The sequence below is a fragment of the Juglans microcarpa x Juglans regia genome, chromosome 5D, assembly GCF_004785595.1.
Source record: "Juglans microcarpa x Juglans regia isolate MS1-56 chromosome 5D, Jm3101_v1.0, whole genome shotgun sequence".
NCBI classification, from domain to species: domain Eukaryota; kingdom Viridiplantae; phylum Streptophyta; class Magnoliopsida; order Fagales; family Juglandaceae; genus Juglans; species Juglans microcarpa x Juglans regia.
In genome coordinates this window covers 25888487-25960575 of record NC_054602.1, presented here as the reverse complement: position 1 = coordinate 25960575, position 72089 = coordinate 25888487, and the positions used below count along the sequence as shown (strand labels likewise).

Below are 72089 nucleotides of genomic sequence, written 5' to 3'. Positions count from 1 at the left end.
TACTATAAAAAGGAGGGAGTACATGCCTATGGGCTTTTCCCTTGCCATTTTTCAGAATTTGCATGAACTCTCACTCTCTCCACACAATTTTCACATGTTCACTTGAAGATTCTCTCACTTTCTCATATTTTCTTTCCAACCAAACAAGGAGGATCCTTTCAAGAGAGAGGATTTCGGCACCATCAACGATAGGCAAGGTAAGGATTGGTTTTCTCTTAGTTTTTCACACACATGTCACTTTCTCAACCCGAAAATGAGATTCAAATCTCATAGGACATCGAGAATGATAGAACACACGCACTTTCTACCCAATTTCTTGGAAAACGACTTGGGGTTTTAAGAAACCGTTGAAGCCGAATAGTGGGGGGGAGTTCATCCTCCATGTTTTCGACCACTACATGTATTTTTGTTTTACTTTAGGTTTTGTTTTACTACATGAATGGAATAAAGGGGTTTTTGACCAAAGAACTCTAAAAGCCGAGTGGTTTAAAATCAAGTGATGCCTTAGAAAACTCACACACTCAAGAACACGAAATAGGGTTTTTAGATACTCTTTCTAATGTACTATATTCGGATTTATAGTTTGCTAGTATTTCTTTAAGCGGATTTTTGTAAGTATACTCTCAACTTACTCTTGGTTAATATTTGTATATGATTGTGTAAATCTTTTCATTGTTATATTTGTTTTGTTTGCTATTTCTTGTTTGTTGGTTGAATATGCTTATATGATCTTGGAATATGACTATTACATGAATGGTATGATTCGGTTTTAAGATGAAAATGGCAAGAATGTTCAATGCATGTTTTGATTTTGAGGAAAACATTGTGATTGATTTGTGTTACTTGATGATTCGGCTATACCATTTCTTAGAAGTTTTGGATTTTGGCCAAACACCATGATTTTATGTTTCTTTTCATTGTGCTTTGATTTCTAAGCAAATATCTTTGAAGAAGAAGCATGTTTAAGTGATGAACCTTCATGTTTTGCATCTATATGTTTCGGCCAAGGCCCTTTTTATGGGTTCATGTAAATGTTTTGATATCTCATGTAGTTTATGTTATCATGCTATGAAATGATTATGTTATACTTGGTTATTTCATGCACGGCATTTCATATGTCATATTTCAAGTGTAAGTACACATGTTATAAGTTTCATTTCACATGCATTTGGAGAAAAGTGTTTTCAAAGAAAGCATTTTCATAGAAATGGGTTTAAAAGTTTTATCACGATCCTAAATGCTAGGGCAGGGGATTGTCCTAGTGGAACTCCTTTGTTCACTCTGGAGTGCTTAAGAATAAAGTGGTAACCCCTAAGTTGATAAAGTATCGTCGACAAGTCTCGAATGGATTCTTTTCAAAGAATGCCTGAGCAAGGAAGCGCCTAATGCTAGTGGGTGCATAAAGCATGTAGCCTAACGAAATAAGGTTGAGTTAATATGAATCTCTGTTTATGACATATTCATCACGGTGCACGGACCTTGGATGGCGTGGTAACTAGCAGGAACACGCGGTGCTATGGGGAACTATGTTGTGTCCACCCTCTGAATAAGAATAAGAGATTATGTGATAAGGATCACTCGATACAAATCTTTTGATATGTTCTGATAAGGCAAGTTCTAATTAAGATCACATGAATAAGAAAAGTTAAGAAGTTTTTCTGAAAAGTTAAGTTTTCTTACAAGTCAAGTTCTAGTCAAATGCATAAGTCAAGTACATGTCCATGCACGCATTTCATGATATACCTTGTATGCTTGTGTTAACTGTGGTATGTTGTGTGACTACTTGTTGAGATTTCTTGAAATCTCATTGTAGTAGTTCCCACTACCATTCCTCAACTGAAATGATAGAAGTTGTTATAGGTACCCTGAATACCCAAGAAACATGAACCTAGATAGTTCCTTGATAGAGAACGAGTTTACTATTCAGGCTTGTCATGACTATATTGCAGACGCATTAAAACACACGGCTAAACTTCTCAGGGAGATCCTAACTAGTATTAGTGAGACCGAGATCGATGCTACGATCTATCAACCATCCAAGAATCTAACGTTTTGGTGGAATATAGACCAACTGTCTACTTATTTGGAGCAAGCCTCAATGGCCTTAGCTGGTGCAAAGGCAACGACAAAGGACTTAGGTTTGATACTGCCCGAGCCTCAGCAATCCCATGGGATCTTCTGGTGTCTATCTCCTGATGGGATAGTAGTTATGAAGAGGAGAGGAACCTAAGTTATTTTGTGAAGGAAAAAGAAAAAAAAAAAAAAAGAGAGAAAGAAAGAAACAGGACTTATGGTTTTAGACCTCAACTTTTATGGACGATGTTTTGAGGAGGTCCCGTATTTTGGGAGATTTAAACTATACTCTATGATTTGGGACGTTATATCATTATGATACATGTTTATGGTTTGGGCAATGTTGGGATATGATATTAGTACGGTGCCATGTGCTTTATAATTGCTTATCATGTTTCTTAGAATATCCAACTTTACTATTTTTTCGTTGTTATGTTATTGCATACTGCTAGTGCACTTAGGTGCATAGCGTATTATCTGTCATGTATGAGGGGTGTGTAGCCTTGTGTTACATGGCTCAGCATCTCAGTCACCGTCCAATCCCAAGAGGGGGCTGGAGGCGCCACACAGAATATAAAAAGATTCTATGTTTAAAATTAAAACTTACTTTGTAAATTAAAAGAGAGTTTACAATGGAAATCATTAAATTAATTACAAAGTCCTTTTACAAAAGTTTTATTTCATACATTACATAAAACATGCCTAGGTTTCTGTCCCTCTTCCCTTGGGCCGTGTCTATCGTGGTGCTTCTTCCTCATTTTGTTTTTCGAAGGGAGAGAGATATACATAAAAATAAAAAGAGACGAATACTTAGTGAGCATTATTTCATACTGTAAAAATATACTAACATAGATTTTCATTCATGTATTTGACATTCATCTACATACTTTACATAAAGCATTCAATTCCTTTAAAAATATTACAAGGTAGATTTTTTCTTTAAAAAGGTTCTCACTTCTCATAAAACATTTCTCACACCTTGTATGTCCTTCATAAAGAGCTAAATAATCACACAACATTCAATTAAGTTGTTATCACTTTTCATTTGGCTGGTACACACTATTACGCCCCTTGTGTTGGGGTTAGTAGTCTTTTGGACCCAGATTCCACCCGTAGCCATAGATTGGGAATCCCTTTCAGTTAGGGGGCAGCACTGGGTGCACTACCAGTACTACTTACCCGGTAATGCAATCTGCCCTGTCCATTGGTATCATCATTCATTCAGTCATGGTCATTACATAGCTTCATACATTAAAATATTCATTTATTTTCTTTCCTTTCCTTTCATTCATTTCATTCATCAATCCATTTCATTTCATAAAAATCATTTCAAAGCATAGGAATAAATATCATAAGTAAACATCATTTCATAGCATCCCTTAAACATCCTTTCATAGCATCATTTAAATTTCATTTCATAGCCTCATTTAAATACCCCTTCATCACATCATTTAAAAATCATTTCTTATCATCAAACATAAACCTCAACATTTTATTTCATAGAACATAAATACAATAAGTACTACATATAACTTCCCTTCACATGCATGCAACTATTCTTTGAGGTGCATCAATAAAGGTTCCCAAAATTACATACATATATCTTAAAGAATAATTCTTCTCAGGCCAGTATTCACTATCTCACACCCTACACCCTATGAAAAAAAGAAAACATTGTCAGGTGTGGAGTGTGGAGGTGAACAGTGGCTAATGTATAGCAAAACCCTATCTTAAAACATTAGTACTTAGCATACTTTCATAAACATCATTTCATTTTCGTTCATTGCATAAAAAGAACATTTTTCATAAAAGCTTTTCATTTTCATTTTCAAAACATTTAGAAAACTCTGGAAGAGTATGAACATAATACTTACCTGGACTCCATGTTTTTTTCATTTCATGTAGTCCATTCATATGTATGTCGAATGGCAACGTACATGCATACATAATCTTAACATCATTCCATTTTCTCAAGTGCATAAGCAACTAAAATTTAGAAAATGCATAAACTACCCTCAACTTAGACTTCCTTCATTTAGACCCATTCAAGTCACTTTCAACACTTGACATTCAACTTAATGTCCTTATACCTTAAAGTGATTCTCCATGGTTCACTTTAAAGGTTAAGGCACAATCCCATCATCTCCATCACTTCTTTCCTCCATTCATGTATAATCTAACCGACACTTGATCATAACCCAAACCAAGCATAATATGCAACTTTAAGCCAACCTTAAGACTTAAACATTTTGTACTCATACTTCAGACAGACAATCCATTGCATATGGTAAATCTATCCGATACATTCAACCAATTCACACATGTACCCAACCTTTTTTATTACCTAAGATCAACATATAGTCTACCCAAAATACCCACTTGTTTTTACAAGCTTCCTAGAAGCCAACACAATCCCAACCAACACATCATTGTTCACAGCACATCCAAACTACATAGCCTATGCTGACACTTCACATGACATACAACCACATTACAACTACACCACATCCATCACTTCACACAGTTCACAACCACTTTCCAAACTGCACAGTAATCACATCACTTCACATGGCATCCAGCCACTCCACAAACTGCACAGTGATCCATAACAAAGCCCATCACTTCACAAAGCACAACCACATCACAAACTTCACATTCACAGTTCACACATAGAGCAAATTCACAATTCCCAATACAAGGAACATTTCACAACATTCTGTCACTTCATAGAATACCACCATATCACAACTACTCAATCTCAACTTCACAAATATACTAATTATCAAGATATGGAGATAGAAATAATACCATGATTAGGGGTTGAATTGCTGCTTGGCACTTGCTATCCAATGGTCTCATGGTGGTGGCTACAGATGTGAAAGGAGGGGTTGGGTTGTGGCTTGGAAGAGACTGTCTTGATTGTGGGTGTTGCTACTGACTCAGGTGGTCAAGCATGGAGGTTTGGTGTTCTATTTTCAGTGCAAGGGTAGTGATGGTGTCTCTCATTTTGGCTTAAAGTGGTGGATGGCACTGCTAGTGGGGTGGCTTATGGTGGCTCTGTTGTTTGTTCAAGATTGGGCTTGCTGTGAGTTTGAGTGGAGGAATTGGAGGAGGGTTCTAGCTTGGGGCATGGAGGAGGCAACTCGTGGCTAGGAGACTCACGGTGGTAGTGGTTTAGGGTTTGTGATGGCCCGAGTTTTTGTCTAGGCTTGGCCCTTAGAATTTGTTCTAGGTTGTCATGGCATTTTAGGCGCCTTAGTTACTTTGGAAGGCCTTAGAAACCTTTGATGTAATAACTTAAGCCAAGAGGAAAATGACCCTAGTTTACTTTGGAATTTCAGCCTTATTGGGAACTTAGGTCTAATGGTTTAGTCCAATGGTTTAGACCCATTATCCAATTCTAAGTTGCTAGTGTTATGTGTCCTGAACCTAGCCTTGAAAGTGAGTTAAGGGGGAGAGAGAGGTGTAGAAAAGCACTAAGATGGGCTTACATGCCTAGCCCATTGTTCTTTTGCCCAGAATTCAAGTTCCAAAATAGGTTTCTTGGAAAGGGGAGCCTAGGGAAGTGATATAGGGTTTTTCTAGAAGTCTTGCATAGGAAACTGAAGGGAGGCCTTTGGGATTTCGAATTTTGCTAGCTTTTGCCATGTGTAAAGCATGCACCAAGTTTTTAGAAGATTTTTGCGATAAAACTTTTGTATCAAGGACAAGTTTGCCCTTAGGGTTTCCACTAACATATTCCCAAGCATTCCATTCACTTGCCACTTATCACTTAGTGCTTTTTGAACTAATGGTATGTGAAAGGTCACCTAGGGAATGAATATTTGGAAGATGAAGCAACACTTTGGGAATGGAAAAGTGGAGAGGACGGCTAGGGCTATGGCACATGCCTAATGCCACTTGTCTTCCATGCCAAGAGTTTCTTGTTGGGAATAGGAAGAGACATGCTCGATTTTACCCAATTACCCCTTGAAAAGATATTAACTTGTTGAGGAAAGGAAGGGCATAAGAGGGAAAGAGGGATTTTTGGCCAATGAAGGAAGTCCAACACGCCACCTCCCAAGAATGCCCCTTCCCAATGCAATCTAAGTGGAGAACTCCAAGAGGCTTTTCAGTTTTTGAGAAAGGGAGAAGAGGAAACCTTGCCACTTGTCTTTCATGTGAGGGTTTTGATACAAACAAGGAAGGAAGTGAAGGGTCTCATATATAAAGAGAAGGGTTCATGCCTAGGAGGCTTTGCCCTTGCCATTTTTCAGATTTTGCATGAGTTTCCACTCTCTCCACACAACTCTATCATGTCTATCATGTTCCTTTGAAAGCTCTCTCATTTTCTTGTGTTTCTCTCCAACGAAACAAGGCGGATCCTTGCAAGAGAAGGATTTCGGCACTACCTAAGGATTAACAAGGTAAGATTCTAGTTCTCCTAAGTCTTGCACATACACAAGTCTTTTCTCAATCTGAAAATAAGATTCAAATCTCATTTAGACTTTGAGAAAGTATAGCACACTTTCTACTATTTTCTTGGAAATAACCTATGGCTTCTAAGAGAAACCCTTGAGGCCAATTAGTGATGGGGAGTTCATCCTCCATGTTTCGACCATCACATGTATTCTTGCCTACCTTAGGTTTTGTTTTACCTTATGAGTGAAATGAAGGGGGGAGGTTTTAACCCAAAAACCCTAGAAGCCGAATGGTTTAAGACCAAGTGATGCCCTAGAAACACACACACTCAAGAACATAAGATAGGAGTTTAGATGCTCTTTCTAATATAGTATGTTCGGATTTACAGCTTGCTAGTATTCCTTTATGAGGATTTTGTAAGTATACACTCAACCCACTCTTAGTTAATATTCGTATATGATTGTGTAAATCCTTCTATGACTTTGATTGCTTTGCTTGTTATCTATTGGTTGTTTGTTGGAATATGATCATATGATCTTAAGTAACTTTAAGGAAGAAATTATATGTCTTGGATTTATGATGAAAATGCCATGAAACATGCCCATGAGTTTTGGTTTTCACTTGTTTGAGGTTGATGGTTTATGCAACATGAAGTTTCAGTTTGAATATGCCTTGGAAGTTTCAGACTTAGTCACAAACCTATGATTTCATGTTTTGTTTCACTATGTCTTGACTTCTATATTATATGCTTGAAGTTTGGAACATGTCTATATGATGAATCCTCATGTTTTTTGCCTATAAGTTTCAGCCTAAGCAATTTTTTATGGTTCCATGTATGTGTTTTGATATTTCATATGGTTTATGTTATCATGTTATAAATTGAACATGTTATGCTTGGTTATTTCTTGCACAGCATTTCATATGTCATATGTCAAGTATAAGGAAACATGTTTAAGTCTCGTGTCACATGCATTTGGGGGAAGAAGTGCTTTCAAACAAGTGTTTTCAAAAAGTGTTTTAAAAGAAAAAGTCTTATCACGACCCAAGTGCTAAGGTGGTGGAATGTCCTAGTGGAACTCCTCTGTTCACTCTGGAGTGCTTAAGAATGGAGTGATAACCTCTGGGTCGATGAAGAATAGACAATGAGCCTTGAATGGATTCCTTTTAAAGGATGCCAAAGCAAGGAAGCACCTAACGCTAGTGGGTGCTTAAGGCATGTAACCCGACGAAGTAAGGTCAAGTTAATATGATTCTCTGTTTACGACATATTCATCACAGTGTACTATCCGTTGATAGTGCGATAACTAGCAAGAACACACGGTGCAAGGTGAGTAGCTGTGTTGTGTCCACCCTCTGAACAAGAATAAGAGCTTATAAGATAAGGATCACTTGATGAAAATCTTGTGATATGATAAGGATCACTCGATGTAAATCCTCTGATATGTTCTGATAAGGCAAGTTCTGAATAAAATCACGTAAATAAGAAAAGTTAAGAAGTTTCATGAAAAGTTTAAATCTTTGTTACAAGTCTTTTGAAAAGGGTTAAGTGCATAAGTTAAGTTCTAGTTAAGGCATAAATCAAGTACATGGCTATGCACGCATATCATAATATACCTTTTGTATGCTTGTGTTAACTATGATATGTTGTGTGATTACTTGCTGAGATTTCTCAAAATCTCATTGTGGTGGTTTCCACTACCATTCCCCAACCGGAATGGTAGAAGTTGTGACAAGTTTAGTAAAAGGCGACTATGACCAAGAGGAAGAGAACAGCACCTTCTCCTCCGGAGAGGATTGTGCCTAAGATGGCCACGAATGGGCCCGAGCCCTCCATCTGGAAGCGACTCAAGACCATTGATCGGGAGATCACGGGTATACTTGAATTCATTGTAAAATTCAAGCGGCATAACAATGGGGACAAGGATAAGGCTTTGGAAAAGCGAGTGAAGCCCTAATCTTTTTGAAGAGTACAGGACTTTAAGAATTTTGTGAAAAATAAAAAAAAATAAAAATAAAATAAAAAAGGAGAAGAAGGAAGGCAACAACATTTATGGCTAACTTTTGTGGATTTATGTTGCTTTTGTGGGAATCCCGTGTTTTGGAAATGTTAAAATTATGCTTTATGCTTTTTGGGATATTATGCCTTTATGGCTTATGTTTACGTTTTGGACAATGTTTTTGGTTATGATATTAGTTTATGGTGCCATGTGTTTTGCAATTGCATATTGCGTTGCTTAGTTTATCAGACTTTTATTAATTTTCTGTTGCTACGTTATTGCATACTGCTAGTGTACTTAGGTGTATAGCATATTACCTGTCATGTACCCGAGGGGGTGTGTAGCCTTGTTCTACATGCCCCGGCGTCTCAGTCACCATCCAATTCTAAGCGGAGGCTGGGGGCTCCACAGGGTTGTTATGGTGGAGGGAGGGTGCTTCGTAGGTGGTGGCAGGGGCTATTTTGAGGGGGCTTCGGTTGTGACAGATCTGCTCGAAGGTTGCTCAACCCTAGAGGATGGGTTACAATGGTGGATCGTGGTTTCAATGGTTGGCCATGGGGCCTAGGTGTAACGCCCCAATCCCGAAGGTCCGAAGAGTTAACTCTTAATATTAATATCAACTTCAATAACACAACTATAAAATCTAGAAAACTCCATAAAAATGTTAATCTATTTACTCAAACCAAATATATATGTTCCTTCATAAGGACAATACATAAATTCTTAGTAAAATAAATTGAAACTCTCCAAAAGACTCGATAATATTCTCAACTCATCAAATCAAAATAACTGAAAATAACCAAATTACTGACTAAGACTCTTAAATAAATACTTGTACCCTCGGGTACTTATTCCTCTGCAAACATCAAACCTCTCTAATACTGCATACTCTTGCTCTCCAATAGAACCATCAAAATTATCTGAAAAATGTTTAGAGATAAGGGGTGAGTTATCAATAACTCACTAAGCAGAGAATATATACCAGTGTGTAAATATGAGCATTTACAGAAATCAGAATGCAGAACAAAATATTTTCATTTTCAGAGTGCGGAAGCAAAACATGTTATCAAAATATCAAAGCAAAGATTTAGAAATAATTTCATTCAAAAATATTCTTTGGCATAGCATAAATAATCATCATCATCATCAGAACAGAAGCCATGTATAATCCCAGTGATAGGGTTGTGCATCTGCGGATAGCCAAGCAAAACATAAATCACTCTATCACCAAGATGTGCACTCAAAACAGAGACCACTACTATAACTCGTGGCAGGGCTGTATCTACTACTATAACCGTGGTTGGGCCGTATTCACTATTATAACCCGTGGTAAGGCAGTAACTGAACAGAGCGGAAACAAAATCAAATTCAGAATCAAAGAGTCATGCCAAAGGTTTTCAAAAATCACATCTTATCCAAACAGAGTACTGAACAAAATCATATCATCTTCGCAATCAAAGCAGATCCAAAGCATATTTACATAATTATGCACAAATTTTCAAATTCGCTATTTTTTTGCATAAATCAGAAATAGAATGTCAAAAATAAGCTCATGTCTACACCAGTCATGATGGAAAATACTTTCTTCTTAAACAGAATCTCATGAATAGTGCAGAACAAATAACTGAGGTAGTTTAGATTTTTTTTCATAACCAAATATGTATATTTCTCAAAAAGTCAACCTCAGCTCATTTTATTTTAATGCAAAGTCTAGCATAGGAACCCCGCTTACCTGGATTTCTTAGCTTTTCAGGAATTTCCTCAAAATGCCGAACAATTATTAATTGTCACCTATAAAAGTCACGTAATTCCCGTAAATTTCCAATCAACCACGTATTTCGATATTTAAACTTAAAATGCTAAAAGAACCTATTTTTAAAACCTCAAAACCTAAAATTCTCATTATTCCTAAAATACCAACATCTCTTTCTAAACTCATCAATATCCAACATAATAACTCCGACTAAAACATTAAATTCTAACTTATTTACGATTGAGATCTTACTATAATTTATAAAAACTAAAATAACATAACTATATCGAAGTCATTACAAATAGATAATCATACTTTTGTTTAAATCAAAAATATTCTTTTAAAAGGATTCAAAATAAGATTTTGCACTTACCGATCACTTCAAAAAATTCATCAGTATTTACAAGATAAATATTCTATTAAAATATCAGTCTCTTACAAAAACCAACTTATCAAGATCATTTCTATAAACATGGAAAATTTCAAAGTTTACAAATACTTATTAAAGGTTTAAAACACAATAATGAAACTTGTAATTCAAAGGTAATAATGTAAATTTATTTATTTATTAGATCAACTATGCAATAACTTTCGAAATTCTATTAGGTTACAGACTTACCCATATAAATATATATATATATATGTATGTGTGTGTATATATATATATATATACAACTCTTAAGTCAACAACATGAAAAAAACAAAAGAAAAGAGGTGCAGCGGCATGGAACTTACGACTAAACCGAGAATATGCGTGGAGGGGCAAGGTGTGACGGGTTGGCTGGAGGAACTGCGGTGGTGCAACTAGAGTGCAGAGGAAAGCGGCGGAGGTGCCGTCGAGCTAGGCTAAGCAAGAGAGAAAAAGAGAGGGAGAGGGCGGAGAGAAAGGAGGGAGTAACCGAGGGATATACTCACCGTGAGGGGGTGCTACGGGCTGAGGTGGCTTAAGGGTGTTCAGCGCCCTTTTCCGTGAGGGTGGTGACAGCTTGGAGTGGCTGGTGCAATGCAGTGCAGTGCAGTGGTTCAGTGGGTGAACCTCTATTTCGGGTGGCTAAAAACAAGGGAATAAATGGCTGGGTTTTCCGTGAGAGGGGTGGCTCGCAGTAGTGTTAACCGTGGTGGTTTTCGTGAGGTGGGGTCACAACGTGGTGGGGCTCTCGGTGGAGGGTATGGCAACGGTTTATGGTGGCTGAACGCTGCTTTGTTTTTGGATACTAAAACAGAGGAAACCAAAGCTTGCAGTAGAGGCTACGGGACGTTAGGCAGCTACTTCGTATGGCTGGGCAGTGGGCACGATGGTGAGGTCTGGGCTGAGGTTCACAGTGGAGAGTGGATGAATTGTGCGGCAGCAACGAGTGGGTACAGTAGGTGATGGAGGTTGAGGCGTGAAAAAGAAAAAGCGGCAACTCTTGGTTTTCGTTGAGGATGAAGAACGTGCAAATATATAGATGAATGGATGACCAAAAATAAAACCCTAGAGATGAAAGAGTAACGTGCATGCGGATGGAGAAGAGTCGTGCGTATGTGTGCATGTCGTGGATGAGAGGAAGACCTAGGGGAAAAAAATAGATAGAAAGAATAAAACGAATAAAACATGCGGGAAAAAAATTAACGTGTGAAGAAAATAAAATAATATATAAATAAATAAAAAAGTGAGCTTAATTGGGTCCGGGTGTTACAGGTGCGGTCATGGCTAAGGAGATTGGAGAGGGAGATGGAGAGGGATCGAGAGGGGAAGAAGACGAGAGGTTTATAGTGGTTTACAGCGAAAAACATCAAACATAAAACAAAAAGACCTTTCATACATTTAAAACTCTTATGCCTAGACTTTTGTGCTCTTCCCATGGGCCATGTCTGTCCTGACGCATTCTGCTCATTTAGTTCCTGTGAGGGGAGGGGTATACATAAAAACTAAAATGAGTCGAATACTCAGTAAGCATTACTTCATACAGTAAAAATATACTGACATAGATTTTTATTCATGCATTCATCACTCCATACATACCTTCTGTACATAAGACATACATTCATTTTGAAAATATAACTAGGCAGGGTTTTTCTTAAAAAGGGATTTTTTTTTCATAAAACATTTCTCCCGTCAATGCCTTCATTTCTTAAAGAATTCAAGCATGCATACATACATTTTCTTATCACTTTTTTTTGGCCGGTACACACTGTTACATTCAGTGTGTTAGGATTAGCAGTCTTCCTTTGGACCTGGATTCTAGGTTGGGAATCCCTTTAAGTCAGGGGAAGCACTGGGTGCAATACCAGTACTACTTATCTGGCATTGCAATCTATCCAGTCCTTTGGTACCATCATTCATTCAGTTGTGGTCATTGCGTATTTTCATACATTAAAACATTCATTTCCTTTCCTTCAGTCATTTCCTTTTCAGTCCTTTTCATTTACCAGTCCATTCAAAGAAAATTGTCATTTAAAAGTATGAGCTTAAACAACATATTTCAAGGCATCATTTAAAACATCAGTTCATGACATCCTTTTTAAAATAGCCTTTAAAAGCATAAGGCATAAACCTCAACATTTCCTTTCATAGAAAATAAAGACAATAGATATTACGTATAATCATCAATTCACATGCATACACTTAATACTTGGGTTGCATAAAAAGGGGTTGCCAAAGAAGGCCATTACATACATATACATTGGAACACTTATACCAAGCATACTTTTCATAAAACCTCCTTTCATTTCATTTCGTAAAGCATGATAAAGAGAAGCATTCCTTTTTCATTTCATATCATTTTAGAAAACTCTATAAGAGTATGAACATAATACTTACCTAAACTCCATGCTATTCTCATATCATGCAGTCCATTCATATGCGTGTCAGATGGCAACCTACATACATACACATAACCTTAGCGTCATTCTCTATCTAGTGCATAAGCAACTTAACTTAGAAAACATAAACTACACTTCACTTGGATTTTCCTCACTAAGACACACTCTCCTTCTATCCCTATCCTCTATGTTTTTTTTTTTATCACATTTCCTCTTTCTAGGACCTTCTTGATGTCACCTTTTCCAAGCTCAGCATTCTACTTCGAGTGCTTACCCACTAGAGTGAATCCCATGATTCACCTTAGGGTTAAGACACTAAAACCTTCATCATGTTCTTCTTATTAACCTCATCCTAATGCATGACTAAGGCTGACTAAGTCATGCATCCCAATCCTAAACATTACATACATCACTTCCTACAGTTGAGCCTACGCTTCCTCATCGTCATCATTATCCTCATCCATGCATATCACATGAATTTAAGCCAACTCTGAGACTCAAACATCATGTACCTATGCTTAGGACAGATTACCCATTATATATGGTAAATCCGTCCAACACGTGTCTAACCAGACTACACATGTACCCTACTCCTTTTTATCACCTAAGATCAATGTATAACACGTTGAAAACATGCTTGTGTAAACAAGCTCCGTACTCCGATACCAACATTCTCTTAACCTGCTAGCATGACTTTTCATGCTACCCATCCCTCTTGACAATTCATCCCAACACTTAACATGACAAGACTCCATTCACAACTACACCTTACGTCACGACATGTAGTTCGAGACTATTCTCAAGCTACACTGTGACCTTGTCACGTCACCTGACATCCAGAAACATCACTTCTACGCCAACTCCTCACTTTTCACAAGTACGATTCCTCACGTACTCTTGCCATATCGTGACATCCCATCACGTTCCCACTGTGTCACTCTTACACCATTTCGTCACTTCACATGTACAACAACCATAACACTGATACACAGTGACACCCGCCACTGAGACTACTAGTCACATCATAGCTACTCCAAGATATTGTTCCATAGTTTCCAGCACTACTTCACACTCTATGCTCCATAACTACGCAACCATCCATATCTTCATGACATGCCAAACGGCGCATCACTACCCCACATGGAGTACACTCCATGTGTACTCCCTTCGCATCACACTACACCACATCACCACTATGGCACACACACCACGAGGTGGCTCGCTTCACCACATGGAGTACACTCCACTTGCACTCCCTTCACAGCACACTACGCTGTGAGTACACTCCACGTGTACTCTTTCCATTCCACACCATGCCACGAGAGTACACTCAACGTGTACTCTTTCCAATCCACACCACGCCACATCACCACTACAACACATACCTCTAACCACATTTCACAGCACAATCCACAACACGACTACACAACACATTTCCTAACTACGCCCAACACTTCACGTACACAGCCACACTTCACATCACTGCACTACCCAGCGAGCACCAAGACACAGCGCACTCCACAAATACCAATAACACAGTCTACAATCCAACCAACCAACTAATATAATAACGACGGTGAAGGGAAAGAGAGTTATACCATCGTCAGGATAACCCATGCATTGCCCGTTGTCCAACACGGCCAGTGGTGTCGGAAGCCACTAGCTTGGGCGGTAGCGGGACCTTGGAACGGGACTATTTCGGGTGGAACCACTAGATCTAGGTTCTGCGAGGGTGGCCGACATGGAAGGGAGTTTGTGGGTGGCTGAGGAAGGGTTATACGTGGCGGCTAAAGCCATGTAAGGTGGCCGTTAGCCATGCACAGTGGTTGTCCATGGTGTTTGGGGCTGTTTAGGTGTAGGGATAGGCTAGGGGTGATCTTGGAAGGCTCATGGTGGCTCATGGTGGCGGCTAGAGGCGGAGCACAGCAGCATCTAGTTGTGTATAGTGCATCCGAGATGGTGAGAGTGCGTGTGAAGGCTAGGAATGGCTAGGGACTATGGCCAAGCATGAAGGGGCTGAGGGAGGTGCGATGGAGCCAGTGGTGGTGATGGGGTAGACATACGGTGGCCCTATGGTGGATCTAGGTCGTGGGTCATGGAGGACCCGTGAGAGAGCGTGGGAGAGTTAGGTGCTTTGGCTGGGCATGAGGGTGGCTAGGGGAGGTCACCGGTGAGGGAGGAGGCTGATGGTGGTGGTACAAGGGCCTGGGAGGTAGCGTACAGCAGTGCTGGGGGAGAAACCCATGGGTTTCGTGAGCGGGTCTAAGGAGGAGCTACAGGCTTCGAGTCAAAGGGAGGAGGAAGGAGGTGGCCATGGCGAGGTTGTGGTGGTGCTCGGTGGGGCTAGAGGCTGGTGACGGCATCTGTGGCAGGAGCAGAAGGGAGAAACCTTATGGGTAAACCCATTTCGAGTTACTTGCGTGCAGCTAAGAGAGGAGCTGCCAAGGGGCTTCGACGGTGGAGGGTGCTCGCCGGCGTGAAGGGAAGTCAATGAGGTGGTCGGTGATGCCATATGGTAGTGCACAGCAGCACTAGGCTGCTTGAGGGAGAGATTAGGTGAAGGGAGAGGGAGACGTGTGGCGTGAGAGGGAGGGAGGAGGGAAAAAGGGAGGGAGCTAGGGTTTTAATCTCAACCCTTCATCTTGAAATCTCATATCTGATTTAACGGAGGGCTTTAAACACTGATTTAACTAACTAAAATGAGAGAAATTAAGATAGAAATACTATATTATAAATTTAAACTCAAATTTAGTTTATAAAATAATATTCTTTCATCATTAAATAAATGATGAAGTTTTGCTTAATATCTTTAAGAAAATAAAACCATCTTAGTAATTAGAGTTTTCAATATAATTTAAGTCTCATAATATTTTAAATAACTAAAATTATGTTGATAAAAAGATTTTTCTACAATTATAATATTTTTAAAGCTCTTCAAAAATATTATAATTGTCTTACTTAAAATCAGGCTTGGCTCAATAACACTGGAAATATCCTATATAAATATTTTCAGGACATTTAAAATATTTGAGGGCTTTAAAATACTGGGAGGTGGGTTGTTCCATATCAAGACATCTCATGGCTAAAATTTCATCCCAAAATAATTTATACATGCAAGACTCCAAATCTGAACTAAAATGTACATTTCCAAGTTCAACCTCATATAACTCAATCAAAATTCATTCTCGTGTCATAATCCAAAGTCTAACATGTTATTCTATCACTCAACAAAAAGATAAGGTATGGTTACTCACCAAGCCAAAGCCTTTGAGTCACTCAAGGATCAATTCCCTCCAATGTACTTCACTCAACCCCACGGTTTCACTCTTTTATCACACAAAGAGTGTTTTGTTCTCAAGAACACTAAGCAGAAGCTTGAGGAAGGTGTGTGAGGAAATGAGTGATGATGGGAGGAATTTATATAACTCAATGGTGGGAGCAAGGGGTGAAGGAGTGCACAGCTTGGCTAAAATGTTGAAGGTGATTGGTGTGTGTGGGCAATGGAGTGTTTGATTGCATTTCAGGTTGAATAGTTGAACAACCCACTTGAGTATCTCTTGGAAAATGGCTAGATGAAGACCATTGGTGCAGGGTTTGAATGACTTCAAGAGTTAGAACAAAAATCAAAAGATTTCCCCATGAGAAACCAAGTTATAGGCCAACGGTTTTGGCTCACCAAGGCCGTCCAGTTTTTTGTCCTCTTTTGTCTCATCTTTGTGATCTGATTTGACCAAATAGTAACCACTATTCGAGTAGCTTTTCCAGGTGTGCATTGAGGTATGAATGGCTACCATTTGGTTAAGCTTGAGCAAAAAATGAAAATGAGGTTTGAATGTGCATAGGTTTAGTCGAGTGACCACGTGTTCACCACCAATTTCATCAATCGGTTTTGCTGTCCATAGGAGGTGAATGACCAAGCATGTAATTGAGTATTTTGGAGAACTTCTCCAGAGCTAACTAGCAAAGGTAGTGGCGTGTGGAGCTATCTAGTTTTGGTGCAAAAAAGTTTGGAAAAACCATATGCAGCTCGGCTTGGTCAAGTCCTATTTTCAAGATGAATAGTTGGATTTTTTGAGTGATCAAGGGAACTATTCTTGGCCTTATTTCAGGTCTGGATTATCTAGGTTTTGGTGACATGATATGGGTTGAATAAGTTGTAGCAAATCACCTGAAGAATTGCTGAAAAGCCATGGTTGCAATAGAGTGCATCAGTATGCACGAGGTGTGCCGATTGGTGGGTTTTAATGGCATTGGCATACCTTTTCTTCAAGTGACATGTGGGTTTAATATACTATTCTAGGGTTGTCTAAGAGTGATGCAAAACAAGAAATAAAGACGAAAATAGCAAATCAAAAATTATAAAGAAGAAAACTAGGTAGATTATGATGATTAAGTTACTATTCATGGAAATGATGAGGGGTTTTGGAAATAGAAACCTAAACTCAAGTTAGGGATTTGACCATGGTTGGAAAACATCCTTAAGGGCGAAAGGATGGTTTAAGAGAGAGAAATCCAATGTTTTGAGGTCTTACATACCCCTTTGCATGAGAATCCTAAGTAGGTGGGGTCTTGAATAAATTTAGGACAAAATTTACATGAAAAATGTAAATTTTGGTGAGTTTTGAAGTTAGGATGCAAAATCCTTAATTTAGGAGTAAAATTGTCATTTTTCCACAAGTAGATGGGTAAAATGGTAATTTTAGCCATAAGTCAATAATTTTAAGTTTCTAAGTATGTTAATGAGGAGTTTCTAACTCTTATAAATATCTCCTTTGAGTACACGTTATTTCGTTCTAATTTAAGTCACACTACAATCACTATAAGGTGGCCTCTAACTTACTATCAAAATACTTGTGTATGTATGGTAATAGAAACCATCATTCATGTTTGTTATACTTATGTACATGTTATGTTATGCCATACTATGTTTTCAATTCAAGTACATACTTATCTATTACATGCTATGTCACGTCATGCCATATTTAGTTGTTACACGTTATGTTATGTCATGCCATATTTATCTGTTATATGTTACGTCATGCCATGCTATGTTTATCTGTTAGACGCCATGTTAAGTCATGCCATGATTTATTTCCAAGTACATGTTTATCTGTTATACGCCATGTTATCTCAGGCCATGACTTATTTCCAAGTACATGTTTATATGTTACACACCATGTTATGCCATGCGATTTGTCACACAAACATGTCACTTCTGTTATGCCATGTCATGAGTCATACGAGTTCATCAAGAAATATTTTTCAAGTCTAGTCATGTTCGTTGACGTACAGTCAAGTTATTGTTCAAGTTATTATTAAATCATGGTAATCTCATGAGACAAAACTACACTATCATGGTAACCTCATGAGACAAGAGTATCATGGGAACTCCATGAGATAAGAACATTGTGGTAACCCTATGAGACAAGAATGCGTTTCAAGTTCAGTTCATGTTTAGTTTCAAGTTCAATTCATATTCAGTTTCAAGTCAGTTCAGTTCATGTCAGTTTCCAGGTTATGTCAACACATGTCATGCTATTTGCCAAGTCATGTCACACTCATTCATGTTCACATCAGTATTCATGTCTTTTATTGTCATGCGTGCATATGTATACTGTTAGTTTAAGTTGATTGTTAACTTGATAAAATTTATAACAAAACTCACTTGGTAGTCCCAACTACTATTCACCCCGAATGTTAGACCATGTGTTAAGATCAGGAGGACCCGTAGAGGATCATATGCACGAGGTCAATTACACCGCAACCCAAGCACGAGGAGCTCATCACATCGATGCTCCAATTTTTTTTTATGAAATTATGGCTATCCTGACCGAGTTGCGCAAGCTACTCCTTAAGCTAGTCTAGCAGTTATTATGTTAGTTTTGTTATGTACATGAGGAGTTCTGTCTCTAGTACTAGTGATGTTACAGACATTTTGGATAAGTACTGTAACTTTTGGACGTCTGTTATCTTATGTTATGAAATACGCTTACGTTAATTTGGGATATGTCTTATCTGGTGCATAGTATTGCTAAAAAAAAATATCTGCTATGAATATTGCATATTGTTTAGATGCATGTTAGGTGTATTGCATCTTTATTTATCATGAATAGGAGCAGGTAACCTTGTGTTGCTTATCCCATTGCTTCAGAGTCCGTCCAATCCCAAGCGAAAATCTGAGGAATCACATAATGATTCAAGATTCCTCACCATACTTATGATATATGTGTTTTTAATCAAAAGTGATTTTTCACCTTACTTATGATATACAATTTACATGAAACTTGTGCATTCATATTCATCGCTATTATTTTTCATTGTTAGTGTTGCTATAATTTTAACTTATTGAGTTTTCGTTGAAATCTCACTGTAGTAGTCCCATTACGGTTTAAATAGAGCTAATCTATGAGTCAATTAGAATATTCTCAAGCAACTTATTTATACAAATCATGAACCAAAGTAGCAAATCAAGTTTTAGGGAAGAGGAAAAACTTCCTAAGCTTTGCAAAATGCTTTCTATATTTTTACTTTGGGTGCATTTTATTTTTGGATTTTCAATCTCATATTTGTTCCCCTTCCATCTCGAATTACAAATCTAAAAGTAAAATGCCACTGCTTAGAGATGTCATATGTTAGATTTGTGGAAACTGGCCAGAGCTAATGAAAAATTTTATCTGTCCACTTTTCATCAACGCCATTTCAAATTATATTTAACAATCTTATCAAAACTTTCACAAAGATCGATAAAAACTACATCCTATTTACGGGTGTGCAAAATTCTGAAAATTTCGACTCCGTCCGACTTCCACTTCGACTCCGACTCCGACGTCGGAGTCATCGGAATTCGGAGTTGGAATTCGGAGTAGCTCCGAATATCTATTCGGAGTCGGAGTCGGAGTCAGAGCTCTAAGAAGCTCCGATTCGGACTCCGAAATTTTTTTTACTGTACACTTGCGCTCGAGCAAGGTGTCGAACGCAAGTCGAGCACACGTTGTATTGAACATTGGCTCGATCGACATGTCGAGCGGAAGTTGAGCGAACATCTTCCCAGAGAGGTTCGCTCGAGCGACATGTCGAGCGGAAGTCGAGCGAACCTCTCTGAAAGAGTTCCGCTCGAGCGCCACGTCGAGCGCATGTCGAGTTCCAATCTTATGTCGGAGCTCCTATAGGAGGTCGAAGCTCCGACCTCCGATCGGAGTCGGACTTCGACTCCAATTCGGAGTCGGAGTCGGAGTCGGAGCTCCAATTTGGCTCCAACTCTTGTCGGAGTCGGAGGTCGGAAACGAGCACTCCAACTCCGTCGGAGTCGAAGCCCAGCCCTAATCCTATTAGAATGTTTTTAAAAGACTCAAACATTTTTAATAATTTTTTAATCCAAACACATCTGAGAGTTTCCGAAAATTTAAGAAAATATTTGAAAAATGAGATCAAATCTAAAATAATTTGTAAATAATAGTAAAATAATTTGAGTTATGATGTTTTATTGAATTTTAAAAAATGAGAGAAAAAAATTAAATAAAAATATTATAAAGTGAAAGTTCTCATTATTTTTTAATATTATATTTGTTTTGAAATTTAAAATAGTTGAATTGAAAAATAATTGTGCGGCGCTTGCGCACTCTACAACTATATGTATCATTACTCTTGATTTAAACTAAGGGGTTGTTTGAGGATGTTCTCATCTCATCTCATTTTCAAATATCATTCAAATACAAATACTTTCACTTTCAAATATTTAAGTTTTTCATCTAATCATTAACTAATCATTACAATTTTTCTAAACTTTCAAATAAAACACAAAAAATAATTCAACTTTTTTAAATTTTAAAATAAATATTATATTAAAAAATAAAAAATAAAAGTTAATTTTATATTATTTTTATTCTATTTTTTCTCTTTCATTTTCTAAAATCTAATAAAGAGTATGTTATATACAATTGTAAAGTACGCAAGTACTATACAATTGTTTTAAAAAAAAATAACGTCTATTATTAAAAAAAATTATTTATTTTTACATAAATATTATATTTACTCATTTTTTTAAAAAAAATTATACAATACTTATCCACGAGAAATATCATTTATGTTAAATCAAACAACCCCTTGGTAAAAACTGCAATTACTCCATACGAAAATAAGAATAAAAATGTGGGACTGGCTTTTGTTCGCGTGCGAGCAGCGAGACACTGATCAACCAATTCGACCCACAAAATCATTTCGGCTGCGGGTTCTCATCCTTCACTGCCGTTCCAAATCCTTATCACAAAATCCTGTCAAACCTCTCGATGCCTGCAAAATCACATACTTCTGCTCTCTCATGGCGACCCTCTTTCACTTCCCGTGCTTCCTCTCACTTTATTATCGTAACCTCTTGTTGGCCCCACAACAACAGCAGCAGCTGCAGCAACAACACAAGCTAAACTGGGCCACCCTTGAACCACCTCCTCGCAAAAAATTTACATTCTGTGCTTGTTCAACTAAGAAATCCACCAGGTTGAGTTCTTATTCTTAGTGTTACTTTTTTTTTCTTTTCTTTTCTTTTTCATTCTCAGATATCTCTTTTGTGGTTTTCTACTTGATTATTTATCCATATTCATATATGGATGATTTAGGGGGAGTAGAAAAGTAAAGAGCAATGCCGAGCTGTGCAATGACATACGCGAATTTGTTACTGCGCTCGGACTTCCTGAGGATCACGTGCCGTCGATGAAGGAGCTTTCGCAGCATGGAAGGTTCTTAAATTATCTTGCTCTACTCCATGTTTTTACTTCGAGTTGGTCCCGTTTACAGTTATCTTGTTGAATTACATTCACTTGGAAGCTTATAAGAAAATAATAAGAAAGGAAAAAGAAGAGCCTCATGGGTTGAATACTAGTAACTTGATGCATTATTTTTTCATTCTTTATTGTCCAGAGGACCGGAGTCATGTGTTTGTTGTGGAAACAATCTCTAACGTCTGCCTGTAACAGAAACAGGGGTGGGTCCGAAGCGCCAGCCTTGGAGAGCTTCCCTGACATTAAAAAAAAAAAAAAAAAAAAAAATTTCTCCATTTTAGGCTTTGTCAATATATGAAACTTTCTGAAATTAGAAATTGTTAATTTTTCAATTTCTTAGGTTACCCTCACATTTTTTTCCCAAAGGCCAATAATTTTCTTATTAGAAAGAAAAATTTGTGGAAAGTTCTCTATATTCTTTTAATTTGACATGAAGAGGTAATGTGCGTGCTAATGTTTTATAGGAAGGACCTTGCAAATATTGTTAGAAGGAGAGGATATAAACTGATTAGAGAGCTTGTTTCCAATTCAACAAAATCAGACAGTGATGGGCCAAATCCAAAGAAAAGCTTAGATACGAACCAAGATGAAATTGGTGATCATGAACATATATTAACAGGTCAATATCTGTTTCTTTTCAACTTGCTGGAGTTTTCACTGCAATTTATCTCTGCTTTAGTTGATTACTTCTTTTATTTCAAAAGGCCAGGACAAGAACATGAACAATGCAGTCTCCTCATCAACTGATGTCTCCATTGTGAGGAACTATTCTGATGGTTTAAGTAGTGATTCGGATTTTCAACTCTGATGAATTTAGGGGCCTGACTGTAGAATCTTCAGTCAATTCGTTATTTGAGGGAAAGGTATCATATAAATTAAGAGGTCACAATAAGAAGGTAAACGATGTGGCTGAAGATGTTTCCATGTCAAATGAAGTTTCAGCCATAGAAAGCAGTCCAAGCATCAATCAACATCTTAACAGTGACGACCACAGCTGGATGCCTATAGGCTCTTCAGTCAATTCATTTCTGGAGGAGAAGTCTTCATCTAATCTACAAGTTCAGGATGAGAAGGTGAATGATATGGTTGGAGGTATGCTCTTTTCAATTGGAGGAAAGGAAAAACTATTCCTAGAGTTCAAATCCTGATTTCAATCCCAATAACCTTAAAAGCATGTCTACAGAATCTTCTGCTGTTTTGTCCATGGAGGAGAGACCCTCACATAGTTTGGTAGATCAGCACAAGAAGACTAAGAATGCCAACTCTGGTGATGACAGCTGCATGCTGAAAGAAATGTCAGCCAACTCATCCTTTGAGAAAAAAGTGGATAGGTTTATTCAGAATGGAGATTTGGATATGATTGACGGTACGATTCTGTGTCAAAATAGCTTTATGTTTACTTCATCAGTCAATATTTTAAGGGGTGTGTGTAATGTATGTTGCCCTTGTTTATATGAGAGAGACTGCATACAGAATTTGGCTATGTCCTCAGTAAAATATGCTAGAATGTTTTGTGCTCAACAATGGCTGGATTATAAATGTTGTCAGAAGGGAAGAAAAAAAAACTTCGATCTCTCTCCTAATGTTTTTCTCTCCGTACTCTTGAGAAAAATGTTTCTTCTTCGTCATTGTTTTGCTTTTGCTGGTTGATCCAACGTTGGTTTTTTAGCTTAGTCTTTGTAGTCTCAGTACTTGTTGAGTGGTTGTTTTATGATGGGGTCGTGTAGGAATGTTGTTATTGATCAGAAGTGTTTTGATTTTAAAAAGATGAATGCAAGGTGGTAGAGAATCACTGAGAGCAGTTGTCGCGCTGTGAATCACGTTTTTGTTGAACAAGACTCTTTGGGATGGTTGGCTGCCATGGTGGAGGAAGGGGTAGTTTTTTAGGGTTCCTCTATCTTCATCAGATCACGTAGAAATGGCTCTCAGGTGTTGGTATTGCAGAGGCAACATAACTCCTTTGGGAGATATTTCTCTCTGTCAGAGTTTGGCCAAGAGAAACGGCGTGGCTTTCTAGTGATCCCGGAAGGGAGGGAAGGCACTGGTTGGAGGAACTTCGGAGAGTTGCTGAAGGAGGTTTTTGCAACCTCCTCTATTCTGGGAAGAAAAAACAAAGGGAGCCTTCCATGGTTGCCTCCTCCTCTAACGCAGGGACATCATGTTCTCTCTTCATACAAAGAGGCCTTGTCTCGAGCTCCAAAACCTGCAGAGGGGTCAAGTTTGGAGAAGGCGTGGCACTGTGAGGAGGCTTTGCAAAGGGAGATGGTTCTCGTTTTAGGCCAGGGAGAAGGCCCCCTCAAATGGGCCGTCTCATGTTTCTGGGCCTAAGGGCAAAGGAGTGGCTTCTGATGGGCCACATTCGCAGGCCTTCTCTTTAGTAGCCCGAAAGCCCTATGTTGGGTCTCTATCGCAGGTCTGCATTACTGTGACCCAGAGGCCTTCTGATGGGCCTCATGAGCAGGACAGCTGCCCAGTGGCCCAACGCTTTGGGCCAGCCATGCTCTCAGGCCCAGGGTTCGTCTGTAGCCTGAAGACGCAGGGCTCCTTACAGAGAAGCTCCCTCGCCTTCCCATCGTCCTCCGTCGGCTGCGAGTCAAGGGTCGAAGGCGAGGGAGGCAACCTCGTTGGAGGTGCCGGTGGGTCCGTCGGAGTGCTCTGGGGCGACGGAGTTAGTGTCGGAGGAGGTGGCAGATACCTCGCTGAACCTGTGTAGAGCCGTTTCTTTGTCGGAATCTGCCTTGAAGCAGAATCTTTCGGCTTCCCTGATGCCGGTGACCCTCGTGATGGCAGCCTCAGTTTCGATCTCCCAAGAAAAGCCATCCCCCGAGGTAGCCTTTGGCCCTATGCAAACTTTGTTAGAACTCGAGGAGTTCTTGGTTGGGTCACCACCCTTTGTGGTGGCACAGATGTCGTCGCCAGTACCCTCTGTGGACTCTGTGGGGGTGATGGCAACCACATACTTGTTTTCTCAAGTTACAGCAACTCCCGAGGCTGTCAATGGCCCTGTGCAAAGTTTGTTGGAACTCAGGGAGCTCTTGGATGGGCCTTCACCCTTGGTAGTGGCTCAGATAATGTTGCCGGTACCCTCTATCCCTGCGCCTGACTCTTTGGTGGAGGATTCTCAACCGGAGTTGGCAGTTTCTTCGGGATTGAAGATGGTAGAAGATGCTGGCACCTTGGTTTTGTTTTCTGATAACAGGGTGGGGGAGGTTGAACCAACTCCAATCTTCTCCTTTCATCCCAATGTGTCTGACTGGGTTATTCAGAGAGCAATGGACATTAAGCATATGGTAGGAATCTCTTATGGGGATTTTGAAGCTGAATTTATGGCCCTTCTTACAGCTGTAAAGGCTGTGAACGCTCAATCCAAGTCCGATCAATTTGTGGCTTCGGCAAAAAAAAGGGACAGAGAGCTCAGAAGGCTTGATTGGGCTATGAAAGAGGATGGAGGTGAGAAGAGCTCTACTCGGGAGCGTAGTAAGGGGAGGGGTAAAACGGTTGTTCCATGAAGCCAAAAATAATATCATGGAATGTGAGGGGGTTGCATGATCCTAATAAGCGGCTCCAAGTTAGAAATTTACTTCGCCAATGGAAAGGGGATATTATTTGCTTACAAGAGACTAAGTTGGAAGCTATCACAAGACAAGTAGTTCGTAGCTTATGGAGAGGACAACATGTTGGATGGTCTTATTTACCTTCAAGAGGAGCTTCCAGGGGAGTTCTCATTATGTTTGATACAAGGGTGGAAAGGGTGGAAGAGTGTGTGGGTGATTTCTCAGTTGCATGCTCCTTTGTTAATCTTGAAGATGGCTTCAAATGGGCTTTTGTTGGTGTTTACGGCCCAAATATTGATTCTGAGAGAAGATTTTTATGGGAAGAATTGGCGGGGGTCATTAGTTGGTGGGATCTACCAAGTTGCATCGGGGGGACTTTAACACTTCGCGCTTTCCAAGCGAAAGATCGGGAGCTCCCCACATCACTCCTGCTATGAGTGATTTTTCTGATTTCATTTCAGAACAGGAGCTCATGGATATTCCACCATCAGGAGGCATGTTTACCTGGTCCAATAACCGTGATGTTCCTTCTTGGTCGAGGATCGATAGATTTTTGCTAACTTCCGATTGGGAGTCTCATTTCCCGGATGTAGCTCAAAGAAGATTATCCCGTTTATGATCCGATCATTTCCCCATCATTTTAGATTGTGGAGGCATCCAAGGGGGTAGAAGGTATTTCAAATTTGAACATATGTGGCTTAAAACTGACGGTTTTGTAGACAAGGTCAGACAATGGTGGACTTCCTATAGTTTCCAAGGCTCTCCAAGCTTTATTATGGTAAAAAAGTTGAAAGCGTTGAAACAGGACCTGAAGCAGTGGAATGAGCAAGTTTTCGGCAATGTGTTTTAGCAGAACCGCTCTCTTATTGAGGAATTATAGGGTTTGGAAGGTGAGGAGGAGGCTAGAATCCTCTCTAAACCTGAGAAAATTCGTAAAAGCCAGGTAGTTGATGATCTTGAAAGGGTTATTTTGATGGAGGAGATTTCTTGGAGACAGAAATCAAGGGTACTCTGGCTTAAGGAAGGGGATAAATGCACGAAATTCTTCCATAGGATGGCCAGGTAGTTGATGATCTTGAAAGGGTTATTTTGATGGAGGAGATTTCTTGGAGACAGAAATCAAGGGTACTCTGGCTTAAGGAAGGGGATAAATGCACGAAATTCTTCCATAGGATGGCTAACTTTCACAGGAGGAACAATGCTATTGATATACTGATGGTAGATGGGGTAGCTTCTTCGGATCAGATGGTTATCAAAATCCACATTGAACATTACTATCATCAACTATTATCTGAAGAGCATAATTGGAGACCGAGAGTGGATGGTTTGTCTTTTTCCACTTTATACCAGCAGTGTGCAGGGTGGCTAGAAAGGCCTTTTACAGAAGAGGAAGTGGGTAGTGTTATCAGAGGTATGGCAAGCGATAAGGCTCCCGGTCCGGATGGCTTTACTTTGGGTTTCTTTCAAGTTTGTTGGGAGGTGGTCAAGGAGGATATTATGCAAGTCTTTTTTTATTTTCATACTAATGCTAGATTTGAAAAGAGTCTCAATGCCACCTTTTTAGCCCTTATTCCTAAAAAGGTGGGGTCTACGGATGTGAGAGACTTTTGCCCCATCAGTCTTGTGAATGGGATGTATAAGATTCTATCCAAAGTGTTAGCAAATAGACTAAGCTCGGTGGTGGAAAGGTGGTAGGTTGACTTTGATTAAAAACACTCTTTCTAACTTACCCACCTATTTTTTGTCTTTGTTCCCGCTTCCTGTAAAGGTGGCTAATCGCATTGAGAATATAGGGATTTCTCATGGAGTGGCTTGGGGGAAGAGTTCAAATTCCACCTCGTTAATTGGTCTACAATTTGTACCCCAATTTCGAGGGGAGGGTTGGGGATTTGCCACTTGATGAAATTCAATCAAGCTCTCTTGGGTAAGTGGTTGTGGAGGTATCAAAATGAAAGGGAGGCTCTTTGGAAGTCCGTTATAGATTCTCAATTTGGGGAAGCTTGGGGAGGCTGGTGCTCGAATGAGGTTCGAGGTTCTCATGGAGTGGGCTTGTCGAAAAACATTAGAAGCCGTTGGAGGACCTTCCGGGGTCATGAACATTTGGTGGTAAGCGATGGTTCACGTGTCCCTTTTTGGCTTGATATATGGTGTGGCAACCACTGTTTACGAGATACCTTCCCTGCCATCTTTGCGCTTGCTAGAGTTAAGGAGGCTTCGATTGCTGACATTTTGGTCTTTTCAAATGGTGTCCCTCAATGGAATGTGGATTTCATTAGGGCAGCTCATGATTGGGAATTGGAGTCTTTTACGGAGATTTTTGCGGCTTTATATTCCGCAAGTATTCCAGGGGGTTTGGAATCTTTCTAAGAAAGGTACTTTCTCTGTCAGTTCTTTTTACCATAAGCTCACAAACCCCGGTTTGTTGATGTTCCCGTGGAAGAGCATATGGAAGACGAAAGCTCCTTCAAAAGCAGCTTTCTTTGTCTGGACAACTTCTTTGGACAAGATTCTCACTACAAAATTTGAGGAAACGTCGGATTGTTGTCTTAGATTGGTGTTGTATGTGTAAAAAGCATGGGAAGTCAGTTGATCACCTGCTTCTACACTGCGAGGTGGTCAAGGCTATATGGGATGATGTCTTCTTAAGAGTCGGATTGTCTTGGGTTATGCCTTGTAGATTGGTGGACTTTCTAGCAAGTTGGAGAGGCCTTCATGGTGATTCTCAGGTAGCGGCAATTTGGAGATTGGTTCCAATATGCATATGTTGGTGTATTTGGAGTGAGAGAAATGCTAGATGTTTTGATGATCATGAGAGAACTTTGGCTGAGCTTAAAGCTTTCTTTTTTAAGTCATTGTTCCTATGGGCGGGGGCTATAGTTTGTAACGGATCTAGTGTCCATGATCTTTTCCTTTCTATTGTAACCTCTAGCTAGGCATTTTTCATATATACTTCCTGTGTACCTGGGCCTTGCCTAGTTCTATGAATACAATATCTTTGATTACTTATCAAAAAATAAATAAATGTTGTCGGATCTGCCTTTATACTTTCAGGTCTTGCCAACATTGTTCTTCCTATGTTTCTTTGAATTCTAAAATCAGACGACTATTTTTTTGGGTAGGCTTTGGGCCCAAAAGGGGATGGTTTTGTGGCACTTAAAAATACCTCTCAGGATGTGGGTTCTGCGAATTACCTTTATTGGAATGATAAACATCTGATGAATGAGAAGCCAGCATCTTCTCATCATCTTTATCATGAGTTGGCAGTTGTACCTGGAGTTTTACAGGTTTAGTTTATGAAGTTCAAATATTGTTTCATGAAGAAAATCATAAAAAGGATAAGGAGAAAAGGATAAGGGATATAAACAATTTTCTTTATGTCCTTTCAATACTTTTGAAATAATGTTTGTAGTAATTGCTTTCATGTTCATGAGGAGTGACCATAGAAAAGATGACCAAGAATGTGTCCACTCTGACGCTAAGACATCAAAAATGTTGAACATTATATTTTTCATCTAAATGGTTTGCACCGATGATGTTGCTTCTTTTCTTGTTTGGTATCACCACAGATAATTTCAAGTGACCATAAGTAAATGGCTTTCCATGTATTTTGCTTATAGTATTTGTCATGATATCATTTTTATGTCTTTGCATAATGGTTTCCATCTTAAAATTGGATTTGTTAACTTCTATTTATCTGGTGCCTTTGAATATTGAAGTTGAGTATGTGGAGCTGCTTGATGCTCAGATATTTCCTATGGTTTATTAAACGAAAGTGGCAATGGAGAAAGGAAGAAATTTGTCCAACCACAGAATTTTTCAGTGCCCCCTGGTGAAGAGCACTCTGAACATATGCGTAATGGAGGTAACGCTGCTGTGACATTAAATGACCAAATGTTGACGTCCAAGCATGTTGCTCCTGATGTTATAGTAGGAACTCAGTCTTTAAGGTTAGTAACTTATCATTCTGAAACATGTTACAAGTGCCCAAACTTGCAGTTCTTACTTATTTCCCTTCTAAGATTCTTATAACTATTTAAACTAGTTCACATGTTTTTAAAGTCATGACCTGCAAGTCATATAATTTCCAATTTCATATTCGTTGCTACATTAATTAAGCCTTTTTTTGTGTTCTGTGTATTAATCCATGGATTTATTCTTGAAATGGGTATTCTTTAACGATTTGAAAGTTAAAAAGTATTTATGGAATCTAGACCCAAAGGAGGTTGAACCGAAGAAATTTATTAACTTCAAATTTGTCATGGAGATCCTTCATACACGTTTTTGTTAGTTTTTTTTTTTTTTTTCACTCATTCAAAGTGCATCAATTATATTCTTCAGTGCTTATTTTTTATATAATAAAATGCCGCCTCCCCCCCACATGGTGACGGAAGAAGAAAAAGAAGCAGCTTGGGAAATTGTATTCCCAATAGTTCTGTTTCCTTCTTGATTACATTTATCTATTCAGCAACTAAGCCACAAGTCAGAAATTAGATGTTGCTTTTTCTTGGACCTCCGCAAATTTTCTTTCTGCTTTGTGGTCTTTGGCTGATTATAAGCTTTAATGTTTTCTTTAACAGTATTATTGGGTGTTTAAATTAATTATAGGGATGATCTGTTGTCGTCTGAAGAATTAATGACTGCTGAGTTGGACAAAGATTTGGACAGAGAGGTCATACTGCATATTGTTTTATGGGAAGTCATTTTCCATTGGCTGCATAGTTTTTCATTATTACTTGACTTTTGTATTTTCTCTGACGCAGAGTGGCAAAAGAGAGAAGCAAGCTGAGATTAACCAGCTCAGGTTCATGCTGGTAGTTATCTTTTGTACTTTCGTTACCCAAATGGAGTTCTGTTATATGAGCTAAATACCTGATTAGATTATTTGTCGTACATGTTATGGGTAGCATCAGAAGGAGTTGGAACTGTCACGGTTGAGAGAACAGATCAAGAAGGAACAGGTATACGACCAATTTGGGACAAGAGGCTGCATTTCATTCTTTCACAGGATTCACCACATAAAATTGCCAGATTGGACAAATAAAGTGCTGACTGAATAAATGCATTATAGAATTCTTGATAGTTTCTGATGGCTTGGGAAAGTGATCTTTCAATCCAGAGACAATGCACATTGAGGGATCTGTTTCCATTCTTCTCAACCTTTTGTTCATGCAACTTAACTTTGTGACTTATTGTAAGAAAGCATGGGATAGATAAAAGGTAGTACATGAAAATTGAAAAAACAAATACTGCTTCATAACAGGTAGAAGAATGAGTGAACTCTTCAGTAATATTTTTTTATATCTTAGTGTATACCTTAGTGTATACCCCATAGATTTCATGAATCCTACCATATTGACCAAACCAGAAAATATGTATTTTATTTATGTTACCAATTCTAGGCATTAATATATTTTGAAGTAAAGTATTTAGAGTTGATATTCACTATTTAACCCATTTTTGCAAGCGCGCTTTTTATTGGCAATAATAACGCATTTTTATTTTGCATTTCACTTCTGCCTTTAGCTTGCCTTATCTGATTTGCAAACCAAGGCTAAAACTGAAATCAGGAAGGCCCAAAAGTTTATCTTGGAAAAGGATGCAGAATTACAAGCAACTGAAGAAAGCCTTTCAGGACTGAAAGAGGTACCGCATATGCTGTGTTTTGCTTGGACTTATGTCATCTATAATTTATAATGCATGCAATTACTCCTGTTGGGAGTGTATATATGCAGGGTCAGTGGTCAATGTCAATTTGAATAATACTTTGTTGGAATACTTCGTCGCACAATACTCTTTCAAGTTCAATAGCACACATGATTGAGATTCCACCAATTGTGAAAATCTCTCAGCTCCCTGTTGATTTGCCTCCAACAAATCTTGAAGCAAAAACTGAACAGAAGTCCAGTGGAAATGATTGCATTACGTAACAAGACAAATTTAAGTTTCCATGTCACGAAAACACTTGGACACTGGTTGGACATGCTGGAATGCATCAATCACGCAATGGATGTGTTGAAACACAATAAATCCCCTTACCACAAAAGGATTATGATGGTTTGAAACACAGATATCATCAAGGCATCAGCAACTAAACAAGACACCTTTCCATTTGAGAACTGTTCTGTATGATTAGTGTTTTTAAATTGTTTTAGAGACTGTGTGTCTGCAACATGAATGTAGGGTCTTTGTACTTTTGCTTAGACTATCAAGTTAAGCCTGCTAGCTGACATTTATTTTCCTGATTCTGTTAGGTTCAAATTCAATTCCATGGGGATGGTGAAATTGTGGAGGTGTCAGGTAGCTTCAATGGTTGGCATCATCACATTAAATTGGATCCACAGCCACCATGTAGTACCATGGGCCCTGTGACATCAAGGTCTTTAATATTTTTCCAGTTCTCTCCTTACAATCAAGCATCACTGTGAAGTTATTTTTTCTCCTGTATTTTTTTTCTTTTTTTTTTTTTTTTTTTTTGATAGGTAAACAAAACTTTATTGATCAAAGAATGATACAAATAAAAGGACACCGAGTGTGCCCTAATTTAAGCGCCAAAGAAATAAGAAAATCATGTAGGTCCATGCCATTGAAATCAACAGCAATGGCCCAAGTACATAGAACACTGTAGAATAAAGCTTTGAGGTCCTCTAGTGATCTCTCTCTGTCTTCAAATGTCCTCGCGTTATGCTCCTGCCACAATTACCACATGATGCATATAGGGATCATCTTCCAAACCGCTTTCACCTTGCTGCAAATCTCCTATAGTTGTCCAGCTAGCCAACACTGCCCCTACCATCTTTGGCATAACCCAAGCCAACTCTACTTGACCGATCACCTCAGTCCACAAAGCCCTTGTTGTATCACAATGTAAGAGCAGATGGTCCACCAACTCCCCCCTCCCCTACACATGCAACACCAATCCACTATGATGACCCTCATTTTCCTCAAATTATCATGTGTAAGGATCTTACCCAACGATACTGTCCACACGAAAAATGCAGCTTTGGATGGTGCCTTGTCTCCAAAGTCTTTTCCAAGGGAAATGAGAGTTTGGCTCTTGGGTGAGAACCTTATAGAAAGAGCAAACTGAAAAAGCACATTTCTTGGTGGGTGACCACCACAACCCATCTTCTTGTTGACTGCTCAGTTTGACGGAGTACAAGAGGCTGTAAAAGTCATCAAAGCTGTTCATCTCCCAATCTTGAGCTGCTCTACTAAAACTAATATCCCAGTGTATCTCTGTCCACCTGATAACCCCATGACATCCGCCACTGCAACATCTTTATAATTAGCAATTTGGAAAAGCGAAGGAAAGGCGACTTGTAGGGAGATCTCCCCACACCAAATATCTTTCCAGAATTTAATTCTGGAACACCCCCCCCCCCCAAACTGGAGTCGGGTGTGTCGAGTAAAAACCCCCCATCCTCTTCTAATATGTTTCCACAACCTCACTCTATATGCACATCTAACTTCATTAGTACTCCATCCCCCCTAGCTTCCTCTGTATTTATGCTTAATCACTACCTTCCACAAAGCTTTGGTTCCTTGTTATATCTCCACAACTATTTTTCAAGTAATGCCCGATTAAATATCCTCACATTTCTAATACGCAAACCACCATTGGAGATAGGATGATAGACCGTTTCCCACTTCACTAGATGGAATTTAAACTCCTCCCCCATGCCACCCCACAAGAAGTCATGTTGAAGTTTCTCAGTTCGGTTTGCCGCACTTCAGGTATAGGAAACAGTGATAAGAAATAAGTTGGTAGGTTAGAGAGTGTACTCTTAATCAAAGCGATCCTGCTGCCTTTCGATAGGTACATTCTCTTCCATCGTGCTAGTCTATTCTCTATCTTCTCAATCACCGTCTCCCATAAGGAGGACGCCCTCTTAGCCACCCCCAATGGAAGTCCCATGTACGTCAAAGGAAAAGAGACTATCTTACACCCCAATGTGCCAGCCAGCTGCCGAATATTAGGAACATCTCCAATTGGAACAATTCCTGATTTATTTAAATTCACTTTCAAACCTGAGACTACTTCGAAGCAAAGCAGCAGGGCCTTCAATGCTTGAATCTGATTAAGATCTAGCTTACAAAAAACAAGTGTATCATCTGCAAACAACAAGTGGGATATATTAATGATACCCCTATCCAGGGTCCCAATCGAAAAGCCATCCATAAAGTTGTTATTCACCAAAGTCGATGTCATCCTGCTTAAACCTTCCATCACAAGAACAAACAACGAAGGCAACAACGGATCGTCTTGTCTTAGGCCTCGTGAACTATGGAAAAAGCCAGTTGGGCTACCATTTATCAATAGCGAGAATTTCTCCGTTGATATGTACCAACGAATCCAAGACCGCTGCCATCTCTCTCCAAAACCGCACCTCCCAAGAAGGTGTAAAAGGAAGTCCCAGTTAATCTAATCATACGCTTTCTCCATGTCAAGCTTGCAAATGATTCCTGTTATACCATCTTTCAACCTACTGTCCAGACATTCATTAGCAATGAGAGACGCATCTAGGATTTGCCTACCTTTAACAAAGGCATTTTGGGGTTTGGAGATGATTTTCCCCACTACCTCACTCAATTGATTCACAAGTACTTTGGATATGATCTTATACACCCCATTCACAAGGCTAATAGGACGAAAATCCTTCACCTCATTAGCCCCCATCTTTTGGATCAATGCGATGAAAGTGGCATTTAAACTTCTCTCAAATTCTCCAAACACAAACAGCTCCTGAAAAAGATTTTCTTTAACAACATCCCAACATTCTTGGAAGAAACCCGTAGAGAAACTATCAGGCCCCGGCACCTTTTCTTTGCCCATCTTCCTTACTACTTCAAGGACCTCCTCCTCCTCCTCAAATACCCTCTCCAGCCGAGATACATCACTTGGTCCTATGATATCAAAAACAAGGCCATCAAGGGAGGGCCGCCATCCCATCGGCTTAGATAGTAGTTGCTCATAGAAACCAACTACATGATCATAGATCGCCTGCTCTTCTCTACATTATACACCATAATTCTTCGCCATCTCTATATTATTGTATCTTCTGTGAGAGTTTGCAATACTATGAAAAAACTTTGTGCTTCTATCTCCTTCCTTCAACCACAAAGATCTTGATTTTTGCCTCCAAGATGTCTCTTCTAATAATATGATCCTCTCTAGCTCAGCCCCCAATGGCACCTTCTACTCTATTTCTTCCTGAGTAAGAGGCTTGGATTCTCTCAATTTCCTAGATCTCCTTCAACTTGCACTTTTTGTTCAACCATATGTCTCCGAACAATTGCGTGTTCCACAACTTCAAGTCTTTTTTTAACGCTTTCAATTTCGCCGCAAGAACGAAACTAGGGGTACCCTCGAATTGGTACATGGACCACCACTGCCTTACTCTTTCTACAAAACCTTCAGATTTCAACCACATGTTTTCAAATTTGAAATACCGTCGTCCTCTACGAAGGCCACCACAATCAAGCATGATGGGCCAATGATCCGAACTAACACAAGGCAAGCGCTTTTGCCAAACATCCAAGAAGTGACTTTCCCATTCTGAAGAGATTAAGAAATGATCCAACCGAGACCATGTCTAATTATTAGCCAGGGTGGCTATGCGCCCAGCTAGTGGCAGATCAACCAAGTTCAAGTCAGAGATACACTCTAAGAACTCTACCATTGCTGGCCGCCTCTTCTATTACCTGAAGGCTCACTTGGAAATCTAGTAACATTGAATTCTCCAATTCTCCCCCAATACACCATGGAAGTTCCCACCAACTGTGTACTCCTGCTAACTCATCCCACAAAGAAGCTTTGTTAATGTCTAAGTTTGGCCCATAGACACTTGCAAAAGCCCATAAGAAGTTATCCCGACACTCTCCTGAAGGAGTAAGTAACCGAGTACATCCCTACAAAATCCTCCATTTTTTCCACCACCCTTCTATCCCACATGAGCACAATCCCTCTTGATGCCTCATTAGAAGCCAAAAAAACTCAATCCATATGAGCACAGCTCATCTTCTACTTAGTCTCCTGTAGACAAACAATGTCCACCTTCAACTCACGAAGCCAGTTTTTAATTTGCAAACATTTATTGACCTCGTTGAGCCTGTAGACATTCCACGACACAATCTTTGGTCTCATTGGGAAAAGGCCAACTCCTTCCCTTTCGACCTACCCCTATTGGCACTACCCTCGAAATTCATAGACCACATCAATCTATTGAGTTCACACTGTTTTTTGGAGCCCGCCTTACTTTGTTGTTTATGCCCTACTTCAATGGCAGTAAACAAGGCCATAAATTGTTCCTCATAACCTTCACACTCTAAACCCACGATATTATGGATTTTTTTCACCTTATCAATGACCCAATCCGAGACCTCAGGAAGACCAGGATACAAAAAATTCAGAGGCAACGGATCCACCTCCCTGCTGTCCACCTGTGTATCTCAATTCTCTTCCATCAACTCTAAGTGCTCACCCGTGGCCTGGACAAAACTCTAAGAGAAATCAACAACAAATAACACCAATTCCGCCCCCATCAACCATGAACTCCCCCTCCTTCAAATCGACAACAATTTCTTCCACGACCTGGACAGAAAGGCTAGCTAGGGATGCCCCATCCTCCTCACACCTCATCGGCCTTATCTGGTCCCACACATGAAGGTCAGCAGATAGGTTTGCTAGTAATGCCCCTACCTCCTTGCAACCCATTAGCAAAGTCTAGGCCCCAATCGACAAAGAACAACCACCATGCAGAGGCTGCGAAGCATTCGCATTTTCTAACACCGAGATACGAACTTCCTGCTCGGGTGGACCATCAACGAAGGGTGCCATTGGCACCTACGGCAATTTCTGGCTTGCCCCCAACAAGCTACACGGTGAGGTCCTCCTCGGTAGCCCATCACAAAAAGCCTGCTGGGCTATGCTTTTAGGACCTACCAATTGGCCCACTGCCTGAGGCCTGTGATGCCTCTCTTGGGAGCCTCTCGAAGGGCCTGTGGGTTTAGGTCCACCCAATTGGCCCTTCCCCTTATCAAAAACCCCGTCCCTGCCTTTTATTGATACTGGCCCATTCACCTTAACCCATTGCAAACCCTGCCCATACTTCTGTTTAGAAGGCCTTCGTTCCAGGCCTAGCCCATTCCCTTTATCACCCCCGTGTCTTAAAACATCGCCTTATTTCCTCGACACTACTTTTTATTTCAACAATCTCCTACAGAAACTGCAACAATCTCATCACTTCTTCCCACATGTTGTGCACGTCCCAGCTCGATGCTACTTATTCTCGGGAACCAACGCCTCCTTGTAAGACACAGGCTACACCCCAACTCCTGCTGCCATGAAGAACCCCCCTGAAAGAGCCCCCCCTGCTTCTGCCTTCCTGCCAGCACTTGCCTAGTGCCTCCCTCAACCTTCTCCATCCTCTTCCCCCCTCCCCTTCAAGTAAGAAGATGAAATTTCTTCTACCACCCTCACGTAACCACCACATAACGACCTCGAGATTTTATGCACTTCTAAGCTAAAAATCTGTGGTAACCTTCTCTAACGGTGCCATAGACCTCCTTATTCTCCCCTCTCAAATAAACCTCCAGTGCCTTCTGAAGCCAAACCACAATACTAGATTCCACCATAATCTCGTGATCCTTCTTCCATCCTCTCTCAATAATTTGAAGCAGACCACTTTCCTTTACTAATAAAAATAATTTGGAGTCTATCAACAACTCCCTAGTGAAACCCATCAGAACCAAAAAAATAGACAACCATTAAAACAGAAAAAAACCTCGTTGGATCAGTGGAAAACTTGTGACCAGTTTCACGTATGATAGAGAAATGGAATGACACAACAACACACTTCAAAGACACGGAGAAAGGGCACATTGGAGTCACCGGAGAAGTAGCCGGTCTCTTTGTGTCGGTGGAGGCAGGTCCGACACTGGGGAGAAACTGCCAGCTAGAACCCCAAAATGGATCTAGCAAGAATCTGGGTCGCTGGAGGGTAGGTTGACGCCTGACTACCCCGACGAGGTTGCCTAGGTCCGTAGCTCTCAACTGTGCCAGCAGTGAGGAGCCACACGCCGGACTAAGGTGGTTGGGTTGGGGTGGCGGCACTTACGTCTGAATGGGGTTTCTCACGGTTTTTTTTTTCTCTCACAAGCTTTTCTCATGCCGGTGGGCTGACCAATGCGGGACGACCCTCAGGGAGGTCGCTGGAGACCTTTGATCTTAACTGCGCTAGCGGTGAGGAGTCACACGCCGGCGATGGGTGAGGGTGATGACGGTGGGTGAGGGTCACAAGTTTCTTGCACAAGTGTTTAAATTGTTTTTTTTCTTCTCCTGTATTTTGTCATATCTATATTACTTTTTTGTCCTGGTATGTATGGTATTCTCTGCTAGTTGATCATGATAAAAGGAAAAGGAGAGAGAAGATTATTTTGTTGATATATCCTTTGCTCGTTAGAATAACGTTTGTGTTATGTTATCATTTTACTTCCGTTTCATTTGAGCCCCAATACTCTTACATCCTAAAGCCTGGCTACAGTTAGGCTCCTTTGCTTTTCTGTTAGACATATGGCAGTTCTTCTAGGATTGGGGTTCTCTGGATGGTTCAGCCCTTCAACGCGATCCAATATCCTATCTTTCCCCAGCGCTTTTCAGCCAAAGCTTTATACAACCTTCTCCTTACCACTCAGAATATGGGAACATATTTAGAACCCAATTAAACAATATCGAGCCAGAAGAGATGCATCTAGTGTGCTAATTGGAAGTGTGATGCCACGTTATAAACTCTTTCTAAAAAACTATTATATGTTAAACTAATGACAAAGGTGACCAATCCCCTTTTTTTCCCTCTTTTTTTTTATTATTCTTTTCTCGTGAGGTCGTGTACAACAACCTTAACCGCACAAGCCTGGGCTGGGCCTACCTCCATCCCTAGAGGAGCTGTGCATGTATTTTCAGCCTGGACTCTCAAATCTTGATAGCCAAGGTTCTTCTATCAGGCATATTATGTACAATCTGATCCAGAGTGGAATCTATTGCAAGATACTAGGTGAAAAAGTTTGGTGTCTGATACCATGGTTCCGACGGCCAGGGCATATTATGCAATGTGTTGCATGACTTCCCTATGTGCAGAAGAAATATGCAATATTGCATTTTCTGTCTGCTGTTGTAGTCAATGAATTTTCTCTTCAAACCTGCCTGTGCAGTGTTTACTATATCATTTAATAGATTAAAAAATAAGCCTAATGTCGTAATATGTTCTTCCAGGCAATCCAGACTTTGGGCAACAGTTCTGTGGCTTTATCCTGGGATGTATGAGGTGTGAAGATCTACCACCTAATTTCCGTAGCAATTGCTGATATCCATTTTTTAACAGAATTAATTATTTCAGCCACACGGATTTTGGTATTCTGGGAGATTTATAATGGCCTTTTGTTTGGATTTCATGAAGTCATTTTATTAGTCCCTACTGTGAAGGTGATACTCCATTGTGTCATATTGATAAAAAAAAAAAAAAAATATGATATCCTGTTTATTGCAGATAAAATTCATTGTTGATGGCCACTGGAAGATTGATCCTCAAAGAGAGTCATTTACAAGGGGTAACATATGTAACAATGTCCTCCGAGTTGAAAACTGATAAAGTTTTGGCTGTGAGGAGATCCTTGCCATCCATTTGCTCATCAGGTAAATTCTTCACTTTTCACCATTCCTTAATCTATATACTATACAATTTTCAAAGCACGGAGGCTTGATTCTATAAAATCATGCATCTACTATTCCATTAAATTATTACTAAATAAAGTTAGTCCTCTTAAGTCTGGTCATCCACTTCTCAGTGGTGTTTTTGTTAAATGAGAATTAGACAATATATGTGATCAAGTTACACTAATTAAATGAAAAATACTATATTTAATTAATTTATTATTTAGAAAATAGTTGCCTTTTAATTTTCTAATGCATGCCTTTTTTGTTTTCTCAACTTATGCCATTATAATTTGTACCCAAAGATTCATAAATGTTATTGAATTTTAAAAGAAGTTAAAAGAGTATTCATTATGACTCTTGAGGCTCAGTAGTACTTTGAGACACTATATAAATAATTCTTGGTTCCTCTCTCACTCAAACCGAGTTTCTGAGGTTTCTCATCGCTAACATAAAAACCAAAGAGAGGAAGTTAGAAGATCAAGTTGCTTGATCAAAATTCTGGATTTTCAAAATCCTAATATTGACACTCTTTTAAATGTTTTTATTATAGAAGGCCTCCAGGTATGCCAACTTAGTTACTTAAGAGTGTTTTTCATTTAACCAGCAATAATTGATAATCTTAAAATAGCCTTGTCATCCTCCAGCCTTATACTTGAAGTGCCATTACTGGATGTCTGACATGGATTGTCTATCAATAGATGGTCACAAGGAGATCTGATACCATATGCATTGAAGTTGTTGACAATTTTCACGAATTGCCGTAGACAATTGACTTCTCATTTGTACTAATTTGTCTGATCCATGTCACTATGAAACAATCTGGTTTAATATCTACCAATGGCGTCAAGATTGGCAATAGACAAGGAATTTTTAGAAGTGTGTTGATCAATGGTGATCTTCTGTACCGATTCTATAAGATTTACAAAAAACTGTTCTCACAGATCCATCATATTCCAATATAATATTTTCCTTTGCATGGCTATTTACATTCAAGCCATATTTTGCTTGTCTCTGGTTTCTCTGGTGACATCTCCGTCTCTGTAAATCTTAAGAGCTCTCTAGATATGTACTATTAGTTGTGCCTCAGAAACCCAGATTTTGTATACTTATCATGTCGTGGTTTTGGTTAGTGTACAGAAAATAAGGACGTATTGTCAATACGTTAGGTGGCATCGAAGAAAGATCAAGCTCGCCATGTAGGTAAAAGAAATGGAGTGAGGCCTGGAAGACCTTGTAGATATTCTGTTGATAGCATTATCTTGTACCAACACTAGACTTTTAGCCTATGCTGCACAATCGCAATGTATAGTTGTCATTTCCCATTTTCTTTTTTAATTTTTTCATGTTCACTCTGTAAGGCAGCATATGACTTGCAAGCAATCAGGTGCTTTGACCTGAAATCTGTACCGTATGAAAGTTTAGATCAATTGCTGCTTGAATGGATATGGAAGTCAAATTCCGTGGTGATAGTTTGGTCTTAACATTTTGGTACTGGCAAATTTGATGCTTCAGCAGTCGTAGAATGATGCCCAAGGGAGGGAGGGAGGGGGGGGAAGAGACTAGACCAAAATCTAAAGTCCTAAGAATTCTCTCCATGCAAAGGAGTCAGCAAATATGCTGTTCGGCTCATTAGTTCTAACCTCCCCAATGGTAAGTACTTATTTCAGAGCCAGAGAGTGGATAAACAATAGTATTTTGTATGAGCAATGTTACTCTTCATCTCAAATCCTATCATCCCTAGTCCTACTTGATATAACATATTTTAAGTGGCTTTTTCTATCAATTACCCTAGTCATACTTGATATAACATATTTTAAGTGGCTTTTTCTATCAATTACTACCACAGCCACTTATGATGTGTCACATTATTAAATGTGTTGGGATGTCAAAATTTAGGATGAAGCACATCATTACTCTCTTTTTTTTTTTCTTTTTTTTTTTCCTTTTTTTATGTCAGGGAACCTCTCCAAGGCAGGGCCCTTCAGACCCACCCCTGCAAAGTAAACTCCAATCTCGTGCACTGCATTACTCATTTGACTTTGATGATTATTGTGGTAAAATTTAGCAAACTCAAATTGTGTTTTTAAGAGCATTCATAGTTAAATGAAATCACAATTTAAAAAAACAGATAATTCAATATTCATAATGGGGGGTGTAGTGTTAAGTCAATAAGTCCCCATTAATGAGTAGAATTTTTCTTAATGAGATTGCTTGATTTCTGTCCACTGCAAACTTTCTATATATGGGGAAATCTTACCCATGTTTTCTGTGTATGTGATACAGAAAAAAATAAAAAATACAGAGCCTCTCTCTGCAACCATTCTTATGGCAGCCATTTTGAGTTCTTGAATTTGAAGCGTGGAAATCATTAATGAGGGACTTTATTATCTTGCTTGAGCGATGAAGAACAATTTTCGTGCATTAGACTTACTGGACATTAAAATGAGCAAAAGATTTACTTGAGGGGAAATTCGTGTGGTCTAAAGTATATCTAACCCCTGTCTAACATTGATACCAGCGACATCTCTGCTTGTTTTCTTTATTGGTTTCAGAATTTTACAAATCTAGATGGAGTATGATAAAAATAAGGTGGATTTACTGTATTATTTATTTGGTGTAGCGGTATTTCAAACCATCTCCTACTCTTAAAAAAGACAATAATCACTAGGATAACATCTATATACCAAAGTTAAACCTCTGTCGATGTTTCGTACTTTCATTCAATTAAAAGTGTTAATATAACACTTCACATTAAAAACACTAATGTTTTGTATTTCATATTTTAGATTTTACAACTACGTGACCACAAGCCCAAATTAGTATCTTCTTAATTGTATACATTGATACGTGGTCCTTCAAAAAGAGTCGTTCAAACCACTATTTGCACAGCTTGGGGTTATAGGTTTCATATTGTGGAGAGTGAACATAATCGAAAGATTCAAAATTGTGGTGTGTTGGTCGAGGGTAGTCTCAGACAAAGGACATTGACTACTATAGTGTCTCATACATGATCATACTTGACATTAATACATCATTGGATTGAAATACTTTGGTGGAAATTAACATATTTATTTAAATGTGATTGGTGGGATCTAAGCGGTAGTAAGTTATTATTGCATAGAGATAGCAACTACACAAGTGTGAATACTGCATGTAAATGATATGAAGATAACCCATTTGTATTGGTTTGTCAAGCGATCCAAGTGTATTATTTGGTTTGATCCAATAAAAGAGCTTGATGAAGATAACGCACAGATAAGTTGCCAAATGGTACAAAATTGCCAAGAAAGTGGACAGAGTATGAATTTATTTATTTCCTTTGGTGCATTTGAAGTAATCCCATTATGGAAGATGATGTTCCACTTGGATGTCTCGACGTGTCAATATTAAGTGATGTGCCAAATGAAGTGGATGAGGAAGAATATGATGATGAAGAAGATTTTGAAAATGAGGAAGAAGGTGCAAACAACATATTTGAACAAAATTCTGGAATAAGCATGGATAAAATATTCGAGGATGATGGAGAATAAAGATAGTAAATGTTTTTTTGGTTAAGTTGATGTATATATTTTCCATAATCACTTATATGCTAATCTATTAACAATGATGGTGAATCGCAAGAATGCCACCAAAAATGCAACAAAAAAAGTGTCTCCGCCACCTAGTCCAGAACTTGAGGACTCACCAAATGAGGAGAACACACCTCTTGATACTCTTGAGGCAGACCAATTGACTGATGCCTATAAGTACTTTGTTTCATATTATTGACTATTTCCATCATGTCTAGGAAGAATTATATGTTTCTCATACATTTAAATATATTAGCTAATTTATTACATCGTCGCAGGTGTGGCATGACATGTGGAGTGGGGGGTTGCAAAAGGTGCTGCGAAATAGAAAAATTAAGGTCAATATCCTTAAGAACTATACAGGCAGTGTGGATGAGACTCGTACATGGTTTTCCTCCCATGTCGGGACAATAGTTAGATCTTATACATCTTTTTACGTGAGATTTTGGTGAGGGGTTCCAAATGAAGTTAAGGACAACATCCAGAGTTGAATTTTTTTCAAATTCTTATATAGAATTTATTAGTTTCTTTGCAACATGGGGTAATTGTTTTGAACAATATCTAAGTATTCACTGTTGAGGATGAATTCGAACTCAATTTTGATCGGTAAAAATATATATGAACTGTGAATGAGTTGATATCTACATTATTTTGAAATCATAAGAGTAGGTGTCATGAACATTTTAAGAAATTTGAGACGTTCGAGAAAGTGATCAAAACATCTTTCCAAGAAATGAATTTAGATGATTGGAAGAAATGTTACGAAATTTTCTCAAGCCCTGATTATCAACCAATTACATTTTTTCTCTAAATTATTTAAATTAGATGATGATTTCATAGGGTATAACTTGACTTTGTTAATTCTTCATGCATCACTTGAGTTCTATCAATTTAAAGAAAAGATCAAATTTGACAATCCACCATCAAGTGGGTTTGAGGTCATTCCAAAGTCTTACGTCAAAAATTGTAATCAGGTAGTGTATATTTTTGTGGGTAAATTTATGAATTAGGTGCTAATATGTTTTTGCTAATGTGATTTAATTAAAAATGTGAGGATCTTGACACTTTCTCTCTCATTCATGTATATGCTACAAGCCGTGCTGATGCCAATTGCAAGTGGATTGACCATGTAGCCAAAGAGAATTATGTAAGTCAGATTATTTCATTATTAATATTTTTTTATTATTATTATTATCTTACTTATTACTCCCAGAATTCTTATAGGAGAAAATGATTGAGTTGCGGTATGCTCCTGAAAAATCTTCCCACAGTGACATCAACGTATTTACCCAGATCCTTGGGACCAAGCTTGATTATGTGAGAGGACTGGGACATTCTATCAAGCGTTTGGGTTTAACGTCCATGGCCTTGGGGGTTCTGGAGTAAATAATCTTGCCAGGATTTGGACACTCCGTGCTAAGAAATTGAACAAATGAAAGCAAGACAATAAGAGTTAAAGGATTAATATCTTGATAGTCAGAGCTGAAAATGTGTTTGTGAGAGCAGCAAAAGTAGTAGGAGGAATGAATACGCATTGAAGTGTAAGAACAAATTCAGAAAGACATGATGATATAAATGAAGCGTGTAATGTCACCACAACAAGATCATAGAAGTCGAAAGAATAAGAAGAAATGACATTTAATCTTTTTATTTTCTTCTCTAAACTTTGAAAATAATTTTAATTATTGTTTGTATATTTATGAATCTATGATACAATTTGGACTATTTCGAATATATAAAATCTTTTATGTATTTCTTAATTCATATTAAATTTATGTCTGAATGTAAACCACAATGTTTAAATGTAAACTTACAATGTTCTAACTTAACCTTTACATTCGATTTGACGTTGGAACGAAAATCAGTTAGAACGTGCGACAAACGTCTGAACAAACAAGTTCACATTCGAAGATGTTGCTTACAACATGCAAACGTAGGTTTGTACATCAAAATGTTACTAATTTAACATTGAATGAATTTTAAACTGGGGTTCAAACTAATTACATTGTATCATTCTAACATTACATAACCAGCATTCATACCATTTTTTATTTATTGTTCACACTAATATAATAGAACATTACATCATTACATTCGAATGTGCATTTGCCATGACATTTGACGACAACATTCGAACATTATTTAGGTGACACAAATGAACTGTCACAAATTGAGTATCACGTTCGAACGATAAACCGAATGGAGAATATAAAATTGTCACAAAAAAATATATTTTGTGATGGTTAAATAGTAAATCGACACAACATTTATTTGGTAATGCGGTTCTTGTGTCGGTTGGGTGACGGCTTTTTTATGTCGAGTAAAGTATTTAGTGCCAGTTTTGTTTTTTCTAAATGTCGGTTTTGTCCGTCACAAAAAGTACTATATGTAGTCGGCCTAATACTCTTTTTTTTTAAATGAAACTGATCTCATTAATAAAAGGAGCTTTCAACATCTCTCTTATTACAATTGAGTAAATGTAAGAAGGACATTCTTCAATATCATATAAATCCTCAGAACAGATTAGAGCATCCTTGGCAAGTTGGTGAGCAGCCATATTTGATAAATATAAACCTATAAACATCTCGACTATAGTACTCTGTTCAGACTCATTTACTGAGAGGGTTACTCCCCTTGCATGCAACCCACGTCTCATTGTATGCATCTCTGGCTATTGTCCACAATTGAGTTGGTGTATCCGTAACAGAGTTGTTCGTGAATATAAGGACTAATTCAATGATAACCTTGAGCTTAACTCGTATTTGAATAAAAGAAATACTTTAGTTACAAATAGATTATACAAAAGTAATATCACAAACTGAAGTGGTTTCATGTAGTTCGTCAGATTATAAAGTTATTTTTATTATAAAATAAATATAACAAATCACATGAAACCACGTCTGTTTGTGAGATTGTTTTTGTATAATCTCTTTGTGATTATAACAGTACTCTTTGAACAAACATATATAATTGAATAAAGCTTGAATTAGAGATTTTGTAATTCGCGTTTGACATATTTGGAGGTTTAAGGGTACCAATTTTCAAGAAAAAAAATGGATTCAGCTACCATCAAAACATATTGCATAAAATAAGCAACCGTTAGACCTTGTTTCACGATCCATTTACAAATTGTCCTTTTGACGTTTATGCTGCAAATTAATGGTACAACAAGCACCTTACCTTTAACCAGCTACACAGACATTATAATTAGAAAAATGCCATTTGTATTTAGAAAAAATTTACAAAATATTTATTTTTTTACATGTCAGTTATTGATGTACTGAAAATTATAAAATTTAAAATTTAAAATAAATAAAATGAGTCTTGTAAATAAAAATTATAAGTATACGCAGCATACTCTTATAATTATATCCTTTCAATGCACGTGGCACTGTTGGTGAGAGAGATTTAAGCCTTAATGTTGGGTCGTGAACAAGTGGAGATACCTTTTGAATTCCTGACTAATGTCCAAGGGAAGCTTTGCTGTCCTGTAACTTCAAGATCTTGGCTCTGGATCTGAGAGTCCTGTACTTGGGATCATGTCCCCCAATCAGCACATGGCGATGTAGGAAAGAATATCAGGGACGACCCAGATGGTGTGGAAGTGGAGCTCCACTACTCTCCACCCATTCGATACGTCTGGTTCAATCTCAACCGCCTATTTGCAAGAGACGTAAGAATGCAAATTTGGTAAAGACTGGGACCCACAAACTGACCATAAGGAGTAGGTGGTTGATGCAAACTGGAAAGCCAACCTGCGAATAGAGCGGGCAGGAATGCGATAAAAAGAGCGCACACAACAACCAAAGCCACCGCACAAATCAAAAGCACAGAGAAAATTAAGAAACGAAAGAGCGAGTCAGACGTAATTTCTCTCTCGCCACCGCCAGTCTCTCTACTATATAAATCCGCACCCTTCCCATCTTTCTTCCCCTCTTCTCTTTCCTCTGTCACATACATACGTACGGTTCCAGGTATGTTCTAGATCTGTATCAATCTTCTTACGTTCATTCCATCATGCCAACAATTTTCTTTTTGTTCTTTTCTTTTTGAGTTCTGCATTTGTTTTTACATAAATTATTCCTTTCATCGAACACCATTCAATTTTGATCTGTTTTCCTCTAGTCTAATTGACAGCATCGGATCTTGTGTTTGTACACCATTAATTGAGTTGCCTATTTATGTTCCTTTATTTGATGTGGTTGATTTCTTTGGTTATATATGGTGTTGTTAATTTCCATTCCACTAGATCACTAGAGTCTAGATCTATGCGGGACTGCTGTGGATTGAGTCAGGTGACTCCTGAGATTAACAACACGAAAACTAGTTGACGTTTGCCTTTATGTTTTGCATGTTAACATATTTAGATCTCATGTTCTAATGTGATCCAAAGGCACCTGCATTGTTCCTAAGTAATAAGTAAGATCATGGGGTCAGTCTGCATTGCAAATCTCCTAAATGTGATTGCATGATATAATGTGGTAGACAGTAGGGGTATTAGGTTTCGATGTGTTGTTATTATATCTCACATGTCGTACCCAATCTACCTTGCTGCTTGCATTTTATTGTGGTTATTGCTTTTAGCTGTTCATCGAGCAACCTTATCTAGAATATTGGCCGCTAGATCTACAACTTGAAGATCAGTTAATTATGGTAATTACTTTGAGTTATTCCAGATAATTGGCTAATGGAATTGGGTACTCTGTGTGAGATTATTGTTTGTAATGATCATTCCTTTACATTTTATGTTCATCTTCACGCTTGATAGTGTCGATTACAAGTTAAAGCATGAGACTCCACTTCTTTGTTGTACTTAAGTAGAGGATCACTAACTCATCTTATCTCTTTCCCCAGTATAGAGATGGATACCTTCCTCTTCACCTCTGAATCTGTCAATGAGGGCCACCCTGACAAGCTCTGCGACCAGGTCTCAGATGCCATCCTTGATGCTTGCCTAGAGCAAGACCCAGAGAGCAAAGTTGCCTGCGAGACCTGCACAAAGACTAACATGGTCATGGTCTTCGGGGAGATCACGACGAAGGCTAAAGTAGACTATGAGAAAATAGTTCGAGATACTTGCAGAGGCATAGGGTTTCTGTCACCAGATGTTGGTCTTGATGCAGATAACTGCAAGGTCCTAGTCAATATCGAGCAACAGAGCCCTGACATTGCCCAAGGAGTTCATGGCCACCTCACCAAGAAACCTGAGGAAATTGGAGCTGGTGATCAAGGCCACATGTTTGGCTATGCTACAGATGAGACACCTGAATTCATGCCGCTTACTCATGTTCTTGCTACCAAACTTGGTGCCAAGCTCACCGAGGTCAGAAAGAATAACACATGCTCATGGCTGAGGCCTGATGGTAAGACTCAAGTGACTGTTGAGTATCAGAATGAAAATGGAGCCATGGTCCCTATCCGGGTGCACACTGTTCTCATCTCAACTCAACATGATGAGACTGTGACAAATGAGCAGATTGCCAAGGATTTGAAAGAGCATGTGATCAAGCCTGTCATTCCATCCCAGTATCTTGATGACAAGACCATATTCCACCTCAATCCGTCAGGTCGGTTTGTCATTGGTGGACCTCATGGAGATGCAGGGCTTACTGGTCGGAAGATCATTATCGATACCTATGGTGGGTGGGGTGCTCATGGTGGAGGTGCCTTCTCAGGGAAGGACCCAACAAAGGTGGACCGGAGTGGTGCATATATTGTTAGGCAGGCAGCAAAGAGTGTGGTGGCTTCAGGGCTTGCCCGACGCTGTATTGTGCAGGTTTCTTATGCCATAGGTGTGCCAGAACCACTGTCAGTTTTTGTGGACACCTACAAAACAGGGAAGATTCCAGACAAGGACATTCTGGCTCTGATTAAGGAGAATTTCGATTTTAGGCCAGGAATGATTGCCATCCATCTAGATCTTAAGAGAGGAGGCAATTTCAGGTACCAAAAGACTGCAGCTTATGGTCATTTCGGCCGTGATGATTCAGATTTTACATGGGAAACAGTAAAGATCCTCAAGCCCAAGGCTTGAGTCAACAATTGGTTCATATTGTAGCCATCATTATATGCTTGCAGAGAGAGAATAAATTACCTTCGATGCGTACTTCAGATGTCGAGTATACCCATTACAGCTCAAGATGAGAAGTGGGGAGAGATGTTTGCGTTAAGTTGAGGTGTTTCATAAAGAGGGATTTTGTAGCATTCGCAGCATCTGTCATTCACCATTTATCACTTTCTATTTTTTTCTTCAGCTTTTACCACTCCATTGTTCGTTTATTGTTTCCGCGGCCAACCTGCATGGTTGACGTGGACTCTACAATGTCATTTGTTTCAATTGATTCATTTTCGGTTATAATACTCTCCTTAAAAGCCTAGCCAAATGCCTAACCAAATTGCTTCATCAACAGCCTAGCCAAATGCAAAATGTAACAAATTTCATCAAAACATAACTGCATTGGATTAGCTAAAAGGATGAGTGGGAAGTTTTGAACTACAGTAAATGAATGGGTTCTTTTAAATTTGAAGGGTTACTGTTCATCAACCAAATATTTTTTTTATTCCAGATTAATCCCACACAGCTGCATTGTGACTTATCCTTTTGCTCATACTTTATGGAGATGTACATATGCAAGTGTGGGAGACGTCTTTGGTATTTTTTTTATTCCTAATAAAAGCTACAGATACTACCAGCATTTTCTTTTATTCCTAGTAAAATCTACAAACGGCTTTGTGAGGTGTTTTTGCCAAAATCCATTGAAAATTAGTTTGTGAAATGTGTTTGCTGGGTAATAAGGTTGAGAAAAAAAATTAGTTGGGAAACAATAATTTAAGTATTAAATTAAATTATTAACGTGCATATGGTTAGTGTAATTGCAAAATATGAAAAAAAAAAAGCTAAAACTGTATTATTAAAAAAAATATATTTTATTATTATTTTGATGAATCCAATAGCTAATCCAATATGAAGTTATAGACAGAGGTTTTGAATTTATGAAAAATATGTAATTTTCATCAAATTTTAAAGCTGATTTTGATGAAGCTATTGCTAATGCTCGTCATTTTGAACCAGTTGATAGTCAAAACAAGTTAGAAGTTACTGCGAATAAGCTGATAATCTATCAAATGCTGATTTAACACTGTCGTACATAGTTTGCAGTTCATGATTAGAAAATACAATCACATAATCTTTGAACCTATAGGAACTTGAAGACATCTGATCTTTACGTTCGCCCATTCATGTCACCCTCACAGGTAAAAGGAAAGAAAAATATATACCATATTACAGAAAGACTACCAATAGATTTTGAGCCAAACTTTAATGCTTTTGTTAGCCATGAGAAAAGCCTTCAGGAGTGCAACCACACACGATCATGCAACCGCTCTTCTCCGGCACCAAACATCTCATCTACCTTTTCACCATCCCGGTAAAAATGAAATGTAGGTGTATAACGAATTTGCTGAGTTGTTTGTGGGCATTCATCTATATCTGCGTATATGAAAGAAAGCTTTGGGAAACTGTTACTCAGCTGGCAGAATGTTGGGAGGATCTGACTACAAACACGGCACCTGAGAATGATAACAAATAAAAAATTATTCAAGGTTGTAGATTCCATATCAAGAACTGACCAATTTAAACAAGAGAATCACACGATAGAATGATATTTCTCCAAATGAATCAGCTAAAACTAAGAGCAATCTAAGAAATATTGCAAGCGGCAATTACTAATGTTCTTTAACTATACTCGACCTTGTCCTGCTATATTAGAGTCTGCAATTAGTCATTTGACCCTCTTATAAATAACATTTAGTGCAATTCAAACTCAAATATAGGAAGTTCTATCGTAATGCTAAACTCAAATAAGCTTTATGATCCTCTAAGGGAAATCGATGTGAAAGACCTGGGCCATTGGTCCATCGGGGAAACGAAGTGAAACAAATTTAAAATATGTAAATTGACGAAAGCAATTCCATAGGTTCAATTTTTCTCAACGTTTAAGGGGACAAGTTCAGATTTCATGTCTCCCACAACAATTAAGAAACAAAATTATCTACAACATTCTGACAACATTCCTGGAAGGTGCAATCTGTTCGAGCTCTCTTCAATCCAAGTGTGGCTGACAACATTCCCAAGCTCAGATTATCTACAATTCCAGTCTCAGATAAGTGGATATGGGGTGTGGAATCTAATGGCAGGTTTACAGTTAGGAGTGTTTACAAGCTGATCCAATCTTTCAGTGCCTGCACTCATGGTGAAAGTTCAACAATGGTGCAGGATAAGAAATTGTGGAAGTGGTTGTGGCAGATGAAGGTGCCTAGGAAAATTAAAACTTTTGCTTGGAAAGCATGCAAGGATATACTCCCAACACTTACTAATCTGAGGAAGAAAAAAGTAGTGGTGGCGGATGGCTGCTGCTTTTGTAAGGAACCTGTTGAAGATGTTTCCCATGCTCTGTTGCAATGCCCCTCAGTTCAAGCATTATGGCAGAAGCACCTCCCTTTCCTGCAGACTATTTCAGCTTCTACAGATTACTTGGGAACAGTCAGGTCTGTGTTGCAATATGGTACTGAATCTGAGTTTACTTTGTTGTTTGTGTTGAGCTGGGGTATCTGGTTTAGACGTAACAAAATGCAGATGGAACAAATTTTGTTGGACCCTATGGATAGTGCTGCCCATGCTTTATCTCTTCATAAAGCCTATAATGAGGTTAGAGTGGTTTCTTCTTCTGATATGAGGAAATTATATAGATGGCAGCCACCTCCTTCTGGTTTCTTTAAGCTCAATGTTGATGGTGCTATTTTTAGTGAAATGAGAAGGGCTGGTGTTGGCGTAGTGCTGAGGAATGATCGTGGTGAGATAGTGATGGCAGCTACTAAAATTGAATCTGAGGTAGAAGGGTCTGCTACAATTGAGTTAATTGCAGTTTTGAGGGGTTTACAGTTATGCTTGCCACTGGGGATACCAAATATAGTGGTGGAATCCGATTGTTTGCTGTTAGTTCAGGAACTCCAAGCCAGTGATGCTACGGAAGAGTCTCTTGCACTAGATGGAAATTTGATCACAGAGGCTAGGCAATTGTTAGCACGGTTCCAATAAGCACAAGTTGCACATGTATCCAGATGGGGAAATGGTGTGGCTCACACATTGGCCAGGCATGCTCGGAATGTAACTGATATTAATGTTTGGTGGGAGCATGTTCCTGCTTTTGTTAATCATGCCTTATGGTTTGATAAGAACTCTTTGTAATGTTTTTCTAATGGAAGGTTGTTTATAAAAAAAAAAGGAAACAAAAACCAGTTCCAGCAGAAGTATCTCGTAAAAATACATATGCAACTTACTATGTTCAATCATCATTACATCAAACACTTTGTGTTCAGACTTCAAACAACATGCTAACAAATACCACTCTTAGTGTGAGCATGACTCGTGCATATAGATTGGATAAGTAAAATGAGAGGTCGAAATGAGGCTTTCAAAGGATTTCTAACGTACCAAGATGCACCATAGTTGATAACTGCCTGCAGAAAGGAATAAACAAAAAGTCAATATAGAGTGTAGCGAATCAAAAAAGATGAAAATAGCCATGTGAAATTATATCAACTTGGGAATTTCCTTCATATGGAAGCACAATCATAGCTAAGAAGAGTAATACCATTCGCCCCCAGCCAATCCAAACCCAGAAAATCTAGAACTTCATTATATTTCTTTAGTTTTCTGAGCAGCCAAAAGAAGACGCATTTTGCAATTCCTCCGACCCATACAAATTTAATTAAATGAAACACACAAAGACCCGAAAAGAAGTCTGCAGAAAAAGAAGAATGTGGGCTCCAAAGGGTGCTTACTGGGGTTTTGGAAGACTTGATTTCCTGAAGAATGTTCATGAGGTTTTGATCGCTGGAAGCAGTTTTCAAGTTGCGGTGGCGACTCAGTGTGAAATATGACTCTTTGCCTGCGCTGTCCTCATCCCCACTCAATCCAGCCCCACCTTCCATATCCTATTATCTTATGCCAAGCAACCTCTAGATTCAGCGGCGACTACTTTTGAACTGGGGAGGAGTGTTGGCCCGGTTGGGCGCTCTTTACTTCTTTGGTTCTCATAACATAAATCCTCATCCACACGTATAATATACACGTTGACAAGTCTCATATATACGTGTAGCTAGCCCCTCTTTTCGACGAAATATCCAGCCCATGTTCAGTTCAAAACACACAGTCCTTCAATTCAACACAGCCCCTTAGTCCTATTATTTGTGTTTCCTTTAGTTTTAATTTTACTTCATCATCTAACCATCTACACCACCTGTTCTTCTGTTGAACAAGTCAATTTTTAACTCTATATAAAGGCTGATTACTTAGAATATCTATATTTATAAATAATAATAAAATATTTTATGAATAGTAATTAAATAATGTAGGTTAAGATATTTATTAGGTTTTGTAAAAGAAGAGAAAAAAAATTAAATAAAAATATTATAAAGTTAAAATATTGTTTGAATATTATTTATTAATATTATTTTTATTTTGAAATTTGATAAAGTTGTACTGAGTTTTGCATTTCATTTAAAAGTTTGAAAAAATTATAATTATTAGATAATGATTAAATGAAGAAATTAAAAATTAAAATTAAAAGACATTTTATATCTGAGTAATGTTTAAAAAATAAAATATCTAAAAATACTTGAAAATATTCGTTACTCAAACCGGCCTATATCTCCATCGATAGAAGCACCCCACACGACACTTCAAATTTTCTGCACAAAATAGTCATAACTCTGAGGTCGGTCATGTCCCAGTTCCTTTTCCTCCTTCCCCTCGAGTTACTCTTGAACCCTAGCTTAATCTCTAAACTTATTCTCAGGGCTGTAATCGAGCCGAGCCGAGCCAGTCTTTAGTTTGCCAGCTCAGCTCGACTCAAAATACTCAAACTAGACATTTTTTTTAATTCTTTGTTCGAGCTCGACTCGATAAGCTAAACTCTCAACTCGAGCAGCTCGAGCTGGAGCTCAAATTATTTATTTTTTTTTTAATTTTTTGAATAAGATTTAATAATTAATAAATTAAATAAATAAAAAATCTAATATTGAATTTATACAACTAACAAGTAGAACCTCTATTGAATTATAAAATTTTAAAATATTTATAAATAATTAATATCTAACTAGTTGATATTTATCCAAAATAACAATATATTATATGTCTACATATATTATTAATACATACACTTAATATGAGAGTATATATCTATTTCATATATGATTCTCACATACTAGTATATGAAATTATTAAATTTTATTGACTAATTATTAAACAAACTTTTTATAAAGTATATTCATTATATAGACATAAGTAATTAGATTACATATTATATATTTAATTATAAAAGTGGTATGCTTATATTATTAGTTACTACATATATATATATATGTGTGTGTGTGTGTGTATACATAGGTATATGTATATATTTATCAATATATAAATGAGTTTTAATCGAGTCGAGTTAATGAGTTGACTCGAGCATAAACGAGCGAGCCTTAACCGAGTCGAGTCGAGTTTTGTCGGGTATGTGTCATTTACAATTTGAGCGGGTATCTACTTTTACGAATAAGCTTTTTTTTTCATGATTCGAGTTTAACCGAACGAGTACCGAGCAGGCTATCGAACAGACTGATTCATTTACAACCCTACTTATTCAACACTTAAGCCCCCATTAAACATCCCCATCCGCCTCCCTATAATTGATCCTTAGCCAATTTTAGTAAAATAACATGAGAAGTGAAGAAAAGTGAGCCACATCCGGCTCCCTAAATTAACTTTTAATTTTATAATTGCTATAGTGCTCCCCAAATTTGGAGAGCAACTGTAGCAAGCCTAAATCATTCTTTTTATTTTTTTATTCCGAATTTATATGTATATATATTTGTTATTTCTAATCTTTCTTCCAAACTATAAACAATATCAAAAAAATCATTTTTTTTTTTTTGTTAATGTGAGGCAGATAATATTTTTATATCTTTCAATAATATTAAATAACGTGATTTTTACTAAATGTTTAACTAATTTTTATTAACAAACACATTTCCACAATACTATGTATGATTTCAATTCCCTAATAATTATATATATATATATATATATTTCTAGATTTTTTTATTCAGAATTTAATTATATATTTCAATTCCCTACTAATTTTTAAAATTTAACTGTAACAAAATATTAACGTTGGAAAGGTGAATTTCGAAAAATGATTATATTATTCTTAAAGTGTAATAATTTTGAAAATATTATCGTACCCGCAAAAAAATAATGTAAATTTTTGTTTAAAATATTAACTAGAAAGTAATATTTCAAAACATATGAAAAAAGATAAAATAATGAGCAGTTAAGATTTGAAAGGGAAGTGAGAGAAAAAAATAATAATAAAAAAATAATATCAAAATATTATTTTAATAAAATACGAGTGGGATGTAGGAAGCTTTGGAAAAATGAGTAAACATTAGGGAAAGATGTAGGGGTGGGTAGTGGGGCCCGGCACCCTACTATCCCGCCTCTGCATGGTGGGGCGAGGACGAGGGCTGGCTGGCCCCAATGGGGCCCTGCCCTGCTATTTGTATAATTATATATATATATTTATAAAATATTTGTTATTAGTTTTACTATGTATAAATATAATAATATGTATTAAGTATAATTTTTACTTAATACTTTGTGCAAGTTACAAAGTAGCCTAATGTGGCATTCATAAAGGAGGCAAAAGCAATATAAGAGTCTAAGTTAAGAAATGTAGGACTTTTGTATTGCCTTGGATGAAATCTGTGAGAAGGTGACTGGGGAAGTGAAATTACTTCCTACAGAAAGTAATGATGAACTAGCAGTAGAGGTATTGGAATTAGAAGCCCCCAAGGAGAATCCTGAGATCTCCTTACATGCTATCACAAGATCCTTAAACCCTAGAACTATGAGGGTTAAACGAAGAGTAGGGAATTGTTGAGTTGTGACTTTGGTAAACACAAGCAATATACATAATTTCATTGACCCATCTATAGTAAGGAAGGCCAAGCTAAATATGAATCTCACAGATAAGGTACATGTCCGAGTAGCTAGTGGGAAACAAATTGGCAAAGAGGGTAAGATGAACCAAGTGGGTTGTTCATGTTGAGTTAAGTAGAAGATGGATTGAGTATATGTGTATCTTTTAGTTGGTTGTAAGTGTATGACGCTTGAAAAGCCATATATATAGGTTGGTGTTATGATCGGACATAATTTAATATAGTTGTGCAGAAGCTAACTATTACGCATGAACATGTAATGTTTGAGCATCAAAACTAGGATGTGATTGTATATGTATGCTTGGCTGGGATTGTATCATGCATTGAATGTAAGGAAGTGAACGGGACTTGAGTTGAGATTGAATGTCATGCAGTGCTGGGATGAATGTGTAAATGTATGGAGGGAGGGCACTCTACTTGAAGTCGAATTAGATTACCCATATATGGACTATGGGAATAATGTATGGGCTTGTTGAAATTGTGTATATTGGTTGATGTTATGAATTGGAAATGGGGTACGATTTATGTAAAAATAGGTGTAATGAGGTGTAAGACCACGAGGTCGGTTATAGTAAGTTGTGAAAGTGTGGCATTAAAAGAAGTCCTAATTATGGTTTTGAAGTTAAGGAAGGAGTGGTAAAGGGGTACGTAGAGTTTGGACTAAAAGTTGGTGAGGGCATAAGGTACAAGTGAAGTTTAACTAGGCTTTTAGTTTCATAGTTAAGGTTTAGGATTCATAGAAATGACTATGTTTCAAGGTCAGAATGATGGCTTGCACAAGTGATATGAATGAGATCTTAATTCATAAGTGATGAATGATTGGCTTGTAAAATTATGAATACAATGAGGAAGTATGCAAGTAAATAGTTGAAGGAGGTCTGAGTACAGAATCAATTGAAGGTTAAGACCATGTGGAGGATAATGCATTTAGAGTCAAGAGTAGTTTGAATATGTAAGTTTAAGTTTAATAATCTGATGTTAATGAAAAAGGAAATGATATAAAGTTATGTATGTATGTAGGTTGCCATTAGTCATGCACATAAATGGTGTGTATGAATAAAAATGTCATAGAGTCTAAGTAAGTATTATTTTCACACTCTTCTAGAGTTCTCCAAATGATATAAAATTGAAATTGAAATATTTCCTTTTATGAAAACAAAATGAAATGTTGTTATGAGAAAATGTATTTTTATGCAATGAAAGGAAATGACATGTTTTTCTTGGGGTGAAAACCGGGTTAAGTTTCAGTCCAAAATCGAAACTGAACTGATAACCAATACACATGGATAGAACTAGCCGGTAAAGGGGGAGGAAACCGACGACGTTGGTTTCAGCGTGATCCCAATCGGTCGTCGGTGTCCCTTTAGCATCGTGAATGGTGCGAAATTCATAAATGGAGAATTGGAGATGTGAATCGCGATGAGAAAGAGATAGCTCGTTGTGCAAATCGCGACTGTGCAATGAGAGAGAGAGAGAGAGAGAAGAAGAAGAAGAAGAAGAATAAGAAGAAGTGATGAGGGAGGGGATTAAGTGAAACGGCGTCATTTTATATAATATATATATAAATATAATTTATATAATCGGTTGGTTTAGCGGTTCGATCTAGCTTCAAATTGTGACCAAATCGGTAGATGTCAATTTTGACATAATTCTACCATTGGTCGATCAGTTCTACGTCGGTTTAGGCCAGTTTTGTACTCCGGCAATCGGTTTGAGGCGGTTACAGTCGGTTTTAATGGTTTTTGTACACCCTTAGTTTTGCTTAGAAATGAAAATCTTGTAGAAATAAAATGATTTTGTATAAATCTATACTAAGGTATAAATATTTTGAAGTATATGCATGTAATGGCCTTTTTTTTTACAACTCCTTTTGATGCATTTCTATAATAATTGTATGCATGATAAAAGGGATATTATATGCAGTAATTATTATTTTGTCATCTATTAAATGAAATGACAATGTTTTTGTTCAATATTATGAAATGATATTTTATGAAATGAAATGAACCGATAAATAAAAAGAACGAAAAAGAAGGGACTAAATGAATGAATGAAAGTAATGAAAGGAAAGAAAATAAATGATTTTTTTTACCTATGAAACTACGTAATGGTGAGTTATTGAATAAATGATGGTACCAATGAATGAGTTGATTGCAAGGCCATGTAGGTCATACTGGTAGTGCACCTAATGCTATCCCAAACTGAAAAGGGATCTCCAACTCGTGGCCATGGGCGTAACAATGTGTACCTATCAATGGAAAGTAATAACTGTTAAATTGAATGTTGTGAAATTGTATAGTTGTTTATAAAGAAGGCAAACATTTTGCTCCATATTATAGTGTAGAAGAAAGACAAGCAGTCATATTACAGTGTAGAATAATAGAATCTCTTATTAGCTTATGAAGGAAGGAAGCAAGTGTAGCTTTGAAAGTAGCAAGGAGTGATTGCCAACTTGATGTGTCCATCGATAATGGAATCTTTCTCTCCTATCTCTTAGCAGTTGAGGACAAACGTACAAAATATTGAACACAAGGCCGGGCGTTTGCCCAAAGCACTTTCCTAATGAATAACCAACTGGAGCAAAGCGATTGATCATGTCATGGAGCTATTCTAGTAGCTGCTCTTCTTAGCAAACTGACTGGGGAAGGAAATGAAAATGAAATCAAAGAAGAGAAGGGCTGGAGGGTGTACAAGGTATGAGAAATGTTTTATGAGAAAGGGAAATATTTTTAAAAACTTCGTCTTGTAATGTTTTCTAAGGAAAGAAATGTTTTATGTCCTGTACAGAGAGAAATAAAAAGTTTATGAATGAAAATTTATGTTAGTATATGTTTACAATATGAAGTAATGCTTAATGAATATTTGATTTATTCTATTTTTATATATACCCCACCCAGGAATGAAATGAGAACTTTAGGATAGATATGGCTTAAGGAAAGGCGATAGAAGCCATGCATGTTTTATATGTAAAATGAATTCATGTTTTGTAAAAGGATTTTGTAATTTAACTTAATAAATTTCCCTGTAAATTCTCTTTTAAGTTTTTAAAACAGGTTACAATTTTAGATGAAATCTTTTATATTTGGAAAGGAAAGAAAAAATTTAAAAAGTAAGTAATTCTCGTCTCATTTTCTAATACTATTTTTAAAGTCCCACGATAAGGACGAATGTTTCAGAGCATTAGATGGTTGCCTACTGAATGAGGCAACCCTGCTAGCGAGGATGTAAAACATAGAAAGGGTGTAAAAGGGGTGTGAAAATGGGTTATATTAACAAAACATTGCCCTTGTAACCACAGGACACCAATATTGAAACGAAAAATGCTTGTTGCAAGCGCCTGGTGCAAAATGCGTGCAAACATGGCTGACGTGGAGATACTTGATGAGAGAGAGACCGAGCTGATGATAGGGACAAACCGAGCTGCTGGAGCTGGTGAGAGAGAAAGACCGAGCTGATGAGAGAGAGAAAGAGCTGATGAGAGAAAGACCGAGCTGATGAGAGAGGAAGAATTCATTTAAAATTTGACGTGGCATGGAGGACTGCATGCCGATTGTATCTAACGACTGTATATAGAAAAATTGTATTGAAACAGGAAGAAAGAAAGAAATGAGGAAAACAAGCTTACATGGTTGGGCAGTCTGAAGTGAGGGAATGAGAACACGAGAAAGACCTGTTTAGATTTGAGTTGGAGGAAAATGCACCGAATTGAAAAATTGCATGAGAGAGAGAGAGAGAGAGAGAGGAAAACAAGCTTAATTGGATGGGTATTTAGGCAATCTGGAAATGAGAGGCAGGGGGTAATATGAGAACGTGTTTGCCTTTCTGATTTCTTGAGTATGCCAATATTAGATCAATATTGCAATACTTACAAGGTGATGTTACTTGTATATAGAAATGCTGATAATGCAAGTTTGATTAACATGAATCAAAGACAAAAACAAAGGGTTAAATTTATGTCGAATGCTCGTCATAGAAGAATTTGTTTAACATTTGATTTGTGGATCTCTATAATAACTAAGAAAAAATCTTCTCATGGCAATGGTGGCTGTTTGTGATAAAAGGAAGTATGTTCATAACCCAACAGTGACAGAATGTCATGCACTCTGGAAGGCATTGGAGCTGTGTAATGATTTAAACATTCAAAATGTTATGTTTGAAGGAGATGCCAAGGCTATTGTTACAACAGTCAACAGTGAGGAGGAGGATCTGTCCAGTGTTGGTCCTTTAGTTGAAGATATACGTAGTGTTAAAAAAATAGACCAAATTGGTCTTTAGATTTTGCATATAGTGAAAAAAATACAGTGGCTCATACACTAGCTAAGGAAGCTTTGAAGTTAGTAGAAGCTAAGATATGGATTGAAGAAATTCTAACTTTTATTGTAAACTGTCTCGAAAAAGACAAACTATGTAATACTTAAAGTTTGATTAATGAAGTTTTGAGGTTTATCTCGAAAAAAAAAAAAAAAAAAAAATCTTCTCAGTCAACCACTATTCACTACCCTACACTCCACATCCTATGAAAAACATCCCTATACCCTATGAAAAAAAATTATTAGTGTAGAGTGTGAAATTAATAGTAGTTGATGCATAGAATTTATTTACTCAAGAAATCAGATATCAGATATCAAGTCTTATTGAAAAGCGAGATCAATTTCTCTTTTATGCCACCACCATAGAATAATATATACTTAAAGGGGATTGAGAACAAGATTTTGTCTACAACCTTAGATAATGCTTTCGTAAATGATGTTTCTATTAATGTGTGAAGAACCCAGCTGAAAATTAGAAAAGCAGTATTTTGTGATGCAGTGTTTTTTCATCTTTGTTATTGTGTTTATATTCTTTATTGGAAAGTTCAAAATGTGTTTAAGAATATCGACAAAGTTGTTCAAAAGGTTTGCGTCGACAGCAAGTATGTCAAGGGATCTCAATGGACAGATATATAACATTGAAACTCATTCAAAGTAATTTCTATACTAATTTGGACTTCTTTCTTAATGGATTTGCAAGACTCTGATAGGTGCCACCAGTGACAGGTTCCAAAATAGAAAGCCTTTTAATGGGAAGAAATATGTATCTAAACAGCAGTCCATTGCCATCGGCCCATCACAGAGAAACCATACACTTTAAATGAAAATGAATAAATTTTCGAGAGCATACTAATTAAAATATTTTATTTTTTAATATTGTATCTCATATATGATAAAATATCGAAATGATAGATGATCTCGTTTGTTTTTGCATATGAGATGAGATGAGATATGATAAGTTGATATTAAAATTAAAAGTTGAATTGAATATTGTTAGAATATATATTTTTAATATTATTTTTATTTTAGAATTTGAAAAAGTTGAATTGTTAATTTTATTTTGTATAGAAATTTGAGAAAATTGTAATGATTAGATTAGATAAGATGAATTGAGAGGAGTTGTGAAAATAAACGAAGCCTTAATCTACTTGAATTAACCATAATAACTAAATTTTTATATAGAATAATAACAATTGTTGAAATTTTAAAAACTCTACTACATAGTTGCACTAGAAACTCTAGAGAATAATCTATCCTGAAGAATCAGCCATATATATTTTTAAAATTTCGCTCTTCTTACCTTGCATTTCTAGGGGTTGAAATAATTCCGTGTTTTTTTTGGTTCCAATGACTATAAAAAATCATTTGAAACGTAAATTCTGGTTGTCGTGAAAAAAAAAAAAAAAAAAAAAAAAAAAAAAAAAAAAAAAAACAGAACGAATGGAACCATATATTCCCCAATACAACATTATAAGTATCTTGATTTTTGCCCAATAAACAAATACTTTTGCTGGTAAATATTGAATGTTTGAATTCCATTTATAAAAACCTGATCATCAGATAAAATAGTTATGTCAATGAATAATATCAAAACCTCTATTTACAATTGACCAATGAGAGAAATTCAAACAAACTGAGAAGTAAATTTAACAAAAATCAGAAGAAACTTTACCACAAAGCTGATTATGCAAAATACACAAATGTTTAGCTGTGCATAAGAAGCCAGGCAAAGATTTAACAATTATCTAGATGTCCCTAAATTTAAGTAAATTAAAACAAGATAACCAACTATATTATCATATGCTCCGGTTTGGATTGGAAACTCATCTCAAGTCATCTCATCTCATCATTGTAACTTTCTCAAATTCCCACATAAAATATAATAAATAATTCAATTTTTTCAAATCTCAAAACAATAATAATATTAAAAAATAATATTCTAACAATATTTTATTCAACTCAACTAAAACTATTTCAACTCATCTCTGAATCCAAACGGGAAAATCAATTTGCAGGGTAAAAGGCCGTATAACCTATGTGGCTGCTCCATCAACAATCTGCACAAACATCATTGCAAAATTCTTCCAACCGCTATACAATTTCCAATTACCTAGTCGTAGAGGCCGCCTTCATTCCAGATGTCAACTAAAAAATCTACCATCTCCTGAAGGATTCATGAAATAATAATGTTCATGCCAACATTGTCTCAAACGTGAAAAGGTATAAGGAAAAAAATGAATCTAGGAAACTTACAGCTAAGGATATTGGCTGCTGGAAAGGTTCAGATGATAAAAGGAGATCCTCATAAGTAGCAGTCAAGCTGCAAAACAACGTGCACATTTCCTAGTTATCCAACCAAAACTTCCCCACAAGTTTCTACATAAACCAGACCACCTCTTATTATGATGTTGATTCTCCCGTCTGCCCCCAACTTAAAAAAGAAAAATAAAAAATGCCACTTCATGGAATATGAAAAAAAAAGACTTTTATAACTACTTCAGAAATCAATAAATTTCATATGTTTCAGGGGAATCTAAGAAACATAGTTAAAACACGTTCAAATATCAGGGGAGGCCACTAAAGCTCAGAGATCTCTTCTTTCTCACAATTCAATTCAAAAAACACAGAACAAGTCAGCAAGTCCATCACTGTTTTCCATAAAAAGAAGCCATGACTTAACAGTTGAAGACAAACATTTTGCATGAAACCAATGGCACGTTTGATTGAATTAACTAATAAGGGTCAGTTTTCTCCAAGTTTCTCGATAAGCCATCAGGCTTAAATGATGCATAACAAAGGGATAATAATCACCACCGTCAATTCAATGTTAGCACAATTATTTGTTCCCACGTTTTCTACTCATTTGACTTTTAATTTCAACGACATTTTCCCCCAATTCATTTGTTTATTCAAAATTTCCTCACACTATGGATTAAGAAATTGGCGGCAACCTTCTACAGCTTAAGAACTTTTGATTTTTCCCCCTCCAGGTGACTTAGTCAGCCAGTATAATAAAGTAAGCCAAAAAGTACTTGCGAAGTACTAAAATTAGAGAAAAAGACCAGTACAAAAAGTTTCAGAGAATAATCTTGATTTGAACTTGAGAGAGTCTGTGCTGCAACTTTGAGGTAGATGGATTCATATACATCTGCAATTTGAGAGGATAATGAATCCTAAATCCTCTGCCCAGGAAGGAAAAAATATATATGGTCCAGAAGTAACACCCCGCTCCCTTAGGGTGGTTAAGAAATAAACTTTTTCAAGGAAAAGAAACTTTTTGTTGGAAAACAGAAAAATGAAGAAAAAGAAAACCTAGGCCAAAGTCTCCTCAAGGCAACAGGTATCTTGAACTGTTACTCTTTTATTGTTCTAATGAATTTCAAGCATAAGACCAAAATATCGGAGGATTAGAGTTTTGGAATATTAAGTTCGACAAAATGATCAAGGATCTAAAATACAAACACGGAAAGGATTTGAAGGATAAGTAATTAGTTTTGCTTGAGGTACTAGCAAATTCTTGGGACATAATTTTTACAAGGAAGGGAGTTTGTAACTGTCTTGATCCAGTCCAAAGCTTAGGCCCAAGACCCGTTTAAGCCCAGCTCGCCTAGGAGAAAAGAGAGGACGAAACGATGCTGTTTATATCCAGCTCCTAAAACCCTTGTTCCTTTTTCTCCCTAGGCTGCGTCTCTCTTTCTCTCTCTTGCCAGCTCTTCTCTTCGTAATCTCTCTCTCTCCCCTTGCGCCGCCACAACCTTCTCCTCCACACGACACCGCATGCCACACCATGTCACTGCCCCTCTCTAGGCTGTCCAACTTTGGTTTGCAATGAGCCGCTGCCCTTTGTTTCATGTTTATGTAGTCGCTCCTTGTTGGTAAGCCATCTCTCCACCACCGTGTCTTTCCCTCCATCTGCTTCTCGTTGCCCCTGCAACATAAGCCACAAAGTCCCTCATTGTCCTTGCTCTCACCTCTGTCCCTACTGCCACCACCAACGATCTCCACGTTGCGATACGACTGCCGGTAAGTACCCTAGTTCCATCCGCCTCTCTTACCTCTCTCCATCTGCTAATCGCACTCTCCCCCTCTCGGTTTCACTCTCCTATCGGCCGGCCCCTACATGTCGTGCCACCATACTCGACTACTGCTGGTAAGTCACTCTGTCCACCTCTTTTTCACTCAGTTGTCCATCCCTCTCTCTCTCTCTATCTCTCTCTACCCCTACTCTCGTGGCCGCCTCCACACCATTCCTTCCGAGCACGAGCACACCAGCAAGCCACTTCACTGTGAGACTGTAGCAACTTGCTGCATCGCAAGGTCTACCACCTATAATCCCTGGTAAGCCTCTCCTGGTTGCTCTCTTCCCCTCTCTTTTTCTCTCTTTGCCTAATGTGTTTCAATTTGATATCACCGTCAACAGTTGCTGTCCATCACTTCCCCTCTCTTTTTCTCTCTTTGCCTAATGTGTTTCAATTTGATATCACCGTCAACAGTTGCTGTCCATCACCACTACTCCTTTTAGTATGAAGCTGCCATCATCGGACAATAGGTAATTTCTAGACTCTATGATGGACTTAATTGATGGTTGGTTTCAACAAGTGTTGGGAATTTAAAATGGTTGGATTGGGATTATCTGGAAGTTTAGTTGTGCTGGTTGTATTTGGTGCCGATTGAATCGGCAGGGCATAAGAATGGTGGGAGTATGTGAATGGTAAAGTGTCTATGATTGGTGGTAGTGGAATTTATCTAAAATGGATTCTTTTGGGGTTCTGTGTTAGCGAGATGTATTGGGTTGTGGTTATGTTTTGGCCCTTGTATAGGTAAATTTAGATGAGTTGGGTCAATTGTTAGTTTATAACTTAGTACAAAATGCTGATTGGTATTTGGTGATACTTGGTCTTTATAATAGAGTTTGTGGTAATGGTTCAGTTGTGGAAATGTTTTCATGAGTGGATGGAATTTGGTTGTTGACTTGGAAATGGAAGTAAGTGGGTTGCAAGAAGTATTAGAGAAATCAGTTGAAGTACTTATGAGTCAATTGGTATAAAAAAACCATGGTTTTGAAATCTGGTTGGTTGGGTGTGTTACTGCCAAATTGTTAAAAACGAGTTTTCTATATGGAGGTTTGACCCGTTATGACTCAAGTGGAAAAGTTGGGTCATTAGGTCTTAGGTTAGTTAACGGGGATCTACTTAGAGAGTTTGTATGCAAATTTGTCAACTATTTGGAATGGGGGTAATTTGTGGTTGGAAACATATTGAAGATATGTGGTTACTCTTGATAAAAAGGGGTCGACTTGGGGGTAGTGGATGTTTATAAAATATTGGAATTGATATATTCATAATTGTAGTAGTTCTGCTCAGCCCAAAAAGTTATTTTGGTTGACTTGAAGTTGTGTAGTAACAGGTTAGAAGGTTGGGGATTTTGGAGTTAGCATGTTTCGTTAGGGGTGAGCACCGAGATAGTCGGAGTCGGATTCCTCGGACTTTGTTGGAGTTCAAATTTGAACTCCGACTCTGACTCCGACTTGTATAGGCTCGATCCGATTCCAACTCCAACTTGTTGGAGCGGAGTTGGATTTGGACTTTTTTTGTAGTTTCATATTTAGCCCATTTTTAAAAAATAAGTATTGTGGGCTTTCTAGGTCTAATTACATGTTATTATACTTTAGTAAATTAGTATTATGTGTTCTTAATTTATTATACAAGACTTATTAGCTATTTATATACTATTGTCTAATTTATTTCTATATATACTATAGTGTCTAATTACATATTATTATACTAATGTCTAACTTATTTCTAACTTAATCATACTAGACTTTTCAGTGTCTAATTACATGTTATTATATTTTAGTAAATTAGTATTTTGTGTTATTAACTTATTATACTAGGCTTATTTCAATATTAGTAGTATCTAACTTATTTCTATACTTGATTAGGTTATGGTAATAATACTTTAATGTTTACATATACTAGACTATTATTAGTTTATTTACATTATAGTATAAGTATATTATTTTATAATAATTAGCTCATACTAGTATATTATTGAATATAGCTGTATTACTATATAAATATACTAGTATATATGATAAATATATAAATAAATACATATTTTTATAGCATATGTACAATATCGGAGTTGGATCAGATCGAAGTCGGAGTCAGTCCAGCAACACCTCTAACTCCAACTGAAAATCTTTTAAAACATCCGACTTCGACAAATCGGAGTCGGAATCGGATTTTCGTATTTTTCTGCACAAAAATCCGACTCCAAATCGACTATTAACATCCAATTACATTTTATTTCTGCACGATATTTCTAGTGTCTAATTACACTAGACTTATTTTATAGGTGCTAGTTAAGTTCTATTAATTTATAGATTTTTACTAATTTTGTTTAGGTTTCAATTGGTTTTGGTTTGATTCTGTCGCGAGACAAGTTTTGGTCGCCAAAAACCGACTGGAGTTGATTTTGTAAAAAACTTGCATCTTTTTGTTGTGGAAGGTTGTAAATTTTCTGCACTATTCTTTGTATCTAAACAAGAAAAATAAATGTTTTTTTTCCGTCATGACTGGTGTTGACATGAGCATTTTTGGTACTTTGTTCTCAACTATCTAAAAAGATCGAATGTGAAATCTGAAATTTGTATATGATTATGCAATATTTATCTGTTTAGTACTCTGTTCTGATATGATGTTGCATCTGAAAACGCTTTAGCATGATATTCTGTTTCTGATTCGGTTCTAACCTTATCATGGGTTTAAAACTATGGCCTCTATTATTATGTTAGTACCAACATTTCTGCTTGCCTACTTCCAGCTCAGAATGCCTAATGCCTATTATATTATCTAGTTCTAAAAGCTATTCGCCAGAAGCTCACCCTTTGGGTGTCACTTCTAGCGCAGGAGGCCAAGCATTCTGCCAGACGTCCTGGCCTGGGAGCCCTGTTTGCCTTTGCTACTTCAGTAGATCTTCAAAAAGAAAAAGCTCTACAAGTCTGCTGAAGTCGTTTGAGTCTTTGACAACCGCTCTCTCCCGTGAAACTCCTCCTTTAACTATGATTGATCTGACCATTTTCTTTAGGCAGAAGCTGAAAAGAGATTTGAACAGCAGTCTGAAAAGACTAATGCTGCGCAAAAGAATATGTTTCAAAAGAAGAATAAGCACAAAGTGAGAAGTGAGTGCAGAAGGACCTGAAAAACATAAAGTTTTGGTCTTGCAAGAAGAAAGGTCACTTGAGTTTCATATTTGCACACTCGGCACACCAAGTTTAATAGGGAGAGATTTTACATTTTATTTCTGCTCAGTTGGCCGTTTGGGTTTGCACAACTCTACCCCGAGGTTTTTATTTTTTATTTTTTATAAGTAAACGAGAATGCTTGGTTTGAGATAAAGAGGCCGAAGAACCCCACAGGGGTTAAACATGGCATTTGTTCTATTATGATGTTGTTCAGTGATGCCTATGCCAAAGGATTTTTGTATATTGTATTATTGTAAATAAATGTTTCTAAAATGCCGCTCTGTTATTTTGATATTCTGTTTTGTTATGGATTCTCTAGCTAACTTATATTTACACCCTAGTATATGTTTACTGCATACTGAGTTGGTGAACTCACCCCTTTATCTCCACCATTTTTTTCCATATGGTTTTGATGGTTGTGACAATTGGAATTAGATGGCACATGACATGATAATAAGAAAAAGATGAGATAAGTGCCATGTGACATAAGTAGATTAGTCTAAGAGGAATTTCGCTAGTGTTTAGTTTATTATGTTTGGAAGAAATTCATGATACATTTGATTTTGGAGGCTCATTATCTAAATTTTATATTTTGTGGATTCTAGGTTAAAAGGTTCGCCCCCGGGTATGAGGCGTGACAGTAACACCCCAATCCAATATTATTATGGATGGAATATAGATAATTTAATTGAGCCTAAATTAGGTTTAATTTACCATATTGGATAAGCCCGTGAGTTGTCAATTTATTGAGATTGGTTAGGAAATTTAAGGCCTCGTTTGCTTTCAGAAAACATCTCATCTAATCATTACAACTTTCCCAACTTCCAATACAAAATAAAATAAACAATTCAACTTTTTCAAATCTCAAAACAAAAATAATATTAAAAAATATATTCTAACAATATTTTATTCAACTTTTTAACTTTAATCTCAACTCATCCCATCTCATCTCCGAAAACAAACGAGCCCTTCATTAGGCCCAAAAGTTTATTTTAAGGCTTGTTAAGGTTTAGCGGATGATTTTCGATGTTTTTTTTTTTTAATTTTTTTTATAAGGATGATTTTGGATGGTATTAATGGGCCAATATTTTTAAGAAACCCAATTAATATTTATTGGATAATTTTGAATAGGCCACAGACCCAAAACTTATTATGGTGGATTAATGGTTTTACTGGGCCCAATAATTGGGTTAAAGCCCAATTAATATTTATGGACCAAGTGGACCCCTATTTAATCGGTATTAGGCCCAAGAATTTATTTAAAGCCCAAAATGTATTTATTGGACGAGTTGAGCTCATTTTTGGAATTTAAGATCCCATTACGGTTGTTAAATGACTTAGCCCATGAAATTATAGGCAAGCCCTAGAATTTAGTTGGATCTATTAAATAGGCCAACTTTGGTTAGAGCCCAAATACCAAAGGAGAAACCTAGTAAAACATGGGCCAACTCAAGACCCAAAACCACATGTATAAAACCCATGCTACATATGTACAATTTCTTTTTACTTATATATATAAAAGAAAAACATATGTACAACTTCATCTTCAACCTAGAACCTAGGGAAGCTCCTCACTGCACATTCTTTTCTCCAACAAGCCTGTCGCAACTCCTTTCTTCCCCAAGCCACCAGTTCAGTGCCCCCACTAGGGCTGAGCAAAAATCTGACAATTCATCGACTCCGCTCCGGCTCCAACTTGTCGGAGTCGGAGGTTTTTCCCTCTTGGAAGTCGGAGTCGGAGTCGGAGTCATTGATGAACCGATTCCAACTCCGCTCTGATCCGACTCCGACCCTCCTCCGCCTCCAATTTTATACATATTTTATAAAAAGATGTGTTTTTCTATATATTAATTATTTAAATTTTATACAACTATATCTTATATAGTTAGTTAAACTCAATAATATACTAGTTAAATAATATATTTATACTATAATATATAGACTAAATTAACTAATAAAAGTTTAGTATATGACTATATGTAAATATCATACTATTACAAATTTACAATATTACTACCATGTAACACTAAATTACTAATGTATAAATATAATAGCATGTAATACTAATGTATATATAATATACTATAAACACTAAGCTGCATAATAACATCAACATGTAATATTGTAATACTAATGGATAAACACTAATCTATAAATTTATAATAACATATAATACTAATGTATAATAACTAAAGTATTATTCATATAAATTACTAATAGTATTAATTACTATATATAAATTAGTAAACCACTTTAAGCATATATATAAATTACTATATAAATCACTATAGTATTAATTACTAATACTATATTACTATATGATACTATTAACTATAGTGATATACTAGTATTAGACATTAGTGTATTAATACAATCAGTGATATAGTTAGTATAATATTTATACTAATACTATCATATAGTTATACTAAATCAAAATCACTATAGCAAATACTAATATATAATTATGCTAATCACTATAACTAATACTAATACTAATATATACTATAGTTATAACTTATAGTATTATAACTATACTAAATCACTATAACTTATACTAATATAGTTATACTAAAATTTAAATCACTATAACTAATACTAATATAGTTATATTACTATAGGGTACTATTAACTATAGTGATATACTAGTATTAGACATTAGTGTACTAATACAATCAGTGATTAGTTAGTATAATATTTATACTAATACTATTATATAGTTATACTAAATTAAAATCACTATAGCAAATACTAATATATAATTATGCTAATCACTATAACTAATACTAATACTAATACTAATATAGACTATAGTTATAACTTATAGTATTATAACTATACTAAATCACTATAACTTATACTAATATAGTTATACTAAATCACTATAACTATATATAATATTAATATCACTGTTAGTATAATATATAGTATTAATAATAACTAATACTAATATAACTATTAGTATAACTAATATCACTACTAGTATAACTAATATTAATACTAATACTAATATACAAATACTATTAGTGTATTACTAATATTTATATATATATATATCAAGTATATTAGTGTATTACTAATATATCGTATATGGTGCCTTTTTTTCAATATTCATATATAATAATATATATATCATATATTTTTTTATGACTCTTCATATATATATATAATATATAAAATAGATTCATATTAATTAGTATACTAATATACAATACGGCGCCGTTTGTATTTGTTAATTAATCATTTAGGTGCTCAGCCCTACCGAATTCCCCCTCTTTCATGATTTCATCTTCGATTCTTCATCAATCATCTTCACTTCAAAATCTCAGCAGTCAGCCCTCCCCTCTCTCGCACAGCGCCGCAGGCCCGCAGCCCTCCCTTCCCTCTCGCAGCCAATCCATCTCGCGCAGCCCCTCTCTCACGCAGCTCCTCTCGCGCAGCCCCTCTCTCATGCAACCCCTCTCTCGCGCAGCTCCTCTCGCGGGCAGCCTCTCTCAAGTTTCCCTTGAAACCCTAGGTCCCGTGACCCGTCGTCGCCGTCGATGGCCTCTTGAGGTGTATTGCAGCTGTGCAAACATGGAACACCGTCCCTCGATTATAGATCAATCACTGCCCATTGAAGATTCGAAGTCGGTAGGTTACCCAAACCCATGTCTTTGTTCTTTAATCAAATCTTTGAGGTTGGTAATGTTGATTTTTTCTATGTTTATTTCCAGATTTGGCATTATAGTTTAATACATAACAAAATGATCTCCATAATTTTATGTGTAAACCAAATAAAGAATTTTGAAATGAAAAAAAAAAATGAGGACTGAAATGTGTCTTTCTTGCTTGTTTTTGTCTGCATTCCCGAATGAATATTTTTTCGTGCAAGATATCACAAAACTAATGATTTACACTAATTTACAATGTCATTGATTATACGTAGTGCCGTAGTGGTCCTTTTTTCTTTTAATGTACAATGACCCAGTAACTATATAACCCATTTTAGGCTGCATTTTTGGCAAGGAACTTTCTTCATTATCATGCTATATGTGTGAAATCATAAAAATTACATATACAGCTAAACAATTAACGCTAAAGCTAAACATCACTTCTGGTCCATTCTGGAAACAACAAGCATTTATTTAGCACATATACAGCCTCACATACTAAGGTGAGTGCCCACACGTATCTACACGAACTAAAATATAAATGAGCTAGCATCTTAATTGCCTTACCGGCAGGTAATAAAAGCATCTTTTTTATGTAAATTACAAAGGGTTTGTTTGGAAGCATTCATGGCCAACAGTTTTGTTTTTCTTTTTTTAAATCAAACACAACTATAAATGTTTTCAAAAACCATCATATATATATTATATTTCTTAATTGTAAGGTGGCCAGTTAAGAAATTAGTATAGGAGAAATTGTTAGATTATTTTGTGATTGTCTTAACCGTACTATTTTGTTTGTTTGTTGTGTTTTAGTTCTTAAATCATGAATATAGAAGGCACAAACACTCCTACATCCACAACTGCATCTTCTCCTGGCATCCCAAAACAGCCTATTGATGCTCCCTATCCCATAGTTGAAGAGTACAGCGGACCAATAGAATCTTCGGTAGGCACTCTTAGTGCCTTCTGTTCTAGCCCTCGCCCTCCACCTGGTAGTAGAGTTCCCAAGAATAGGTCTTTGGTATGGGTCCACTTTACAAGAGTGCCTGATTGTGATCCCGAAGAACCTATAGCAACTTGTAACCATTGTGGGAGGCAAAGGAAATGCCATCCCAAAAGGCAAGACACTTCGGCCATGAAAACACACATCCAACTTTGTCCCAAAAACCGTAAGAGTAAGTTGGACAAGACTCAAATAT

The 72089-nt window shown here is 37.3% G+C and overlaps 3 protein-coding genes and 1 long non-coding RNA gene across 6 annotated transcripts; 2 read left to right on the top strand and 2 right to left on the bottom strand.

Annotated features, from left to right (window-relative positions):
* Positions 1–19232: 19232 nt before the first annotated feature.
* On the bottom strand, positions 19233–37002 carry LOC121264646. The gene is made up of 3 exons (XR_005940537.1): positions 36837–37002; positions 33005–33008; positions 19233–19243 (listed from the first exon to the last, which is right to left on the bottom strand). It is a non-coding gene; the product is annotated as an uncharacterized LOC121264646 (long non-coding RNA).
* LOC121264645 (protein PTST homolog 3, chloroplastic) lies at positions 21185–40537 on the top strand. Of its 2 annotated transcripts, none has more exons than XM_041167922.1 (14): positions 21185–21522; positions 21642–21761; positions 22268–22422; positions 22508–22895; positions 22987–23169; positions 29103–29304; positions 29963–30026; positions 30118–30168; positions 30262–30315; positions 30881–31000; positions 31609–31733; positions 38628–38679; positions 38902–39047; positions 40206–40537. In XM_041167922.1, the coding sequence occupies exons 4-13, from the start codon at positions 22727–22729 to the stop codon at positions 38998–39000; spliced, it is 1119 nt and encodes a 372-aa protein (XP_041023856.1). In that variant the 5' UTR covers positions 21185–21522; positions 21642–21761; positions 22268–22422; positions 22508–22726; the 3' UTR covers positions 39001–39047; positions 40206–40537. The 2 variants fall into 2 exon arrangements, with proteins under 2 accessions (XP_041023856.1, XP_041023855.1); XM_041167921.1 differs by having other exon boundaries at positions 40199–40537.
* A 5853-nt stretch (positions 40538–46390) lies between these two features.
* LOC121264665 (S-adenosylmethionine synthase 2) lies at positions 46391–48992 on the top strand. Of its 2 annotated transcripts, none has more exons than XM_041167949.1 (2): positions 46391–46611; positions 47497–48992. In XM_041167949.1, the coding sequence occupies exon 2, from the start codon at positions 47499–47501 to the stop codon at positions 48669–48671; it is 1173 nt and encodes a 390-aa protein (XP_041023883.1). In that variant the 5' UTR covers positions 46391–46611; positions 47497–47498; the 3' UTR covers positions 48672–48992. The 2 variants fall into 2 exon arrangements, with proteins under 2 accessions (XP_041023883.1, XP_041023882.1); XM_041167948.1 differs by having other exon boundaries at positions 46392–46611; positions 47492–48992.
* A 751-nt stretch (positions 48993–49743) lies between these two features.
* On the bottom strand, positions 49744–52771 carry LOC121264664 (thioredoxin-like 3-3). The gene is made up of 3 exons (XM_041167947.1): positions 52481–52771; positions 52131–52156; positions 49744–50206 (listed from the first exon to the last, which is right to left on the bottom strand). Exons 1-3 carry the CDS (start codon positions 52628–52630, stop codon positions 49987–49989), a joined length of 396 nt encoding a protein of 131 aa, XP_041023881.1. The 5' UTR covers positions 52631–52771; the 3' UTR covers positions 49744–49986.
* Positions 52772–72089: the final 19318 nt, after the last annotated feature.

What these genes read in the sequence shown, in the direction of transcription:
- LOC121264665 (XM_041167949.1), top strand. Translation starts at nt 47,499, where the DNA reads ATGGATACCTTCCTCTTCACCTCTGAATCTGTCAATGAGGGCCACCCT.
- LOC121264645 (XM_041167922.1), top strand. Translation starts at nt 22,727, where the DNA reads ATGTCAAATGAAGTTTCAGCCATAGAAAGCAGTCCAAGCATCAATCAA. An exon ending in ACAAAGATTTGGACAGAGAG is followed by an intron (nt 30,027 to 30,117) that starts GTCATACTGCAT and finishes TCTCTGACGCAG; the next exon opens with AGTGGCAAAAGAGAGAAGCA. An exon ending in ACCAGCTCAGGTTCATGCTG is followed by an intron (nt 30,169 to 30,261) that starts GTAGTTATCTTT and finishes TGTTATGGGTAG; the next exon opens with CATCAGAAGGAGTTGGAACT.
- LOC121264664 (XM_041167947.1), bottom strand. Translation starts at nt 52,630, where the DNA reads ATGGAAGGTGGGGCTGGATTGAGTGGGGATGAGGACAGCGCAGGCAAA. An exon ending in TCAAGTCTTCCAAAACCCCA is followed by an intron (nt 52,157 to 52,480) that starts GTAAGCACCCTT and finishes TCCTTTCTGCAG; the next exon opens with GCAGTTATCAACTATGGTGC. An exon ending in ATCAACTATGGTGCATCTTG is followed by an intron (nt 50,207 to 52,130) that starts GTACGTTAGAAA and finishes TATCATTCTCAG; the next exon opens with GTGCCGTGTTTGTAGTCAGA.